General features: G+C 35.9%; 1 pseudogene; it reads left to right on the forward strand.

The window, feature by feature from the left end:
• Positions 1–13,448: 13,448 nt before the first annotated feature.
• LOC149840317 (putative sugar phosphate/phosphate translocator At1g48230) lies at positions 13,449–40,703 on the forward strand (annotated as a pseudogene).
• The last annotated feature ends 31,386 nt before the right edge of the window (positions 40,704–72,089 follow it).

The raw sequence follows: 72,089 nt of genomic DNA on the forward strand, positions 1-72,089 counted from the left end.
TAACCCTTTTCCATGCCATATGATGATAGAATGCTGTCATAAATTGCTTCATCAACACAACGTGAATTAGTTTAAAACTGAACTCATGTTGGTGAAAGGTTTTAGTTGTAGATAAAAAAAAAACAAAAAAAAAAAAAGAAAAGAAAGGGAAAATACGAAAAATACATATCTCATGTATAGGGGCTAATCAAACGATAAGGTCCATCCACTCAATGGATTGGATCTCCCGTTTCGCAAGCCAACAACAAAGAATATGTTGTATCCCCATTGATTTGTGTATTAGTTTTATATTTCATGATACTTTATGATAGAAAATGCATTTATGTTAGGATTGTTAATTTATTCCATTCATTTCAATGTACATTTCATTATGATCTAAGTTAGAATCCATAGAGTTCATTTCGGTACAAAGTCCATAGGTTATTTCATGTAAATTTTTGCATCTTTAAATTCTGTGAATTTTATTAATGTTAGATCTGTATGACTTTTAGTTACTGTAAAAATTTTGATCTAATTTTAAATCATTATTATAAAAAAAAAAGGTGACAATGGGTTTTGGACCTGCCTGGAATTTCCAATATTTGTTTTAGCAGACAAGATCAGTCAAGATCACCCTTGTGGGGGATTCGAATTGTCCTACAAAAATCACAGTAGATTCATGATTGAATCTACTAATGATCTGAAAATTTTGAGTTTTTTTCAGTTAGTTTTTCTTTCTGTAAAAAATCGGATTTCTCAGACCCCTGGGAAAATCTCGATTTTCTTTCGTCAGGGTATAGACAGACCCTAATGCACCCAGTCCGCCCAATCTGTAGCTCATCTGCAAAAACTTTCAACATGAAAGTTGTTCCTCACATATTTTTCTGTCATTTCTCAAAATTTGGGAATTTTCGGAACTGTTTCAGTATTTTTCCCAAAATTTGTATTTCTGTCTGACAGATTTCAATATCCCGAAATTCCAGAGATTCGGGTCTCTGATAACAGCATGCCCTTTTCCAAACCGTAACCCGGATCCCAGTTATTTAAAAAGAAAAAATTTCCATCTGTTTGTCAGGGACATTTTCCCACAATTTCAGCCTTTTTCCCATCTGTTTACTATTTTTTACATATTTTCTACCGAAACCTGTCTGTTTTCTTCATTTCCTAGAGTCGTCGGATTCCGATCCGACTTGCCGGAGTGGCACAGCTCCGACCATAGGTCAAAAACAGAAAGTGTAAAAGGAAAAAATCCTTGCCTTACTGTCCTCTGTCATCCCATAAAATTTGGGAAATTTTTATGGAAATTTGATATCCTAAATCCCCTTTAGAATCAACATTTTAGGCAAAAATCACAAAATTTAGGGTTTTTATTTGAATTTCTATATTTAAAAATACAAAAAAATTATATTTTAGAGATCCATTATGTTTCTAGGGTTATTTTAGTTGTCCATGCAAAATTTGGTTTAATTCCAAGTTCATTTGCTCCATGTGTTAGTTTATCTTTAAATTCAGAAGCGAAAATCAAGTTAAATTCGATATTTTATGATATTTTCGCCATGTTAGGGTTTGTATCATGTACATAAGCATGTATAATCATATTAGGGTTAATTTTAATCTCATTTGAATTTCATATTTTTCAATTTTGCAAAATTTATTTCAGAAAACCCTAGTTTCAAGGCCATAGTCTTGTTATCAGGGGTATTTTGGTCATTTTGACCTAAATTTCGAAATTTCAATTTATAATTCTCCAAAATTTCATGCATATCATCATATTTTATCATATTATGTTTGATTTATTTTATTTGATTTTCAAAATTCCAAAATTTACAAAAATTCTTTCATAAAACCCTGATTTCAAGGTCATCAGGGGTATTTTGGTCATTTTGACCCCAATTTCGAATTTTCAAGTTTATTTTCAAAATTTATTCATTATTTATCATGTTTATATCAAAGGGGGTATGATTCTGGGTTTATATCTGAATAATATCCGATAATTTTCTATATTTTCAGATAAATTCAGAAAAACCTACATTTTTGTGCTAACTTTATTTTCCAGTTTTGCAGGAATATTCAAGAAGAAGACTTAGCCATTTTATTTCTTTTATTTCAATTCAATGTAAAAATCAATGTAATATTTGGAATAAGAGTTACATTTTTGCTTAGAATAGGGCTGCATTGCATATAGTTTAATTTATGCAAATTTTAATATGTGATGTATGATTCATGCACATTATTTCAAATTCACTATGGTTTACACGAATGGCACGTGCACAAGCTTTTATGGAGTTTATAAACTCGGTGAGATTCATATTTATGGCCATAGTCAGAATACGAAGAAAACCAAGATTTATGATCTTTATATCAGCCACATTCAGCCTACACTCTTAGGCTAACTTCAAAAATGCACTGCATTTCTCAATGTTTCAAAAGGATTTCCCAATTCCTCAATGAAATTCCCTTTTCAAATTCATAGTCATTCATTCATATCATTCAAATTGCATTATTTTCAAACTCATTTTCCAATTTCAATTTCAGAAAATTCAATTTTCTTAAGAATTTCCAAGTCTTTCTCAGGATCTGATTTTCTCAAAATCCTAAGTTTTCAAATGACATTTGAAAGCATTTCCCAAGTTCAAATCAAGATTTTCCTATGTTTTCAAATTCTCAAGTTTCAAAATCCCAAGTTTTCAGAAATCGATTTTCTCATATTTTCCAGTTTTCCTGAGAATTCATTTTCCATTTCAAAAGTCATTTTCCAATAAATTTCTTAGATTTTCTCAAGATTCTCAAATCCATTTTCTCATAAAAGCAATTCCAAGTTTCCAATCTCAAAACCAATTTTCTCAGTTTTTCAAGCTTTCCTGAGAAATCACTTTTCAATGCAAATTTCTGATTTCCAATGAAATTCAATGATTTTCCCAAAAACTCCAACTTCAAGCACTTTTCCAATCATTTTTCCAAATGCATTTCAATTTTCCAAAGCAAACATCATAGTTTCTCAAACTTGCATTTTTTAAAAATTTCATAGCACAAGCCTGATTCTTTGTGTATTCTAGGAAAAATAGAGCATAATTTAGCTATTTGAGTCAAATTAAAGCACGTAATTGATCCTTGGTTCAATTATCCTTGGTAAAGGCGCCAGGAACGGTTGAACCTCGTACCGACAGGCGGATCCCATTCCACGGAATTTTCCCGCAAATTTTAAAAACGGAGGCGAGTAAATTTTCAAAATCAATTTCAAAACTTTGGTCGAGTTTGACTCGCGAAATTCGTTTCTCTCTCGCAAGGGAGGGGAAAAATTTTGCGATGAAAACACCAAGAGAGCCAAAAGAGCGTAGAAAGATTATCATGAGAGAAGCTCCCAGGATATCAAATTGCCAAATCTATCAAGAATCTTCTTTAAATTTGTGAAATTCTATTATCAATATCCTTTCATCAATTGCTTTCATAATATTAAATTCTCACTTTCCTGTTCATATTAAGGAAATTGATAACTTCTTTGAAGAAGGTCAATCACAGGCAATTTGGATTCAAAATCTTGATTCTATGAAGTCAATCTTGTTTGGAGGTAATACTTCAGGTAGAAGAGAAGGAATATTTTCACAACAATGAGCATAATTTTCAATTACTTTGAATCAACAATAAATTTTCAACATTTTGATAATATTTTCTAGCTATCCTGACGTTAAGTGAGAGCTTGATGTCCATATTGATGCATCTTGACCCCTTCGAGAGATTTTCCTTTGTCGTCTTTCACATTGTTGAAAGATTAGCCTTATCTCCGAAAGGATAACCTTTATCATCTTTCACGTTGTTGAAAGATTAGCCTTCTCTCCGAAAGGATTGCCTTTATCGTCTTTCACATTGTTGAAAGATTAGCCTTATCTCTGAAAGGATAGCCTTTATCATCTTTCATGTTGTTGAAAGATTAGCCTTCTCTCCGAAAGGATTGCCTTTATCATCTTTTGCATTGTTGAAAGATTAGCCTTCTCTCCGAAAGGATTGCCTTTGTCATCTTTCGCGTTGTCGAAAGAATCGCCTTGTTCCTTTGGATTACCTTTGTCATCTTTCGCGTTGTCGAAAGAATCGCCTTGTTCCTTTGGATTGCCTTTTGTCATCTTTCGCGTTTGTCGAAAGAATCGCCTTACTCCTTTGGATTACCTTTGTCATCTTTTGCGTTGTCAAAAGAATCGCCTTACTCCTTTGGATCGCCTGGTCACCATTCGCATTGTCGAAAGAATCGCCTTACTCCTTTGGATCGCCTTATCATCTTTCGTGTTGTCGAAAGAATCACCTTGCTCCTTTGGATTGCCTTTATCATCGTTCGTTTTGTTGAAAAAAAAAATCGCCTTACTCCTTTGGATCGCCTTATCATCTTTCGTGTTGTCGAAAGAATCACCTTGCTCCTTTGGATTGCCTTTATCATCGTTCGCTTTGTCAAAAAAAAAATCGCCTTGCTCCTTTGGGTTGCCTTAGTCATCTTTCGCGTTGTCGAAAGAATCACCTTGTTCCTTTGGATTACCTTTGTCATCTTACGCGTTGTCGAAAGAATCACCTTGTTCCTTTGGATTGCCTTTGTCATCTTTCGCGTTGTTGAAAGAATCGCCTTGCTCCTTTGGATTGCCTTTTGTCATCTTTCGCGTTGTCGAAAGAATCACCTTACTCCTTTGGATTGCCTTATCATCTTTTGTGTTGTCGAAAGAATCACCTTGATCCTTTGGATTGCCTTTATCATTGTTCGCTTTGTCGAAAAAAAAATTGCCTTGCTCCTTTGGATTGCCATTGTCATCTTTCGCGTTGTCGAAAGAATCGCCTTGTTCCTTTGGATTACCTTTGTCATCTTTCGCATTGTCGAAAGAACCGCCTTACTCCTTTGGATCGCCTTATCATCTTTCGTGTCGTCGAAAGAATCACCTTGCTCCTTTGGATTGCCTTTATCGTCGTTCGCTTTGTCGGAAAAAAAAAATCGCCTTACTCCTTTGGATCGCCTTATCATCTTTCGTGTTGTCGAAAGAATCACCTTGCTCCTTTGGATTGCCTTTATCATCGTTCTCTTTGTCGAAAAAAAAATCGCCTTGCTCCTTTGGGTTGCCTTAGTCATCTTTCGCGTTGTCGAAAGAATCGCCTTGTTCCTTTGGATTACCTTTGTCATCTTTCGCGTTGTCGAAAGAATCGCCTTGTTCCTTTGGATTGCGTTTGTCATCTTTCGTGTTGTCGAAAGAATCGCCTTGCTCCTTTGGATTGCCTTTTGTCATCTTTCGCATTGTCGAAAGAATTGCCTTACTCCTTTGGATCGCCTTATCATCTTTCATGTTGTCGAAAGAATCACCTTGCTCCTTTGGATTGCCTTGATCATCGTTCGCTTTGTCGAAAAAAAATCGCCTTGCTCCTTTGGATTGCCTTTGTCATCTTTCGCGTTGTCAAAAGAATCGCCTTGTTCCGTTGGATTACCTTTGTCATCTTTCGCGTTGTCGAAAGAATCGCCTTGTTCCTTTGGATTGCCTTTTGTCATCTTTCGCATTGTCGAAAGAATCGCCTTGTTCCTTTGGATTGCCTTTGTCATCTTTCGCATTGTCGAAAGAACCGCCTTACTCCTTTGGATCGCCTTATCATCTTTCGTGTCGTCGAAAGAATCACCTTGCTCCTTTGGATTGCCTTTATCATCGTTCGCTTTGTCGGAAAAAAAAAATCGCCTTACTCCTTTGGATCGCCTTATCATCTTTCGTGTTGTCGAAAGAATCACCTTGCTCCTTTGGATTGCCTTTATCATCGTTCTCTTTGTCGAAAAAAAAATCGCCTTGCTCCTTTGGGTTGCCTTAGTCATCTTTCGCGTTGTCGAAAGAATCGCCTTGTTCCTTTGGATTACCTTTGTCATCTTTCGCGTTGTCGAAAGAATTGCCTTGTTCCTTTGGATTGCCTTTGTCATCTTTCTTGTTGTCGAAAGAATCGCCTTGCTCCTTTGGATTGCCTTTTGTCATCTTTCGCATTGTCGAAAGAATCGCCTTACTCCTTTGGATCGCCTTATCATCTTTCGTGTTGTCGAAAGAATCACCTTGCTCCTTTGGATTGCCTTGATCATCGTTCGCTTTGTCGAAAAAAAAATCGCCTTGCTCCTTTGGATTGCCTTTGTCATCTTTCGCGTTGTCAAAAGAATCGCCTTGTTCCGTTGGATTACCTTTGTCATCTTTCGCGTTGTCGAAAGAATCGCCTTGTTCCTTTGGATTGCCTTTTGTCATCTTTCGCATTGTCGAAAGAATCGCCTTGTTCCTTTGGATTGCTTTTGTCATCTTTCGCGTTGCCGAAAGAACCGCCTTGTTCCTTTGGATCGCCAGCGTTCATCTTTCGCATTGCCGAAAGAGTTGCCTTATTCTTCGTTAAAAAAATTGCCTTATTCATCTTTTGCGTTGTCAAAAGAGTTGCCTTACTCTTCTTTGAAAGAGTTTGCCTTGTCTGTCTTTCGCGTTGCCGAAAGAGTTGCCTTATTTTTCGTGGAAAAAATTGCCTTATTCATCTTTTGCGTTGTCAAAAGAGTTGCCTTACTCTTCTCTGAAAGAGTTTGCCTTGTCTGGCTTTCGCGTTGCCAAAAGAGTTGCCTTATTCTTCGTGGAAAAAATTGCCTTATTCATCTTTTGCGTTGTCAAAAGAGTTGCCTTACTCTTATCTGAAAGAGTTTGCCTTGTCTGTCTTTCGCGTTGCCGAAAGAGTTGCCTTATTCTTCGTGGAAAAAATTGCCTTATTCATCTTTTGCGTTGTCAAAAGAGTTGCTTTACTCTTCTCTGAAAGAGTTTGCCTTGTCTTTCTTTCGCGTTGCCGAAAGAGTTGCCTTATTCTTCGTTGGAAAATTTGCCTTATTCATCTTTTGTGTTGTTAAAAGAGTTGCCTTAGTCTTCTCTGAAAGAGTTTTCCTTGTCTGTCTTTCGCGTTGCCGAAAGAGTTACCTTATTCTTGTCAAAAGATTGTCATATCCATCTTTCGCGTTGTCAAAAGATGTCGTCTTACTCCTTACCATATTCATATTTCACAATGATGAAAAATTCACTGAATCATCTTGATCATCTTCTAAAATCGCCTCTTACAATTCCATTTCCATCGCCTCATTCATCTTCAAGAAAAGTTGTCTTATTCACCTTCCAATATTCCATTTTTCGCCCAATCAGGATAAGGGTACAAACCTGAGCCTCATTCAATGAGGTATTTCATTTTCTACTCGATCAGGATAAGGGTACAAACCTGAGCCTCATTCAATAAGGTATTTCATTTTCTACCCGATCAGGATAAGGGTACAAACCTGAGCCTCATTTGAAGAGGTATTCCATTTTCCGCCCAATCAGGATAAGGGTGCAAACCTGAGCCTCAATAAAAGAGGTATTTCATCTTCCGTCCGATCAGGCTAAGGGTACAAACCTGAATCTCATTTTATGAGATATTTGATTCCCCAATCAGGTTAAGGGTCAAACTTGAGCTTCGTTCCATGCGAGGTATTTCTGTCCCATTCAGGTTAAGGGCAAAAACCTAAATTTCACTCTCACAGAGTGAATCTTTCCTCTTCATTCTCCATTTCATATCTACCATGATCACCGGGCTAATTTCTCCACACCCAGTCAGATCCTTCTAACTGAGGCATTTTATATAGCCCAAATTTGGTGTGTTTTTCTTTGCCACTAAGCTCGGCCAAAAGCCAGCTTAGTAGCAAAGAGGGGCATCTGTAAACACCCCAAATTTTCACTCACCTCCCCGACATTTCCACCCATCATCATCATTCACCTCCCCGGAGATTGCCAAAGGGAAAAATGGTCATTTTCTGATATTGGACCGTGCAGAAAGTCCTAAATCCCATGCTTGAGTCTCAAAATCTCTCTATTTAGACTCAGAAATATCTCGAAACTGCAAAATCTCAAAATCCTATTCTTGACAAGAAGCTAGAATTTCCAATTTTGAATTCAAAGCGACATTTGAGGAAACATGTCTTTGCATAGCATTGCATGAACATTTCATATCACTGCACTGCACAGCATGTCATTTCGAGGTCCAGAACTCTTGATTTTAAAATTTTCAATCCAGATTAGAATTTCAACTATTTTTAAAATCAATTTCAAAACCCTGGGTCTTCAAAATTATCAATTCTTCCCATTTTACCTCCAAGACTCTGAATTTCAAAATATTTTATCAAGAAAACAATCTGGATAGTTTTCAATATGGATTTTAGCCACCTTATCTCAGATTTTGCCCTTTGATAATTTCAAATATCTTCCTTTTACAAAATTGCCCTACAGGGGCCAACTCTTTTCAAAATTTCTGTTTTGCCAATTAGTCTAGATTTTATGAAAATTCCAAAAAAAAAGGGATTTACTGTATTGTCCTTATTTCAATAAAGAAGCAATGTGGAACCCACGTTGAGGTGGTGTCACATAGGCTTTTCTTTTGAAAAACCTGAATTTTGAAAAACCCAAAAATATAGGAGCCTTGTCCTTGGATTGGTGCCACTGGACCTTTTTCTCTCTCCTCCCATTGCACTGCCATGTGTCAGCGTGGGGTTCACCTAGGGGTGGTGCCACATGTCATTTTCTATCTCCTTCCATCCTCCGACACGTGTCAGTGTGGGGCCACCTTAAGATGCCGCCACATGTCATTAGACATCCTCTTCATTCCATGCCACGTGTCAGTGTCGACCATCTTCACCCTGTGCCATGTGTCATCCCAAGGTCACCCTAAGATGCCACGTGTCATGTGTTGCCTTGTCCAGAAAAAGTAGAGTTGTCTCCTTCTGCGGTGGCGCCATCTGAGGTATTCTCTCATGCAGCAGGCACGTGTCATTCTCTGCTCTTCTCAGAAAAAGCAAGTGACACATGTCACTCCCTGCTTTTCTCAGAAAAAGCAAGTGACACATGTCACCCTCTGCTCTTCTCAGAAAAACAAGTGACACATGTCACTCCCTGCTTTTCTCAGAAAAAGCAAGTGACACATCTCACCCTCTGCTCTTCTCAGAAAAAGCAAGGGACATGTGTCTCTCTCTGCTTTCTTTAGAAAAAGCAAGTGACACATGTCACTTTCTGCCTCCTTCAGAAAAAGCAACAATTCAAATATTCAAACCCAGGCTGAGGTGGCGCAAATCCTGAACCATACCTGTTCTATCTGGCCTAAGATGGTGCCACATGTTCCTTGTTCCTCCCTCCTGCCACATGGCATTGTAGGAGCCACCCTGAGGTGGTGCCACATGGCCAGACCTCCCTGCATCAGAAAAAGTAGGAACAGCTCCCCTCTGAGGTGGCGTCTTCTGCTTCTTCAGCTCCTGCCTCCTGACACATGTCAATGTGGAGCCACCCTGAGGTGGCACCACATGTCAGTCTCTCCTTTCCTTTAGAAAAAACAGAAATTTAAATTTCAAACTCTCTCTAAGGTGGCACCATCTGAATCCTTTGCCTTTCCTTCTGACACATGTCAACGTGGATGCTCTGAGATGGCGCCACATGGCAGTCTCTCCTCCTTCCAGAATAAAGCAGAATTTGAATTTCAAACTCCAAGACAACACCCTCTGAGATGGCGCCACATGGAGGGCTCAGATTAAGCCTCTTTGAATTTCAAAATTTTCCAAAAATTTCTATAAATACAAGGCCCCACGCCCAGCCTAATGGAGCTCCTTTTGGATTTTGCATTTCAACTTAGATTTCCTCTAGTACACGATTTTGATTATCTGAGTTCACGCCCCCCTTGGGCTTAGTTGAGAGGGTGCATTGAAGCACCAAGCTTGCTCGCATCAATTCCAACTCGATCTAAGCGTGTGGATCGAATTTCGTGAACCTTCCGAAGCTCGGATCGAAGGACGAGAAAAGTCATTCATACCCATGCTTTCTTGATTCAAATTTTAGCATTTCATCACATTCATGCATTAAAATAAGGTAGATTTATGTCTTATTTTATTAAAATAGCATCGTTTAGGAATTTGTTTGATGTTTCATGTATCCCGTGTTATTTAAGTGATTCTCTATTTTTGTCAGTCAGTCCACTCATCATTTCGTGTATTTATTTTTCTTTAAAAATGCCAAAAAAATCACAGTACGCGTCATTAGGTGTCCCTAACAATCTTCCTAAAATTCGGAATGATTTGTAATTTTTTACTGCATTAAAAGTGCAAGATGGTAGGTCGGGTTTTGTTACCTAGGATACGTTTTAAAAAGTTATCTTTGACTTGTAAAATCGAGATCTCTCTCATATAAGGTCCGATTTTTATCCAAAAAATGTTTTGAACTTGGGATGATGTCTAGTATTCAATATGATTTTCTTAGAATTTTATGAATTTTTTTGATGTCTGACAAAAATCCGAGAGTTTGGGACACGTGTCAGAGCCTGATTTGGGTATCTGAGATTTTGGATCGAATTAAGTCGATGGGTTGTCATTGGGTATTGCTCCAAATCCAAATATGTAAAAAGTGAATGTCATGTTCGGGATGTCCTATGTTTGAATCTGAAAGCTTATGATTTTTAAAACAGTATTAATATCTGTTTCGGATTTTTTGTTTCAGTCTTTTGTTTTGTCATATTTATCTGTTCTGTTGAGTTAGGCAAGTAAAGTAGTATTTTTATATCTGTTCCTGTTGATCAAATGCCAAAATCATAAAAATGAAAGTTGTTCCTGTGTGTGTCCTTAGTTCCTCAGTTAAATATAAAAAATGTTTGTGGTAGGACGTTATTTTTTATGCAATTTTACATTGGATTGGGTTGATTTTGCCTCTTTGAGAACCAAATTCTCGTTATCGAACTCACCGTAGTTCAAATCCCGGGGCTGTAAAATACAAAATTTCTTATTTTTATATCATTTAGCAGTATGCAAAATATCATATATTTCTATGGTGGAATTCTTGTATTACTACATTAAGTGTTGCATTTGGTTCGGGTCCGTAGGCGAAATTCGCCCTTTTTAGGATTTTCTTTAAATTTTAGTATCTAAACCATGTCATTTTGTGAGTTTTAGCATTCTAGGCTGTTTATTAGAATAGTTAGATGCTTCATACCGAATTTGGTGCGATTTGGAATTCATTTGAGGCTCGGTTTAGCCATATCATCAAAACAGGGCCCCGCGGGACCCTGATCCAAGCAAAAATCAAGCGAAATTCATTATTTTCGATGAATGATAGCATGTCAAAATTCTGATTTTTTACAATCCTAATATGTTTAGCATCATGTCATCATGCCTCATACTGCATTTCATCATCATTTGTTTCAATTCGAATTTCAAAAACTCAATTTTACCAAAATTTCCTTCAAAAAAACCCTGATTTTAAAGGTGTAACCTTAATATTCGGGATATTTTTGTCAATTTGACAACAATTTCGAATTTCAAACTATTTTCTACTTAATTTCTTGCATTTACATCATTTCAAATATCAAGAAAGAATGAAAATAGGGTTTATATCCAATTAAGTCTAATAATTTCAGAATATTATTGGAAAATGTTGGAAAAACCCACATATTTGAACTAACTCCATTTCAAGCTTGGCAGAGACATTCAAAGGAAGGAGTTGAATTCTGCAATTTCCTTTTATTTTATTTAATTAGTGATGTAATAATGTAAATTTTGGAGTAAGAAATTTTATTTTCTGCTTAGATTAGGATGCATATCATATATTTTGAATTCATGTAATATCCTGTTTAAGTGATTCATGCATTCTATTCCAAAAAGCACTATGAATGTACACGAATGACACGTGCACCAACTCTTAGGGAGTTGATGAACTCGGTGGAGTCCATATTTACGGCCCTAGTCGGAATATGGACGAGACCCAGATCCATCATCTTTCTACCAGTCACACTGAGCCTACACTCTTAGGCTACCTTCCAAATTGCACATCATATTTCCAATTTTGCAAAACATTGTGAATTAAATCAAATAAACTCTGAACATATTCATGGCCACAGTCAGAATATGTGAAGGATTTATTTTGACTTAATACACATTTTTCCAACCAATTTCTCAGAAAATCTTTTCAAAGTGCATTCATTCATTCAAATCATCTACATCATGGCACCATCTACTTTTCTCAGAATTTTCTCAAGAAAATTTCATTCTCAAGAAATCAATTTCTCAAGAAACTCTGAGAATTTTTCAAAATCGGTTTTCCCAAGTCAAGTTTTTCCACAGTTTTCCAAAGAAAAGGTTATTTTCTCAAGATTTTCAAAAGAAGTCTCTCACCTTTCTCAAAGATCAAAATCGATTTCCAAGTGTTTCAAGGCTAAGATTCTCAAGATTTCAGTTTCCCTAGTTTCAATTCTCCCTCTCCAAAGAATTTTCCAATGAATCTCAATCATTTTCTAAAGAAAGCTTTCAAAACTTGAAGCTTTTCCTGACAAGCATTTTCCCTTCAAATGTTTACCCTTTTCTCAAGAATTCTTTCCATTTTCTCAGGATTTTCATCTATTCATGATTTTCCCACATCTTTATGAACTTTCTCGAGATTTCCAATCCTTTCCATCTGAGTTTTCTTGAGAAATTGATTTCCATCATTTGCCTTAGAACTATTTCCAACTCCAAAATATTTTCCAAGCATACATCATAGTTTTCCTACTTTCATTTTCCAAAATCTCATAGCACATGCCTGAATTCTCTGTGCATTTAGGATAGAACACAATTTCAATAATTTCACTAAGTCAAGCACAATTTTGGTCCTTGGTTCGATTACCCCTGTTAAAGGCGACAGGAACGGTCGAACCTCGTACCGACAGGTCGAGCCCCATCCCATGGATTTTCCCGCAATTTTCAAAACGGAGGTGAGTATTTCAAAACAATTTCCAAAATCCGATCAAGTTTGAATCGCGAAAGCATTTCCCTCTCTTTCGCAAGGAAGGAAAGTCGGGAAAAATTTTGCGACGATAACAATGTCTTAGACAGTTTTCGCAGCGGCAGGTTCATGCCAACATCCGCTTCCCGACGAGCAACATGCCAGAATTCAATCTGCAGTCGGATCAGTGGTCTGGGGCATACCATGTCACCAAATATACTTGGGATTCCTTCATTTCTCTATCTGTATTTCCTGGATCTAATGTATCTTTTGAATATCAAGAGTGGTGGCAAACTGTCTACCCACCCTCTATTTGTCTTTGAATATTACTATCAATAAAAATTACTTTTTTGGCCAAATTTTATTCTTTTATTTTGTTTTATAGCACAAATGGTCATGATTCTGGTGACGACCTCATCCCGGGTAAATGAGACATTCCTCCTACTTCTCTTCAAAATATCTTTTATCATGGTTGACGACCTCGCCTATGTAACAAGGCACATTTCTCTGTTATCATAAAAATGATAACACAATTTTCACAAATCTTGTGATGACCCAAATCCTGGGTAATGGGATAATCTCTTAAAATTGTCTACCAAAACCCTTCATCCTTTCCTCAAAAATTATGGTTTGCAAAAAGTCTCTTCCATACTTTAACCATTCCCATGTTCTGCAGGAAAACTTTGGCATCCCAAGATGGTTCAGACTAGAGCTGGTAAGCAGACTGCTCAGCAGCACAACGACAGCGAGAAAGAAGAAATGAATTCTCCTAGATCATCCAAGAAACACAACTCAGGAGAAGAAAGTGATGTTGATCCGGCCATGTATAAGGTTTTCCAGAAAATGATGTCAAAGATGATGGTGGTGCAGGCTAAGACTGGTTCAAAGAAAGCAGCTGCTAAAAGCAAGATTAAGAAAAAGCCCATGAAAAAGCCTGTCAAAATCAGTAAACAGAAAGTACAGCGTGACAGCACCTCGAAAGATTCAGAATCAGCAGAAGAGAACTCTGAAGAAGAAGAGCAATTGATTTATATTCCCAAGCATATGCGGCAGCCTAAGAGAACAGTTGAAGAGCCTGTGCCAATAAGCAAACCCAAGTACGGGGCACCTGCGGAAGATTCCATTCAGGCATTAATGAAGATAGTCAAGGATCTACAAATCCGGGATAAGGAAAAGAGATCATACACCAGGCAGGACTTCTAGCTCGGCTGGGAAGGGGATAACAATTTGGAGAACCTCCCCAGAAAGTTCATTAAGTTTGATGGATCCGGAGATCTCAAGGCCCATCTGGCAATGTTTTTCGTCGAATGTGCCAGGTTCAGCGAGGACAACCGCGCCCTTTTTCTCTATTTCCCCCACAGTTTGGAGGAGATAGCTGCCAAGTGGTATGCCGAACATGTCAATCCCATTGAATTGAAGGATTTTGATAAAGTTGTTAATATGTTTGTTGAGGGCTTTCTGTTTAATATATAAGCTCTGCCCACGCTCAACCATCTGTGTAACCTCAAACAAGAGCCCAATGAAAAGGCCAGGGATTTTATCCATAAGTGGAGGAGTATTTGTAATAAGATGAGGAATCCCATTTCTGAGGAGCATGCCCTCCAAATCATTCTCAATAACTTCTCTCAGCCTCTAAAAAGCCTCATCTTTCTATACCCATCAAAGTCATTTATTGAACTGACAGAACAAGCAGAATGACTCAAAATGGGGGTGGAGAGTGGAATGTATGAAGGCGTCACTCTGGACAAGAATGTTCAGGATAAAAAAAAGAAAGTTCATTTTACCTACTCAGCCGATGCTCCAGGTGACAATCAGAGCAGTAGCAACAAAAATGACAATAGCAGTGGCACGAAGCCTAAGCAGAACAGAGGAAGAAAAGGAAAGTTCTTCAAGAACAATGATAAGCCTCTCTCAAGTGGTCCTGAACAAAAAGGGGATCTCCAGGAAAAGCCCAAGCACATCAATTGGAGCAAAGATCAGAAATTCACTCATTTGGACCAGCCTCTAGAAAAGGTCTTGGAATATCTATTATCCCACGGAATGGTGAAACTTCCCAAAGTTGCAGATCCACCAGTAATCATGGGAAAGTTCAAAGAGTAGTTCTGTAAATTCCACAGGGCAATGGGACATGATACAAGACATTGCTTCATCCTGAAACATTTGATCCAGGACTGCATTGACAAAAGTATCCTCGTAGAAGATGAAGAGGAATGAAAAATGGAAATTTTATCAGCTCCATTCCCAAATCATTCTGCCGCAACCATTTCAGAACATTTATTCCTTCCACAAAGCCATATACATTCATGCTCCACTGAAGACCTAAGTCTCCAGCATCAGGTAATGGTTCTACATCAGAATCAGCCTACATCTCAGAAGATGAATATCTTCTCATTTTTGAACCAAAGCAATACATCAGTTGAGAGTGGAAAAACTCAAGTTTTTTCAAAAAGATTCCTTAAGAAGGAAGCCTGCGCAGAGAAAGTAGAAACCTCTAAGGCAGCAGAAGAGCGGGTCAATAATCTCCAGAAGCCGATTACAGCGCTCTCCAACATTTCCATTTTTGAATTAACTCATGATTCTCCCAAGTATCGAGAAAAGCTAGATAATTTATTGAGAAAGATTAAGGTGAAGCCAGGCACTACGCCAGAAGATATGACACAAATCATGAAACAGGCAATGACTAACGCGCCTATCACCTTTTCAGATGAGGACTTGCCAAAGCCTCATTCATTCCATAACAATGCATTGTACATCATGGTAAGGACCAGGGGCATGAATGTCCCGCACATACTTGTTGATGGAGGCAGCAGCCTCAACATTTGCCCAGAGATGACAGCGAAGGCCATGGGATTAAAAGAAGAAGAGTACGTGCCTGATCCCATTACCATCTATGGCTTCGACAATCACGGACAGACCGCCAAGGGCAAGATCTTTCTGGAAATCTTCATTAACTACTCGGTGCACACAGTCTTGTTCCATGTCGTCAATGTGCCGCCAACCTACAATCTCTTGCTAGGACGAACATGGATCCACAATGCTAATGTCGTTCCATCAACCCTCCATTAGTGCATAAAATGGTCCAAGGGAGGAATGATTACCACTATCCTAGGCGAAGATCCTAAAGAGAGGCTGCCACAGCCTATGATTCACCGTCCAACATTTACGGTAGATATTCCAAGCATCCGGGAAGCGGATGAAATCAATCTCAGCGAAAGCTTAGAAATGCTAAAGCTGAAAGATGTCCAAGAAGAAGAAAATATGGCAGCAGTAGTCCAGTGGCAGGGACCCTGTTTCTTCAAGTTGGGAGGACGCATCAACTACACCTCCTTCAAAGATCATCCCTTATTTTCTCAGTTTTCCAAAGTTAGAAAGGGATTTGATCTATTGATAAAACATGGATACCAACCATTCAGAGGCATGAAGAAAAATGAGGACGGCATAGTGGAGCCAATCATTCCTACTCAGCATTCAGACAATTCAGGGTTGGGATTCGCCGGCCAGACTTCCAGCAAACAAACAATATTTGTCAGAGGAAACAAATGAGAAGATGATGCCTTAGTTTTTCTGCTTTCTTCTCTTGTTTTTCTGTTAATCTTGTAGGGACGACCCAGTCCCATCTTTTTGTCAGAACTTGTAAATATCTCATTTCCAATCAATGAAAGATCAATCTTCTCTTCATATTTTGGGCGTCTATCATTCTTTTTTATATTTTTTTTGTGTCATTCATTCTTTACCTTGTATAAAAAGCTTGTGTTGGCTCGTAATTTCTCTTAAAAACTTTTCTTGGCATTTTCAGGATCATAACTCCTGAATCAATGAAGAAATTCATTATCAATCCCAAATATTTAAAATTGTCAAGGATTCCTAAGATGAAAGACAGAGCAGAGGTCAGCCAGGCAGCAAAGCAGACCGAAGAGCTAGCAGAATTTGATTCCACTATCTAGAAATTGCCAGAATTTGCTCACATTTAGAAGCAGGATGAACCCTCGTCTTTGGTTCAAGATCCAATTGAGGATATCAACATTGGTTCAGAAGATGATCCAAAAATTCTCAAAATCGGTTCGGGCCTAAAAGCAGAAGAGAAAGCAAGACTCGTCCAATTCCTTAAGCAGCACCAAGAAGTATTTGCCTGGACTTATGAAGATATGCCAGGATTAGATCCCAAGCTGGTTGAGCATCGACTCAAGTTGAAACCAGATTCCAGACCAATCAAGCAAAAATTGAGGAAGTTAGACCCTCGAATTGAGCAGCAAGTCAAGGAAGGAGTTGAAGATTTGTTAAAAGCAGGCTTCATCCGAGCCATAGATTACCCCGATTGGTTGGCAAATATCATGGTAGTTCCTAAAAAGAACGAAAAAGTTCGGATCTGCATTGATTTCCGAGATCTCAACAAAGATACCCCTAAGGATGATTATCTACTTCCCAATATTGATCTTCTAATCGATAGCACGGCAGGCCATGCCATGTTTTCTTTTATGGATGGATATTCAGGCTATAACCAGATCAAGCTGGCCGTTCGTGATCAGTCAAAGACTTCATTTACTACACCATGGGGAACCTTATGCTACATAGTAATGCTGTTTGGGCTCAAAAATGTCGGGGCAACTTATCAAAGAGCAATGGTCGTTATTTTCCATGACCAGATGCACAAAAATATAAATGCATATGTGGATGACATCCTGGTCAAGTCTAAAGAAGAAGAGGATCTCCTTGATGCTCTTGGTCAAGTTTTTGAAAGACTCATTCTTTATAAATTGAGACTTAATCCTCAGAAATGTGTTTTCGGAGTTGAGTTTGGCAAATTGCCCGGCTTCATTATCAACAAGAAAGGAATAGAGGTGGACCCGGCCAAAGCAAAAGCCATTATTGATATGCCGCCTCCAACTAATCTCAGGGAACTGCGAAGCCTTCAAGGACGTATTCAGTCTATTCGCAAATTCATTTCTAATTTAGCTATGAGATGTGAACCTTTCAATCATTTGCTAAGAAAAGGAGTTAAATTTGAATGGGGATTGGAATGCCAACTCTCATTTGAGCGCATCAAGCAGTATCTCCTTAATCCACCGGTTTTGAAACCGCCAAAATTGGGGAAGCCTCTCCTACTATATATTTCCGTCAATCAGAATGCCTGTGGTGGATTCCTCGCACAGTATGAAGAGGGCAGCCTGATAGAGCATGTCATCTACTATGTGAGTAAAACTTCCATTGATTATGAGAAGAAGTATTCTCAGATGGAGAAAACTTGTCTAGCTCTGGTTTGGATGTGCCAGAAATTAAGACATTACTTGTTGGCATCTGAAATCAAATTCCTATCGAAGCTTAATCCTCTTAGATACATTTTGAAACAACCTTTTCTCACTGGACGGATTGTGAAGTGGCAAGTCCTCTTGATGCAATATGACTTAAAGTATGTTTCTCAAAAGTCAATTAAAGGCCAAGCGATCGCAGATCAGTTGGCAGATTTTCCTTTGACAGAAGAAATTAAAGCAGAGGATGATTTTCCTGATGAGCACATCTGCAATATCCAACAGTCTCAAGTTTGGAATTTATTCTTCGATGGCTCTAAAAATATGTTTGGCATAGGGATTGGAGTCTTGTTGATCACTCTAGAAAAAGAAATGATCCCTTATTCTCGCAAGCTTGGTTTCCAATGCACTCATAATATGGCCGAGTATGAAGCTCTAATACAAGGCCTCAAAATTCTGCAAAGTTTCAATGTCAAGATAGTGCATGCCTTTGGCGATTCACTACTTGTTGTCAGTCAAGTTAACACTGAATGGCAGGTGAAAGATTCAAAATTGATTCCCTATCAAAAGATTGTTCTAGCTCTTGTGGACAATTTCAAAGAATTTCAGCTCAATCACATCAGAAGAGAGCACAATCAAATAGCTGATGGCTTAGCCAGCTTGGGCTCTATTTTATCATTCAAAGGCAGTGAATCATGTCGTTCTTTCGAAGTTGGAAGACTTGTGCAACCTGCTTTCATTTCAACCATGCAAGTAAACCAGGTCAATCAAAAGAAGAAGCCTTGGTACCAAAATATCAAAAATTTCATTGAGACTGGTGAATTTTCACCAGAAATGCCAAAAAGGGAGCAACGTGCAATTCAGCGTATGTCTACCCATTATTTCATTCTCGCCAATGTCCTATACCGCCGTGGGTTCAGTTCTGAGTATGCAAGATGCTTAGACAAAGAAAAAGCCATGGAAATTAACCAAGAGGCACATGAAGGAATATGTGGTGGCCATGTTGGCTATCAAACTCTCGTCAAGCAGATCATCCAAGCAGGGTACTATTGGAATACCATGCAACAGGATTGTCATCGTTTTGTGAAGAAGTGCGTCAAATGTCAAATGCACGCGCCACCTTCCATTCATGCGTTGGCCACGTATCTACAATCAGTTGTTTCTCCTTGGCCATTTTCTATGTGGGCTTTCGATGTCGTAGGCCCTATTACTCCTTCTGCTTCTAATGGCCACAAGTACTTCCTGGCTGCGACAGAATATTTCACCAAATGGGTTGAAGTTGTCTCTCTACGCACAGTAGAAGGCCGCCATGTGGTTTCTTTCATTCACAAGAACTTTCTTTGCCGCTTCGGCATACCACATGATATTGTCTCAGACAATGGAAGCCATTTCAAAAATGAGAAGATGAAAACCTTCTGATCTAAATTCAAAATTTGCCACCATTTCTCAGCTCCCTACTATCCTCAAGGGAATGACCAAGCAGAGGCTACCAATAAGATTCTGATCCGCATTTTGGAAAAGACTGTGAGGACAAGTCGAGATTGGCATGAGAAAATTCATGATGCACTTTGGGCGTACTGAACCACCATTCGGACTCCAACCAATGCCACTCCTTCAGAACTTGTTTATGAAACTGAAGTGGTGTTACCTCTCCATGTTCAGAAACCCGCTCTCAAATTTGCTTCACTTATAGAATTACCACTTGATCAATATCAGCAGCAGAGATTGGTGCAACTGGATCTACTGAATGAAAAGAGGCTCAAGGCCGCAGAGCATGCTCAAGCTTATCGACAAAAGATAGCTCGACATTATGCCAAGTCCGTCATTAAGAGAAAATTTCGAGTTAACGATTTGGTGCTCAGATCGACAACTCATCTCAAGCATCGACCATGGGGCAAGTGGTCCCCTAATTGGAAAGGCCCTTATGTGGTTAAGGAAGCATTGCCTCACAATTCATATCGTCTGATCAACGCAGATGGGGTGAAAATGTCAGATCCTGTCAATGCTCTGCGTTTAAAGAAGTTCAATACTTAAAATGTTCATTTCAGCCTTTTGTACTATCCAAAGAGTCATTTCAATGAAATAATGATCTTCTATCAATTTTCATGTTCTTCTCCATAATACGGGGCATTTTTATTTTTGATCTATAATCATCTTCCTTCATCATATGCAGGCAGGATTAGACAAATTTTTTTTTCTCTCTCAAATTCTACTAATTTTTAAATGATCTTGTGATCTTTAATAATTTCATTCATATGGTTTATCTTTTCAATTTAATCAAGTTTTCATCAAGTTATTGTCAATGTTTGTCAAATTTTAACAAATTTTCGTCAATTTTATTATTAAAGTTCATCCATCTTTATCTTAAAAAAAAACCTTTCAGGCTAAGGGATAAACCTGATGCCTCCTTTCAATGAGGTATTCTTTTTATTATTTTCCTCGTTCAGGATAAGGGGTTAATCTTGAAAAACTAGGCCACATATGGTTAACTAGGATGGCCTATCAAAATTCAGACCTTTCATCAATCTTTCCTTAAAATTTTGTCAATTTCTATCAATCTTTCATCGATTCTATCATTCTTCAATCTTCATTTGAACCATTTCAGGTTAAGGGATAAACCTGATGCCTCCTTTCAATGAGGTATTCTTTTTGTTATTTTCCTCGTTTAGGATAAGGGGTTAATCTTGAAAAACCAGGCCACATACGGTTAACTATGATGGCCTATCAAAATTCAGACCTTTCATCAATCTTTCCTTAAAATTTTGTCAATTTCTATCAATCTTTCATCGATTCTATCATTCTTCAATCTTCATTCGATCCCTTTCAGGTTAATAGATAAACCTGATGCCTCTTGCTGACGAGGTATTTCTTTCCTTTTCTTCCCCATCCAGGATAAGGGGATAAATCCTGAAAGCAAACCACATACAGTTAAGATGTGATGGTCCATTGAATTTAGAATTTTTTCCAAGAATCTTTACTTTCTAAAACTCATTTTTTTAGCTCATCTTCACAAACCCAGTCCTCGCACTAGGTTATTTCTCAAACTCTTTAATCATATATGGAGTTCATTTTCAAAATCCGGTCCTCGCACCAATAATTTCCTAAATTCGACCTTCTGATCCAAGTTTTCCTTCTAAAAATTCAAATTCTGACTTAAACTTCCAAATTTCATGTATTTCAAAGGTTTCAGCTCCCGCTGGTCATGTATTTCAAAAGATTCAACACTCGTTGGTCATTTATTTCAAAAGATCCAACACTCGTTGGTCATGTATTTCAAAGGTTTCAGCTCTCGCTGGTCATGTATTTCAAAAGATCCAACACTTGTCGGTCATATATTTCAAAGGTTCCAACGCTCGTTGGTCATGTATTTCAAAGGTCCCAGCTTTTGTTGGTCATGTATTTCAAAAGTTCCAGCTTTTGCTGGTCAGGTATTTCAAAAGTTCCAGCTTTTGCTGGTCAGGTATTTCAAAGGTTTCAGTTTTTGTTGGTCAGGTATTTCAAAGGTCCCAGCTTTTGCTGGTCATGTATTTTCAAAAGTTCCAGCTTTTGCTGGTCAGGTGTTTCAAAAGTTTCAGCTTTTGCTGGTCGGGTATTTCAAAGGTTCAGCTTTTGCTAGTCAGGTATTTCAAAAGTTCCAGCTTTTGCTGGTCAGGTATTTCAAAGGTTTCAGCTTTTGTTGGTCATGTATTTCAAAGGTTCCATCTTTTGCTGGTCATGTATTTCAAAGGTTCCAGCTTTTTGCTGGTCATATATTTCAAAGGTTTCAGCTTTTGCTGGTCATGTATTTCAAAAGTTCCAGCTTTTGTTGGTCATGTATTTCAAAAGGTTTCAGCTTCTGCTGGTCATGTATTTCAAAGGTTGCAGCTTTTGCTGGTCATGTATTTCAAAGGTTCCAGCTTTTGCTGGTCATGTGTTTTCAAAATCAAAAGTTCAACTCAAGATCTCATCAAAATCTATATTGAGTGATTATTTCACAAAGAATTCGTGAAAACTTTGCCAAATTGCTAAAAACAGTTGTTGATTCCAATATTCTCACTATACAAAAGAATTACCTCAGATTACCTCTAGTATTCTTTTCAAAAGGGTGAAACTTTTGCGAAAAAGAGGTAAAATTCAAATCTTTTCCTGTTAATCAACCAAAAGGATGTAAGAAATGTCCTCGATATGATCAAATGAAAGAAATCTTCAATGATGTTGAAAAGCCAGAAGCGAATTAATATTGATCATGGCTATGGCGCATGTTTAAAGACGACTGTCTAGCAATCCGGCTGTGGAAATATCTTGAGCTTTAAAAGAATCCACTCAATCTCATATCTTCTCATCCATTTTAAGTTGTAATCAAATATCTGCAAAAGGGATCTCTTAACTGTCGTCAAGATGAAGACGAATAGGCGAGCTAGACCCCCGGGGCCGAAGAAGATTTGGATCATCTTCGAGATGAAGGAGTTTGTGAAGGATCCTTCCAGAGAAAGTTTAGATCACCGTCAAGATGATGGCGAGTGTGATGAACCTACCGACAAACCCTAAAGGATATTTGATTCCTGCTATCATCTAAAGACTCTTTGAGCCTATATCATCGATATAATGCCTGAGATAAAAGAAGGATCGAAACATCTCCAAGATGAATGAGCTTGTGACGTACCTTTCCCTGAAAAAGAGAGAAAAGTCAGGACACATCCAAATGAAGGATGATGTAAAAACCCGAGAAAGTTCAATGACTCAAAAAGAGTGCAAAAAGATCATCGTGGGAAAAACACCCAGATATCAAAACTACCAAAATTGCCAAAAGTCATCTTTTCTCATGCAAAATTCTTTTATCAATATCGTTTCACTACTTGCTTTTATGAAATTAAGAATATTTATTCTCTTCTCATATCAGGGAAATGGATAGCTTCCTTGAAGATCATCAACACTAAAATTTCTGAATTTGACTCTTAGGACCGAGGAGTTAACCTCGACGGAGGAAATACTCTAGGTAAAAGAGAGAAATATCTTTGCACATACATGCACATTTTCAAAGCGTTTGAGTCAACTATAATTTTATCTTATTGGCAAAATTTTTTGGCTATTCCAAGAATGAAATAAATATTCAATATCCATTTTGATGCAACCTAGCGTTGTTTATATTTTTCAAAAGAGTTGCCTCATTCAGGAGAAGTATCTCTTCCTGTCCCATCATAGTTTTCTCATTTAAAAAATTCCGTATAGTTGTACCCACTCAGGTTAAGGGTCAAACATGTATTTTCTGCGAGAGGTCATTGATTTCAAAAGCTATTTTGGTCTCAGCAATGAGACACCCAAAATCATCCCCTTTTCCAAGCTTTAGGGAACCCCATCTTCTTCCTTTTGCAAACCCCTTTCGGATTTGTTCGTCCAAACTCCGAAGGTCCCATCATGGCTCTTCCCATCGAGAAATTCATGCTTTGTATATCTATCCAAGATAGGATTCTACTTGAACTTCATCTCACAAGACATTTTCAAAAAAAAAAAAAAATGTCCCATCAAGGTCCTCATGTATTCCTTTCCTCATCTTGATATATCTTCGTCCCATTTAGGTTAAGGGATAAACCTGAATCGTTCCAAAAAGTGTATCTTGTCTCACCCATGAGACCTGATCAAAATCCTTATTTTCCAACATTTTGGGATTTTCACCCAAAGTCCCATCATGATTTCCTCATCCTCTATTATTCAGACATGTCATTTTCGAGGATTACGTCTCCCCAAAACCATTCAGGATAAGGTTTTAAGCTTGAAGAGTTATGCTTCCAAAATAATTCTTCCACACCCAGTTCAGATCTTCTGACTGGGGCATTTTCAAATTTTGGAGTGTTATCTTTGCCACTAAACTCGGCTTTCAAACGACTTAGTAGCAAAGAGGGGCATCTGTGAACACCCCAATTTTTTTAAAGTTTTGAAAAAAAAATGCCATTTTTGCCCTTGACCCCATTTTCTGAGAAAATCAAAGCAATTTCAGAACTAAATTTTAGTTATTCTTCAAATTTTCTTGAATAAATCCCATATTGATATATCCAATTCAATTTTGGATCCGGATCCAGTAATCTGAGCCTCATTATCCAAATTTTCAAATTAAAATTTTAAAATACCAAAAGCAAATTTTAAAAGGCTCAGACAACCCATCTGATATTCTGTTGGACCCACAACTCTGTATTTCTCGATTCGAGGTTTTTAAACCTCGAATATTTCCTCAAAATTTGGATATAAACTCGATTTTTGAAGATTTTTTCAGAGAAATAACTTTGAATTCTCAAGAAAACCCTCCTTTGTAAATATTATGCAAAAATACAAAAAAATTAGTCTTAAATATTTTTTTCTCATAAATCTTAGGATTTTATTCTAAAAATAAAAACAACACAAAAACCAAAAAAAACAAAAAAAAAATGAAAAATGAGTGGTTAAAATCGGTTTTAATAAAAATCTCCTCTTAAAAACCACTTTAAGGAAAACTGTTTTAAAGGGGGCCTTCTTTTTGAAATATAAGAAATATGCAACCATCTCCTTCCCGCGTATTTCTCCTCTGGAAGGCTCTCTCCACCTTTGATCCTCAACAGCCTTCTCCCCTCTCCACCTTCCATCTTCAACCATTTTCCCTTCTCGAGGATTCAAGCTCCCCTCTAAAAGGAAGCCTCTAAGCCCCTTTGAGGGCATCCATTATCTATCGATCATCATCCATCGACCTTCACGGTCACATCGCTTCCTCTCTTTCTCTTTTTTCTTGCATTCCTCCTTCTCCTCCTCTACATTTCCCTGATTTTTTCCCACGAAGGAGCATTCCTCTGTAGTAGCATATAGAAGACAACTTTGATTCCCCTATAAAGCATAGCCACAGAATTCGATCGACCCTGCAGCAACAAAAAAAAAGGGGAGGATCTCTTTCTTTTTTACTCAAGTTTAGCCACTGTAAGCCGAAGGAAGTCAACACCCCTGCAGTTGCAGGTGAGTAATCTGAAAGTGCAGTAGGATCGAGGCAACAAGCACTAGAGGGGGGGTGAATAGTGCTTTTAAAAATTGTCTGCGGAATATAAACGAATTTTGCAATTTAAAAAACAAACACACAAAGGAACACAAGAATTTATCGTGGTTCGGTCTTTCCTGACCTACATCAAGTCCCCAAGCAAAATCCTCTTGAGATTTCCACTATCAACCTTGTGTAACTACAAGATCATACAGACCAAATCCGGTCCCACTTTCAGTAACACACCTACTGAAAGCAAACAACTCCTTTAAACCAAAGAGTCCTTCCTTTTACAGAAAATTGAAATAAGTAACAACTTACAATACAACCTATGAGCCCTTCTTTTGAATGCAAATGAGATGCAATTTGCTTTTGAGGTTGTTGAAATACTCTACTCACGAATTCACTATCTCTCAAAGGAATTTGAGTGAAAAACTGAAGTGACAAATATCATGTAAGTGAGAAAATGAATATGAGTGAAAAGCAAAGAGTAATTGATTCAAATTGATTGAATTGGAGTTATTTTTTAGTGTAAAATGCACTCATATTTATAGTTGAAAGTTTTCATACGTTGAGGGTATGAAAGGGTGTCAAAACAGTCCATTTTGAATGATTAAAACGTTTGAAAAATGAAAAGACACGCCTTTTTGAAGTTTCAGGAAAAACAACAAAATTAGTCGATTGGAACAGTAGTTAGTCGACTAATAGTTAGTTATTAGTAGACTGACAGTTATCGTCGGTTGACTGATCTGTTTATCGAGCCGTTTGAAAATCTGAACTTTTGAAACTTAGTCTACTAGAGAAAAGTTAGTCGACTGATAATATCATTAGTAGACTGAAAAACCTTTCAATCGACTGCTGCTAAAATCTTCTAAAAAACATACATTTTGTCCGGTCGATTGATAAAATCATTAGTCGACTGCTGCTAAATTTCTAGAAAACACATATTTTGTCCATTCAATTGATAAAACCTTCGATCGACTAATTTGACAAAAATGACTTTTTAGAAAATATGGCGCGAAAGAATTAGTCGACTGGTGAGTCTATTAGTCGACTAATAAACACAAAAACTTAAGAAAAGAGTTTTCTGAAAAGATTTTGATGAGAGTTCTTTTAGAAAAGTTTTTCTAAAGACTTTTTAGGTAAAATGCAACCTAAATATGCACTCTAAGTAAGGCTCTTACAAGAATCTAAGACTTTTATTGAATTTAACATTTGGACACTAGTTTTCAAAGATTCTTCATCGAATTCATCAATGTCTGCATTGCCTTAGCTGAAATGCAGTTGATTTACTTGTTCATCATAAAAACCTTGTACTTGAAGTATCATGTACGGCTTCAGTGTCGTAACATAACCGTCCCCTTCTTCGTCGATTCTTTGCTTCACTTTCATAGCACTTCTATATTTTAGTGGTCACCCCCCTTCAGCTTCTTATTTTATCGTGATGCATCAAGGATGGGATCGACCTGCACGTAGCAGGATCGACCCACCTGTGGCTATATCAATGGAGCAATCCGACTCCAACATTTGTTTCGTTCTTTTCTTTCAATATTTCTTCTTGTTTAAGCAATTTGATTATTGATTGACTTAGCATTTTTTTTCATTATTATCTGTTAATCTTAATTTTCTGTTGGTATCATCGATTTCTCATTTCCTTTCCTCACTGTGATTTTGGGTTTCCTGTTTATTCCGCTTTCCTGTTTATGCTTAATTACTGGTTTTGATGGTATATGATGGCATCTTATTCATTTTTTTTTCGTTGTTTCGTTCGTTCTAGTGGTATTATGATGCATCTCTGTTTAAACTTCCTCTGATTCATCTGATATTCATCGACATTTCACTTTTACCCTTGTTTCTATCATGCATTTTTCATCATCATTACCATGACCATGTCGCATAAGCATTCACCATAGCATACTGTAGTTCCAATGTTTGGTGGTATTGTTTTTTTTTTCCTTCTTTGTTTCATCTTGAAAATCAATTGTCAGACAAATTCAAGATGAGGTCGGTCATTAGTCCGTGGACAAAAGTTATCCCCACTTACATTTTTTGGTTTGTAACGAATTGCTTTTTTTTTTTGCATTTTCTTGTGCTTTTCTGCATCAAGGCTCATTTTCATTATTTTCCTTTTGAGGTATTCACCACAGAATAGCACATCCCTTTTCAAGTGTGAAGGGGTTGTCTTCGATAAGGTGAATTTAACCCCATATGATAGCCTTTTACGCACACATCATTCTCTGTCATATTGCCCTTTAACATTTCATCCATCCAGCCTTCATAGATGTCGTGTATTAACAGTCATATTGGGTCTACATCGTTCTTACTTCATCATCACTGGAATGGAATCAACATTGCAAACGTCAGAACCAATCAGAGCCAATTGGAGGGTGATGTTTTAGTCTGAAATCTCGCAAACACCATTCGGTGCCTGCTTAGAACTCAATAGCATTCCATCATTATACATCTTTGCTCATCCACTGTTGTTGCATCATCATAGCTCCCACACCGGTTCACGGCTGTACATATTCCTGTATCTAGATTCATGGCACACGGTTGTATACCTTTGTATCCCATATTGCACGCTCATATAATATCTTGCATGGCATTAAGTTAGTTAGGCTACCCGTGTTTTAGTATATCTGTAGGTTTGTCTTTCATTTTTTTTTTATTAATGTAGCATTGCGTTTATGATATTTTGCCTTATTTGTATATTGCATCTCCTGCAATTCACCCATATATTTCTGGTTTTATCATTCTGAATGGTGCACGCTTCAATAAGGGAATCATCAAATACCATTGTGGCTAATGGGGTCATGAATTACATCACTGGTCGAGATTTTGCTTCCTACATTTCCCTTAGATTTTGTCTTCTTACATTTGATTGAATTTCCCCTGTCCGTGTCTTTTGGGCAACCAAATTCACAATGCCATATCCTATATCTTTCCCTTTCAACCACCAGTTCAGAAGCAATGAGGCTATCCATTATAAAGCTAATTTAGAATTGATTGTTAACTCCTTTCATCATGCATTTCTATAGTGATAAATCTCCTGTGCATTTTTTTTCTGTTTTTCTTTTTACCATATTTATGTATGGTCACCTTAAACATTAGGTTCGATTGGTCGCCATATTTTAAGTAAGGATGGGCCTTTCTATGATTTATTGAATTCAGCAATACTGTTTCTCTTGTCTTTTTTTTTTTTTTTAGATAAACCATTTCCTGAAGAATAACCACCTTTAGGTGTCTATGCTTCCTAGATAAACCATTTCCTGAAGAATAACCACCTTTAGGTGTCTATGCTTCCTGGTATGCTGAGTTGCGGCTGGAGAATTGTGTCTTCCAATTTCGTTATTACTGTGATCTACCTGGTCAATAACCGAGTGCTTGTCAATAACAATGATTCTTAAGATATTAAGTTGCAGCTTGTCTATGCTAACCTTATATTTGAGTGTAGCGGAAGACGTTGATCTGGTTTGTCTGCATTTAAAATTTTGGAATCCAACTAAGCTACTCATGGGTCTGTGTGATGGCTGATGTGTTCGCTAATGCATTAAGCTCAAAGGACATTTGGTGACTGCTAGCTATGCCAGTAATTCCTTGTCACAAGGCTAAAAGTGCTGGTTCTACCTTTCTGGGTTTAAAACCAGGAATCAATCATATGATGGCAATGTAGTTGATACACCAAGCACCATCCCTTCATTATTTTACCACTGGTTTGCGCATCCCATATGTACCACCCTCAAAACACTGCCTCACTAACATCACCACCATCTCTGTGCACGTATTTCAACTGCCACCCACCTTATGAATTACATCCACCGTGTCCCTTGTATCCCATACATTCTTTGCTACCACTCTTGCCTTTAGGAATCAATCAGAGACACAACTTCCTTCACTTGGTATGGTACATTTGGATGCCCTTTTGTCCTGTGGTAAATTAGTTAGATGTATGTCTGATGAGTACAGACTATGGTATGATCATAGGTGTTTTCTTTTTTCAATTCCTCTCTTAATATTTACTGTAAAATCTATATTTATTATACTTTTCTCCCAATGAACAATGAAGCTTCTGTCAATAAATTCCAGATTTAGAACGATGAATAACTGTATGTCTAAATGTATATTCTTCCTTTCTTTCCTTTATGCGTCTGTCTTTTGCCATGACTTATGACTATGGTTCAGCTGAGGACTGCCATAAGTCTGCTTCAAAGATCTTAGCAGGTAGTTGTGCATATACCCACAGATACCCCATTTCTGCAAAATATTTATCAAATAAGTTTTTCCTAGTGTCCTTGGAGCCGCAAGGCCTCAATGCATTCATCATGTTACAAATAGGATAAGGCTGAACCCCAAGATGATAACACAACTCGATTAGGAATTGCTCATATTTTAATATTTAAATTCTCTTTCTTTGAAGTTCACATCATGTATTTCTGCTGTAAATTGTATTTTATTTGCCTACCTTCAGTCCAGGCTCTGTTTTTCCTTCAAAATGACACCATGTCACTGTTCACAGCAAGTTCCCATTTTACCTGCACCATATTTTACCACTTACTGAATTCCTGTGTAGCCATAACACAGCAGCCCTATGGGTTGTTGTGATTGACTATGCTTTCATAACCCAGATCTACCTACCTCACTTGCCATCTAGTGATAGTCATCATATCTCAATCCGGTGCCTGTTCCAACATCTAGTTATGTTAGGCATCACTGCAAAAACCAGTCCCATTGCACCATTATCCCTTGCATTACCTCACAACCTCTAGTTTTCCAGTTTAGATGGTTACCATTCACCTTAAATGTCATTACAGCTCATTTTCTATTATCAAATTTTTCCAAAATTTGACATGTCATAGCATCTACAAGAGACATCATAATCGCATGTTTTGAATCTTGGCTGGCAACATAACCTTGTATTATTTCTGAGTAGTAGGTTCATGCGCATTATAACCTCATCCTCATTTCTAAGTGTATTCACCTAAGGCATCATTCATAAACATGATTAACATTTGTGCTTTTCCATCATCTTTGTTAAGTGCTAACCTTGTTTTGCAGGGAATATGTGGAAAATGTCATTACTTGGGGTTGTATTTTCAATTTTAAGTATTGTAATAAGTTAGGCCTTAATGAGAATTTACATTTTCTGCACTAGATAGAATGAATGAGCATTGTAAATGTCACAAATTGCTTGTTTTCATGCTTTTTGCCTTTATTTTTCAAAAAAAAAATCTCACAATGGGATCACAAATGGCACTGCACCATTTTGTAAAAGGTAATTAATCCTAAGTCGATGATTTGCATCAATGGCCATAGTCAGGATGTGAACAAAACTTAGGATTTTTATCTTTTATAAAATAACATTGGATCCGCACTGGATCCTCTTCAAAAATCATCATATTTTTGATATTTTCCTCTTTTATCAGAGTTTAGTTTAAAAATTGATTCAATATATATATCAATGGCCATAGTCAGGTTATATTGAGAATTAATTTCATTTTAAACTCTATAAAAGCACCAAAATGCATTTTATTCTTCACTTGAATTTAAATATGATTATTATATAATACATTCAATGACCATAGTCAGGGATGTATTATATCTTTAATCTTATTTCTAATTCATTTAAAGAATAAGATATGATTTTCAGAATCCAATTTCAAAATTCTTTTAATTCATTCATCATATAGGATAGAATTGCATCATATTTTCAAAATTTCCTTTCAAAAACTCCAAATGATTTTGAGTACTTTCTTCATTTCTCAAATCAATTCTTATTCAAATTCAATTCTATCTCATTTCAAGATTCAAAATTCAATTTCAAAGTTTAATTTGACTTTGAAATTTCAAATTCATTTTATATTCAAAATTCCATTTCAAAATTCAAATCAAACTTCAAAGTTCAAAATTCAACTTTGAAATTCCAGATTCACTTTCAGGATTCAATTTCAAAACTCAAATCAAAATCCAATTTGACTCTGAAATTTTGAATTCATTTTATATTCAAAATTCGAGTTCAAAATTCAACTTCAAAGTTCAAATTAAACTTTGGAGTTTCTGATTCATCTTCTTATTCAAAATCAAGTTTATTTTCTTATCTTCAAAATTCAAAATTTGAGATTGATTCAGAATCTCAACACTTAAATCTTCCTAAGTTTTTCTGGGTTTCCAAGACCCAGGTCCATATTCAAAAGTCCTATTTGGACTTTCAAAAATCCAAAATCCAAAGTTAGATCCTAATCCCCACTTGGATCCAGACTTTCAAGTGCAAACTCCACTTTTGGAGCTCAAACTTCAGATCCAAAACCCATTTTAGGATCCAGAATCCAATTCCATCTTGGATCTCAGACTTCAAATCCAAATTTCATTCCAAATTTCGGATTCAATTCCATTTTAGGACCCAGAATCCAATTCCACTTTGGATCTCAGACTTCAGATCCAGAACTCATTTTAGGATCCAGAATTCAATTCTATCTCGGATCTCAGACTTCAGATCCAAATTCTATTTAGGATCCTAGAATTCAACTTCATTTTAGATCTCAGACTTCAGATTCAAATTCCATTTAGGATCCTAGAATTCAACTTTATTTTAGATCTCAGATTTCATATCCAATTCCCATTTAGGATTCCAAATCCAGAATTCAATTTCATCTTGGATTTCAATTCTATTTTGGATCCAGACTTTGGATTCAAATTCCATCTCGAATTCCAGATTTCAAATTAAATTCTATTTCCAATTCCAACTTTCAAATTCAATTCCATTTCATTCCAGATTTTAAAATCCAAGTTCATTTTGATTCCCAAAAATCCAAAAAGTCAATTCCATTTCTCAATTTTATTTGGATTTCTCAAATCTCATTCTGATTTCAAACTTCAAAGAAAGAATTCAATTCCACTTTAAACATTCATCCAACTTCAAAATTCTAATTCAAAATCCATTTATGACTTTGAAATTCCCTTCTCCTTTTATCTCAACTTCAAAGACATTCCTTTCGAAGACCAGGTTTATTTTTCCAAAACTCTGATTATTCCAAAAATTTAGAACTTTAATCTTATGTCCTAAGTTAGAAACCATTTCTTCGCTCTATTATCAAATTCCTCTCAGAAATACTTGAAGATTTCCAAATCCTTTTTCAAAAAGAGCATACATCCTTGCATTGCACAAGCATGATTCTTTGTGCATTTAGACTTAGGATAAATTCTTAGATAAATCTTTTAGCAAAGAAAAAAAGCATGAATTCGACCCTTGGTTCGATTACCCTTGGTAAAGGCGCTAGGAACGGTCGAACCTCGTATCGACGAGCGAATCCCGTCTCCCAATTTTTCCCGCAAATATTTTAAAACGGTTTCTTAAATATTTTTAAGGTCAAGTGAGACCCCACAAAAGAGTTCTTCTTTCTCTGAGGAGCCCTGGCGATGACTTCATTGATCTGAATACTATGTTTTGACCGAACTATCATTCTTAGTACCATGGCCAAATCTTTTCTTGAAGGCTCTGCATCATAAGTTTTGAAAAACAACATTTGATCTTGCTCATTGTTTTTTTTTAGTCATGACGTCTCGCACGGTATACCATTAATTTCATCCATGCAGTTGAACATTCCTTCAGCAAGTAGAAGATGTCTTTGAAATAAAACCTCATTTGGGCTTCTGTTTGTATATAGCATCCTATTTGAAATAATTTTTTTTAGCGATTACACATTTCCTCTATTTGGCGTTGGTATTGTCCGGTTCCCTTTTCCTTTCACTGTTTTCTACATATTTTTCTAAAATTTTGATTAGATGGCTGCATCCAAGCGATGTCGAGGCGGACTTATTGTACAAGGAATAGTGCCCTTAACTTAGGCACAACAATTTAAATCTTCTTCTTTTACTTTCAGTTTTCTGTGTTTCCTGTATTTTATTTTTTTCACTTTATTATCTCATTTACGTTATCTAGTGCATCGGCATGTATGTAGCATATGTTATATTCCTCTCTGCATATCCTTTGCATCAAGTCTGTGGTTTTGTAATACTGCTCATCAGTAGATTTCAGTGGCCTTTATACTAATGCTTAAAATCCTTATGTTAGTGGCTACTTTCTCAATAGCCGTTACATATTACACTAACAAATTAAGTGTATCAGGTAATGGGTATGCTTGCATGAATCCTTAAGATTGTCTTGATTCAAGTCCTCCTACAGAAAAAGGGCTTGACATTAAATCTTACCATCAGTTTGTATTACATAACACCTTGCAGTTTCCTGTTTTTGTTGGTACTTTGATCTTTGTCGGAGAAGCTTGAAAGGGGAATTTTACAAGTCCAGTTCAATTTCTGGAATTTTTTTTTATATGCTGTCTGTGCATTAGCACTGAATTTCTTAATATTTTGGGTAATAGGAAAACTGGTGTTGTTGCCATCTGTGTTGCTGGTATTTGCAGAATTGAATATTGATGGTTCTCTCAACCATCACTTTTCCAATCACTCCCCTGAGCATTGTGGGTCATGCCATCACGTGTTATTTCATTCACTCTACAGACCAGATTCACTGTATATTAGCTTGTACATAGATGGTCTATTGCTTTAATCCATCAGCAACACTTGATCCTATTACATTTAGGTAACATATGTAGTATTTACCCTGCATCTATTTTCCAAACCATGTCACACACGTATCTGTGTTTCACACTTGATATGCATTATCACTGTGTCATGTCGCATCCTACTCCCTATACACTTTAATAGGTACAACATCTTCCTTTTGTTTGAATCTGCTTCTTTTATACATTTAAATTTTTTTTTGCTTTACAAAATTTTATATATTGAAATAGGATTTTACCATCCCATCAAGTGATGTTTTCCTATATAACACAAAAATTCTTTGTGAGCATTTAATTAACTGCATACATATTGAGAGACGATTCATGGCATAGGCAAGCTTGCGACAGTAAACGACGTCCTTCATTGTTTGAATGTGGTTTGAGAATGATGTGAGTAACATGTGTCTTAAACCAATCATCCTAGTAAAATGAAGCAGGTTGATGACATTTGTAGAGTAAGAGTGGGGAAGTATCAAAGGATATTGTAATGGTCCAGGGTTCTGTCTTGATGATCATGTAAATCCTTAATTTAGTTGATATGCTAGTCTATAAATTCTCCTCAGCAGGCTCGGCACTAAAAAATTTCATATCTATTCTTTTGCTTCTTACCTCTTTCCTCATGTAAAAGGTGCTGCATTCAATATTTAGTCGTCATTAACATTGTTGCCTGTGTTGGAAGTAGATTAAGGCCGGTAGGAGCACTTTATTCCACTTTTTTTTCATGCTTGCTTCAAAACAATCTGTGAGATCAGGGTTTTTTTTTCCATTTTCAGTCTGGCAGTTTTTTTTTTTTTTACTTTGATGGAGAAGTAGCTGTAGAAATCGGCAGAAGTTCAACCTCTTCTTTCTTCAGGAAGTTGGATCTGAAAAGTTTGTCTTTTGGTCAATAGTATTAACCTTGGCCTTTGATCTGTAACCTTCACTATGGAGTTGATGAATTACCATGAAAATCTTCAATATAGAAATAGTAGAAGGGTTGAAAATTGAGCTTTTAATTGCAATGAATGTGGATGGGCAAATGAAAGGGTACACCTTGATATTCAAAATTCTTATCCATAACGAGAAAGCATCTTGCATTGAATTTGATTTAAGCATGTTGTATCGCTCATTCATCGTGTAACAATGAAATCCTTTTTCCACATATGGGGCACCGAACTGCTAGCTGAATTATACTGCATGATCTTATCTTCTTTCACAACCCTGAAGTTGATAGTGACAATATTTCCCAAAAGCCAAGAATTCCTTAAAGTTTATGTCATTATTCCAAGAAATATACTTCTATTAAAGTTTATGTCATTAATATGTATATTTCCGTCATAATATAGGCATAATTGTTGGTACATTGGTCTTAATCTGAGATTTTCAATCTCCCTTCGTATGTTGTATTTCTCATGCTAACCCGCATTTGCAGGAAAAGTTTGGAAGGGGCACATTCCGTTGATTTTTTTTTGTTTGCTTTATGTCATCTATGTAACAATCAAAATGTAAACTTGGAATAATATTTACCTTTTCGCTTAGATTAGGATGCATATCATATAGTTTGAATTCCTGCAATATCCTGATTATGTGATTCATGCACTATTTTTCCAAAATCACTATGGATGTACACGAATGGCACGTGTACCAACTCTTAGGGAGTTGATGAACTCGGTGGAGTCCATATTTACGGCCCTAGTCAGAATATGGACGAAACCCAGATTCAGCATCTTTCCACTAGTCACACCGAGCCTACACTCTTAGGCTATCTTCCAAAAAAAAAATTCACTGCATGTTTTCAATGATTACAAAATATTTTAGAATTAGCTAAGTAAATCACAAGCATATTTACGGCCATAGTAGGAATATGTGGTGATATTCCTTTAGTTTAATTTTAAAATTGCATATTTTCCTGAAAAGATGTTTTCATGAAAAGACATTCATTCATTCAAATCATTTGCATCATAAAATCACCTGCATTTCTCAAACTTTTTCTCAAGAAAAATTTCATTCCATGGAAATCGATTCCTCAAGAAACTCTGAATTTTTTTGGATTTCCCAAGTCAAGTTTTTCCATGATTTTTGCTTGAAAAATGTTCTTTTCTTAAGATTCATTTTTAAAAGGATTTTCTCATCATTCTCATGAATCAAAATCGATTTTCAAATACTTCAAGGCTAAGATTTTCAGGATTTTAATTTCCTGAGTTTTGATTTCCCTTCTCCAAAGAGTTTTCCAATAAATTTCAATCATTTTCCAAAGAAAATTTTCAAAGTCGGAGTTTTCCTGACAAAATATTTTCCCTTTCAAGTGTTTATCTTTTCTCAAGGATTCTTTCCATGTTCCCAGGATTCTCATCCCTCCATGATTTTCCCAAATCTTTAAAAACTTTCTTGAGATTTCAAATCTTTTCATCAGAGTTTCCTAAAAGATTGATTTCCATCTTTTGCCTTAGAAATATTTTCCAACTCCAAAGCATTTTCTAAGCATACATCATGTTTTCTAACTTGCATTTTACAAAATTTTATAGCACATGCCTGAATTCTCTGTGCATTTAGGATATAACACGATTTTGATAATTTAGCTAAGTCAAGCACACATTTGATCCTTGGTTCGATTACCCCTTTTAAAGGCGACAGAAATGCTCGAACCTCATACCGACAGGTCGAGCCCCATCCCATGGATTTTCCCGCTATTTTTAAAACGGAGGTGAGTATTTCAAAACAAATTTCAAAACTCTGGTCAAGTTTGACTCGCGGAATCGTTTTTCCCTCTCTCCCGTAGGGAAGGGAAGATAAAATTTTGTGATGATAACAGTTCCTTTAAAAGAAATTTTTCTAAAAGAGATTTTTACACCCTAAAAGGGGTCTTTAAAAAAAAATTGTATTTTGTATTTTGTATTTTCTATTTTTTTTTCGTGTTTTTGGATTAAAACTTCAAAACTGCAAGAAAATAAAGGGTTTTAAACTAATTTTGGAAAATTTAAGGATATTTTACAAAAGAAGGGTTTTCTGAAAATTTTGGTTTAATCTTTTGAAATTTCTTCAGAAAACAGGTTCGGCTCCAAGTTTTTGAGAAAGCATTTGAGTTTTGAACCTCGAATCAAGAAATACAGAGCAGTGGATCCAAATGGATACCGGGTGGACGGTTTGAGCCTTTTAGACATTATTTTTTTTCTATTTTTGCAGATTTAATTTTGAAAATATGACAACGAGGCTCAGATTTGGAATTTGGCAATGGATGCGGATCCAAAATCGAGTTAGATGGGTAGAAGTGGAGTTTATTCCAGAAAAATCTGAAAAACAACTGAAATTTGTATTGAAATTGACTCAATTTTCTTAGAAAATGGGGCCAGGGGCAAAAAAAAAGAGGAATATTTACAAATTTTGAAAATTTTGCGGTGTTCACAGGTGGTTTTTGAAAAATGATCACATGCAGGCAAACAGATGGCTCTAAGTCCTAAAGAGATAGAATTTTGAAATTTTTGAAGAAGCAAGCATTGTTTTCATATAATTCCTAGATTGAGGAGTGTTGTATTTCAGACCTAAGTCTATGTGAGCATGCATAATTCTCCTTAATTGGTCCTACCAAACCATGTCTAATCTACATGCAGTCCATGTCAGCTAGGTTCAAGTCTAGGCTCCTAGGTTCACACGATATCAGAAATTAAAGCTACCATTCCATAGAACATGATTTTGATAATTGAGCTAAGTTAAAGCACACAGTTGATCAGACGAAGACAGGTCCCATCACGGTCGCCAAACCTGTTATCATCACAAAAAATTTTCTCCCTCCCTCTGCGAGAGTGAGAGAAACGATCCTGCGAGTCAAACTCGACCAAAGTTTTAAAAATTGCTTTTGAAAATTACTCGCCTCCATTTTGAAAATTTGCGAGAAAATTCCATGGAATGGGATCCGCCTGTCGGTACGAGGTCCAATCGTTCCTGGCGCTTTTACCAGGGGTAATTGAACCACGGATCAAATGTGTGCTTTGACTAAGTTAAATTATTTAAGTTATGCTCTATTTTCCTAGAATTCACAAAGAATCAGGCATGTGCTATGAAATTTTGAAAAGATGCAAGTTTTGAAAGGATGGTGTTTGCTTGGAAAGTTGAAATATGCTTGGAAAATGATTGGAATGTGCCTTGAAATGGAAATCTTGGGAAAATCATTGAACTTCATTGGAAATCAGAAATTTGCATTGGAAAATGGATTGTCAAGAAAACTTGGACTTTGGGAAAATTGATTTTGAGATTTGGATTGCCTTTCTAAGGAAATGGATTTGAGAATCTTCAGAAAAACAAGAAAGCTCATTGGAAAATGATTTTTGAAATGGAAAATGGATTCTCAGAAAAATTAGATCTTTGAGAAAATTGATTTCTGAAAACTTGGGATTTTGACATTTGAGAATTTTAAAACATTGGAAAATCTTGATTTGAACTTGGGAAATGCTTTGAAATGTCATTTGAAAACTCAGAATTCTGAGAAAATCAAATCCTGAGAAAGACTTGGTAAATCCTTGAGAAAATTGATTTTTCTTAAATTGAAATTGGAAAATGAATTTGAAAATAATGCAATTTGAATGAATGAATGAATTTGAAGGAGAATTTCATTGAGGAATTGGAAAATCCTTTTGAGTTTTGAAAAATGCAGTGCATTTTTGAAGTTAGCCTAAGAGTGTAGGCTGAATATGGCTAATATGAAGATCATAAATCTAGGTTTCATTCGTATTCTGACTATGGCCAAAAATACAAATTTCACCAAGTTTATAAACTCCATAAGAGCTTGTGCACGTGTCATTCGTGTCAACCATAGTGATTTTGGAAAATGTACATATGCAACATACATCAAATATCAATTTTTAAAAAAATCAAACTATATGCAATGCAATCCTATTCTAAGCTGAAAAGTAACTCTTATTCCAAATTATTACAACTTGATACTACATTGAATTGAAATAAAAGAATAAAAGCTAAGTCTTCTTCTTGGATGCTCCTGCAAAAGTAGAAAACATGTTAGCATAGAAATGTAGGTTTTTCTGAATTTATCCAAAAATATGAGAAATTATCATATATTATTCAGATATAAACCCAGAATCATACCCCCTTTAATATAAACATGAGAAATAAGGAAAAAAAATTAAAAATAAACTTAGAAATTCGAAATTGGGGTCAAAATGACCAAAATGTCCCTAATAACCTTGAAATCAGGGTTTTTTGAAAGAATTTTTATAAAATTTGGAAATTTAGAAATTTGAAAATCAAATGAAATAAATCAAACATAAAATGATGAAATATGATGATATGCACGAAAATTTGGAAAATTGAAGTTTGGAATTTTGAAATTGAGGTCAAAATGACCAAAATGCCCCTGATAACAAGACTATGGCCTTGAAACTAGGGTTTTCTGAAATAAATTTTGCAAAAATGAGAAATTAAAATGCAAATGAGATTGAAATTGACTATAATATGACATTCCATGCTTATTTATATAAATAAAACCATAAAATGACAAAAATATCATAAAATATTAAATTTAACTCGATTTTTGCCTGATTTTCGCCTCTAAGTTTAAAAACAAACTAACATATAAATCAAATAAACTTGTAATTAAGCCAAATTTGGCATGGACACCTAGAATAACCATAAAAACATAATGAATCTTGAAAATCTATTTTTTTGGTATTTTTAAATATGGAAATTTAAATAAAAACCCTAAATTTTGTGATTTTTGCCTAAAATGATGATTCTAAATTAGATTTCGGATATCAAACTTCCATAAAAATTTCCCAAATTTTATGGGGTAACAAAGGACAGTAAGGCAAGGATTTTTTCTTTTTAAGATTTTGGTTTTGATCTATGGTCGGAGCTGGACAGTTCTGGCAAGTCGGATCGGAATCCGGCAACTCTAGGATTTAAGGCAAACAGAAAGATTTTGGGAGAAAATGTAGGAAAAATAGCAGACAGATGGGAAAATGGCTGGAATTGTGGAAACATGTCCCTGACAAACAGAGGCAAATTTTGTATTTTTACAGTATTGGGATTCGAGTTATGGTTTGGAAATGGGCACACTGTTATCAGAGACCTGAATCTCTGGAATTTTCGGACATTGGAATCTGTTAGACAGAAAAGATAATTTTGGGAAAAATACTTGGACAATCCCAAAAAATCCCAAAATTTGGAAAATGACGAGAATGGGTTAGGAATAACTTTTATGTTTAAAGTTTTTGCATTAGGGCTATGGTTTGAGTGGACACATCACATTAGGGTCGGTCTATACCCTGACAAAGAAAAATCGAGGTTTTCCTAGGGGTATGGAAAATTTGATTTTTAACAGAGGATAAATCTACTTATAAAGATCCCAAAATTTTTAAACAATTAGTAGATTTCATCGTGAATCTACTGCAATTTTTAGGGGAAGATTCAGATCTTCCATCAGAGGATCTCATAGGTTCTTGTCTGCTAAAACTAAATTTGGAGTTTCTGGAGAACAGAAAACCCGATTTAAGGTTTGATTTGCTAGAAGGGGTTTCGAAACCCAAATTGATCCCAAATTTTGACAGAATATCGCATAAATAAATAACATAACCATCATGAATTTTTTAAGATTTTTAAACAAGAAATTGAACGTGAAATTATAGCTAGACTACACGTATGGATTCAAAACTTGTAATTCCTAAACAAAAACTATACTAAATGAATAAAACATTCTTTTAACTAACTAAATGGACCTAAATGCAATATGAGGACTATATGAAAAATGATAAAAACAAAAGCAAAAACAAAAGGGAGGTATAATGCACCTGTTTTTTTATATAGCCGTGGGAAAGAATGATTTGATCCATGCATTGGATGGATCTTCTTTCTTGAATCGGCACTTTATCCCACTGTAACTTCTTGAAACAAAACCTACTACTCATATGAATCCAGCATTAAACTGGATTCATACACTAGCTTTAAAACAATAACAATGAATAAAATGTGAAGAAAAGATTTGTCTTACCTTGGCTTAGGTAGGGATCGGCTTGGACAACTACAATGGAAGGCCGGTAGTGATGTTGCACCAATGGAAGACTGGAAATGGTGTTGGCTGGGAGGAGTGGCTGCACTTGATGTGTTGAAGGAGGTGGCTCGGCTGAAGCTTCACCAAAGCTGCAATGGTGATGAAGGTTGGGGCAAGTAGGGAAGCAGCTGCTGAAGATGGTGGCCACTAATGGTTGAAGAAGATGGATGACGTGTGGCTGCCTTGATGCTGGAAATGGGCTGCAATGGAGGCTATCAAGGAAGGGAGGCTGCCTAGTAGAGAGGCTTGGAGCGAAGCTACTGGTGCTTCCAATGATAGATTTCAGCCAAGAGATGGGGCTGGAGATGATGGAGTTAGGATTGAGAGGGAGAGAGAAGTGAGAGGTAGAGAGACTCAAAGGGGGAGGAGAGGCAGCCGTGTAGTCTCCTCCTCTTTTAAAAGAAATCAAACTTAGGTTTTGATGGGCATAGACTTAGGGTATTTAGGGGCTTAATGAGACAATGAAAGAGGGAGAGAAGACCCTTTACGTGAATGGGCTGGGGAATAGGGAAAAGAAGGAAGGAAGGGAAGAAGGAAAGAAAGGGAAGAAAAGAAAAGAAAGAAAAGGAAGAGAAGAAAGGAAAGGGGAAGGAAAAGGGAAAAGAAAAGAAAGGAGGGAAGAAAGAAGGAAAGGAGAAGTAGAGGAAAAAAGGAAAGAGAGAGGCTAGGGGGGTCGACCCCCTTGTGGGTCCCACCTTAGGTAAAATAAATAAAAAGAAAATAAAGAAAATGTAATAAAAATTTTTCTTTTTATATATAAATTAAAAAGGCAAATGCAAATGGATGGGCCATCTCAGAGTGGGTCCAAATTCCAATTTTGAAATTCATTTTGATGATTAGAGGGGTAAAATAGTATTTTCAAGAAGTTTCTGAACGAAACGAGCTATTTTTGGCAGTTTTTGAAACGAACTCAGAATTTGAAGTTCAATACCTCGTTGCGAAGCAAATCCAGTGTAGAATTTGAAAATTTGAGTTTGAAATAAATCCAAATTATTTTTCTTCAGAAAATATTTCCAAATTTAGACTTTTGGTGGTAAAAATGTCAATTTTAGAAACTCAGACTTTAAAATTGATTTCTGAAAACTTTTAAAACTCAATCTGGATTGAAATTTATAAAACTGGAGTTCTGGACTTTGAAAATGAAATGAAATATGATGAAATGTTATGAAATATTAAGAAATGATATGAAATGATGAGAAATGACACAAAATGCCATGCAAAATGCTAACTCTAAATGAAGAATTTTGGATATTAGACCCCGATTGGCAGTTGTACCAGTTCGAAAAGCATTAAAATTGATAAAATTTGTAAAATAATTCAAGAAATGGTTTTCAGGCTCTAGCGGGTCAGAGTGACACTGAAGATCGGGGTGTGAGCTGGATTGAACTGAAATGAACTGGATTGAGCTGGGTTCTAGGGTCTCAGAACTCGACTGGACTGATAAGGCACTGACTGAACTAACCTTTCTGACTAAATTTTCAAGAAAAGCTGTCATTTTTAGAGAAATGGTACGAAATGGTCACTGGAGTGAAGTAAATTATGAATTTGAGCTGGGTTTGAGCTATAACAAAGGTCAGTAATACTGACATGAACTGAAATTGAAGCTCGAACACTAGCTCAATCGACCGAACTCAGCTCGATTTTAGCTGAAAGAGCTGAAACGGGCTAAAATAGGCTCTTAGACACTTAGAAATAGTTTTGAACTGAAACTGGAGCACTTGAACTCTTGGTGAGCTCAGACTAGACTTAGGGGAATATGACTGACTGTAAATGACTGACTCAGAGACAATTGGCTTGGATTTGAGTGAGAAATGAGCTCATTTCTGAAAAAAAAGATCCCATTTTGGCAGGAATGGTTAGAAATTAAAATTGTCTTCTCACTATGAGCTTAGATGAGCTTGAAATGACTAATATTTTAACTATTCTAAACTGACCAATGAGCCTGGTTGACTCCGACTGATTGGGGTCCGGGATGACCTAGGGGTAAATTAGTAATTTTCCTAATGAAAATGGGTAATTCAACTTTGAAGTTTCCAGTTCATCTTTTGAATTCAAAGTTCAATTCCCAAACCAGATCTCAATTTCAAAGTTTAATTCAACTTTAGAATTTTCAAATTCATCTCCAAGTTCTAAGATTGAGTCTTGATTCTCAATCCAATTCGTTCATCCCAAAATCAGAGTTTTGAGATTGATTCTGAATCTCAAAAATTGGTTTTCTCTAAATTCAAAGCAGATTCCAAGGTCAATTCAGGACTATCGGAATCCAATTCCATTTTTCAACTTGATTCCAATTCCAGATCCAATTCCATTTTTTATTTTCATTGGGATTTCTCAAAATCCAAAAACCCATTCTAAAGTTCTATCTGGATTTCTTAAATTCAAATTCCATTTTTTCTGGATTTCTCAAATCCACTTACATTTTCAAATCAATTTAGGATCCAATTCCATCCCACCTTGACTTTCAAATATCAAATTTAAATTCCATCTGGATTTCTCAAAATCCAATTCCATCTTCAAATTTCATCTGGATTTCTCAAATCCAATTTCATTTTTAAAGTTCATCTGGATTTCAAAATTTCAATTTCAATTTCTACTTTCAAAATTCATTTTTTAGTTTTATTTTAAAGTCTAAATTCAAGTTCAAATTCCAAAATTCATCTTGACCTTTCTCCTACAAATCAAACTCTAAAATTCATTTTCTAATCTCTGATTATTCCAAGACTTAGAACTTCAAGTCTTTTCTTTCAGATCATTTGAAGTTCTAAGTTAGATTAAAAGCCAACTTTTCCAAATCACTTTTCAAAAATCATTTCTTCAAAATATTTTCAAACTTATTTTAAAATCACTTGGATAAATCCTAAATTTCTGAATTATTCTTTTTAAAAGCATACATCTATGCATTTGCATTGCACAAGCATGATTCTTTGTGCATTTTAAGACTTAGAATAATTTCTTAGACAATATTTAGGCAAAAGTAAAAGGCATAAATTCGATCCTTGGTTCAATTACCTCTGGTAAAGGCGTCAGGAACGATTGAACCTCGTACCGACGAGTGAATCCCGTCTCTCCATTTTTCTCATAAATTATAAAAAATGAAGGCGAGTGATTTTCAAAATAAGGTCAAGTGAGACATTTGCAAAAGAGTTCCTCTCTTCTTTCCTTTCTTTTCTCTTTTCTCTTCTCTCTTCTTTTCTATATTTGATTCCCCTTAAAAATGGGAAAAAGAGGCTAGAAAGGAAAAGAGGAGAAAAAGAACAAGAGGAAAATTTTTGCAATGATCACAGAAGTGGCGACCGTGATGGGACTCGTCTTCGTTCGGTCGGATCTATGCCTTTGCTTTTCTTTGATATTGTCTAAATTATTATTCTATAAAATGCCAACTTCATTTTTCATGCAAACCTTAGGAGCCTAGACTTTGTCCTAGCTGACATAATGCATATAGGATTTAAGTATGGTTTAGTAGGACCATATTGAGGAGATTATTGCATGCTCACTTAGACTTAGGTCTGAAATATAACTCTCCTCAATTCTAGGGATTAAATGAAAACAATGTATGCAAGTGTATGCTTCTTTATTATTAATTTCTATCTCTCTAGGGCTCTGCATTAGAGCCATATGATTTATTGCATGCTGAACATGTTTTCAAAAATATCTCTACCTATATTGTCCCGGTCTTCACGTTGCTGGGCTGTCTCACTGAACCATAGTTCGGGAGAGAGCCTCACAACTGGACCACTTATTTGGGTTAACTCCCCCTACCATGTACTTAAGGGCCATAGTCTAAAGTGTATCGGTAGGTGCTCAAGAATGTTGAAATGCCATTACCTTAGAACCAGAGAAATATTTCTATACCACGTACTTCAAGCTTCAGCTTGAGTATATCGACATACCTTGATTGGAATCAGATGATCTGAACCATAGAGTTAGGATTAAGGTCCTACAAGCCATTTCAAATATTACATCTAGAGTCAGCTTCTAGAGAGTGTTGTTTTGTGCATCTTTGCTTGTATAGTTTGGCTTCTTTCATAAATATTATCTTGTAAATTCTTATTTACTTCACCTTTTTCAAAACCTTGGATATTTATTTCAAAAAAAATCTTTTATTTTCTCAAAATCCAAGATTATGTATTTCTCATTCTTTATTCTTTCATAATTTTCTTAAACCCTAGACATTCTTTTAAGACTTTTTCTCAAAATCTAGGTATACTTTTTTCTTTCCATGTTTCTTCAGACTTATTTTTGAAGTCTTCTTCTATTTTTCAAAGTCCAGGTGTATTTTTCTTTTTCTCTTCTGATTTTCTCAATTCTTTTGATCATGCCTGAAAATTTTCAAATATTCAAGGTCTTGTCATCCATCTTCAAATATGTCTTCAAATTTTATTTTCTCATCTAAGATCTCTTTTATCAAGAGATTGCTTTTCAAATCTTTTAATATCTCTTTCATCGTCTCTCTTTTTCCCAAAAATTCCTCAAGTCTAAACCCTTCCTTTATTCTACAGAAAACATCAGACATTCCATCATGGTTCAAACAAGGGTAGGAAGGAGGGCAGCTCGACAACACAATGCCAGTGAAGTAGAGGAAGTGAACTCTCCTAGATTGTGCTGAGAACATGGCTTAGAAGAAGATGATGTTGATCCGGCAATGTACAAAGTATTCTAGAAGATGATGGCAAAAATGATGTCCGAACAGGCTGGGGCATGTCCAAAGAAAAACATATCTAAAAACAAGATTAAGTGAAAGCCAGTGAAAAGGCATATCAGGGTTAGCAAGAAGAGAATCTAGCAAGACAATACCTCTGAGGGTACAAAATCGACAGAAGAGGACTCCAAAGAAGAGCATTTTGTGTTCGTTCCAAGACATCTGCGACAACCCAAGAAGGTGGCAGAAGAGCCTGAATCAGTAAATAAGCCTAGAGATGGAGTCCCAACAGAAGATCAAATCCAAGCATTAACTAAGATAGTCAGAGACCTACAAATCCGAGACAAGGGAAATAAAGCATATACCAGGCAAGACTTCTACCTCGGGTTGGATGGGGATAGTAGCTTAGAAGACCTCCCAAGAAAATTTATTAAATTTGATGAATCCGTCAATCCAAAGGCCCACCTTGCAATGTTTTTCGCAGAATGTGCCAGATTCAGTGAAGACAACCATAATCTTTTCATGTGCTTCCCTCATAGTTTAGAAGGCGTAGCAGCAAAATGGTACGCAGAACACATCAACCCCGTTGAGCTGCGAGATTTTGACAAAGTTGTAAATCTGTTCGTTGAGCGATTCCTGTTCAATAATGAGGCACTGCCAACCCTCAATCATTTGTATAATCTGAAGCAGGAAGATAAAGAAAAGGCCAGAGACTTCATTCAGAGGTAGAGAGATACTTGCAATAAAATGAGAACCCCCATCTCAGAGGAGCACGCACTCCAAGTTATCTTGAACAATTTCTCTCAACCTCTTAGGAGCCTTATTTCTACCTACCCGTCAAAATCATTCATCAAACTTATTGAAAGAGCTGAATGGCTCGAGATGGGAATGTACATTGGAATGTATGAGGGCATCACCCTCATCAAAAGTAGTCAAGATTCTAAAAAGAAGACAAATTTTACCTTTTCCACCAACTCTGACGGCAATAGCAGTAAAGATGGCAAGAACAAATAGGCGAATTAGCGAGAAGAACTCTTCAGGCAGAATGACAAGCCGATTCTGTCCAAACACAAAGAAAAGATAAAGCGTGACGGTTGGAGTTATGACCGCCAGTTCACTCCTCTGAAATAGTCCCTCGAACAAGTCCTTGAATACATGTTGAGTAAAGGGATGGTTAAACTTCTGAGAATTGTTGATCCTCTGGTGACCCTAGGAAAATGGAAGGACCACTTTTGCAAGTTCCACCGAGCTATGGAGCACGATACCGAACATTGCTTTGTTCTTAAGAACATCATCCATGACTGCATCGATAAAAATCTTCTGATAGAGGGCGAAGAAGAAGAGCAACCAGTTGTCCTGAGCAAGCTTTTCTCAGACCAATCAAAGAACTGATGATGCCAAAGTTTTTCTACTTTTCGCCTTTTCTTTTACCAGTCACCTTATAGGGGCAAGTTAGCCCCAGTCTTTTGTGATCTTTTTGGTCATACACTTGTAAATATTCAGTTTTTGTTATCAGTTTTGCTTATAAATGAAATGTCAATTTCCTTCATATCTTTGGTGATTCAATTCTTCTTTCTTTTGCCATACTGGGGCATCTTTTATTGTTAAAATTATATTTGCATTTCAAAAATCTTCTTTGCTATCAGCTTCTATTAAATTCCTACTCTTTTCAGGATAAGGGACAATCTTGACAACGTTCACGAGAGAAATAAGATTACCTGTAAGGGTTTATCCAAAAATTGTGAAACTTTGAAATTTTTTGCAAAATCTCCATCATGATCACCAAGAGCTTCTTAAATCGGTGGTCTTATTCAAGTTCATGAGTTCAATGTTTTTGTCTAATCTTTCTCAAGTCAACCCTTGTGTTGATCCTTCTTTCAAATCAACCTTCGTGTTAATCCTTCTTCCAAATCAACCCTCGTGTTGATCCTTCTTAAAAAATCAACCCTCGTGTTGATCCCTCTTCCAAATCAACCCTCGTGTTGATCCCTCTTCCAAATCAACCCTCGTGTTGATCCTTCTTCCAAATCAACCCTCATGTTGATCCTTCTTCCCAAATCAACCCTCATGTTGATCCATCTTCCAAATCAACTCTCGTGTTGATCCTTCTTCCAAAATCAATCTTCGTGTTGATCCTTCTTCCAAATCAACCCTCGTGTTGATCCTTCTTCCAAAATCAACCCTCATGTTGATCCTTCTTCCAAATCAACCCTCGTGTTGATCCTTCTTCCAAATCAACCCTCGTGTTGACCCTTCTTCAAAATCAGCCCTCATGTTGATTCTTCTTCCAAAATCAACCCTCGTGTTGGTCCTTCTTTAAAGTCCACACTCGTATTGATCATTCTTCAAAATCAACCTTTCGGTTGATTCTCTTCCCAAAAATGAATTTTCTCAAGTTTTTCAAAATTTCACTTTAAAAATCCAACATGCAGGCAGGATCAAGCGAAACCTTTTGCCAACAATTCTTTATCAATTTTCAATAATTTTTGATCAAAATTTCTCATTCCTGCTCAGGCTAAGGGATAAACCTGAACCTCGTCCTTCGAGGTAGTCCCCGTTCAGGATATGGGGTTAATCCTGAAAATCAGGCCACATACCATTAACTATGATGGTCTTCTTCATTGCAAGTCAAATAATTCAGTCCTCGAACTGGTCATTCTCAGAACTCTCAATCTTAGATGTGGTCCACGTGAGGGCAAATTTTCAAAATTCAATCTTCTGATTAAAGCTTCCTTTTAAAAAATCTGAGTTCCAACTCGGATTCCCTTCTCTTTTTCAAAAACCCAACTCTCAGGTTGGTCCATCTTCCTTTTTAAATATCCGAGTTCTGACTCGGACTCTTCTCTCTTTTTCAAAAACCCAACTCTCAGGTTGGTCCATCTTTCTTTTTAAGTATTCGAGTTACGACTCGAACTCTGTTCTTTTTCAAAAACCCAATTGTCAGGTTGGACTTTCTTCCAAAATCCAGCCTTCAGGTTGATCCCTTCCAAATTTCAAGCTTCAGGTTTATTCTCTTCAAAATTCCTTCTTTCCCCTTCAGGTTAAGGGATAAACTTGAGCTTCCCATTCAGGATAAGGGATAATCCTGAAACAATTCATAGAAGCAGCAAGACCTTCTATAATGGTCATTCCAAATCCAGTTCCTACACTGGTCCTTCAAAATCCAATTTTTCAAATTGGTCCTTCAAAAATCCAGTTTTACATTGGTCCTTCAAAATCCAATTTTTCAAATTGGTCCTTCAAAAATCCAGTTTTACACTGGTCCTTCAAAATCCAATTTCTCTAATTGGTCCTTCAAAATTCAGTTTTTACACCGGTCCTTTAAATTCCAATTTCTCAAATTGGTCTTTCAAAATTCAGTTTTTACACTGGTCCTTCAAATTCCAATTTCTCAAATTGGTCCTTCAAATTCTAGTTTTACACTGGTCCTTCAAATTCCAGTTTTTACACAGGTCCTTCAAATTCCAGTTTTACACTAGTCCTTCAAATTCCAGTTTTTACACTGGTCCTTCAAATTCCAATTTCACAAATTGGTCTTTTAAAATTCCAATTTCTCAAATTGGTCTTTCAAAATTCTAGTTTTTACACTGGTCCTTCAAATTCTAGTTTCTACACTAGTCCTTCAAATTCTAGTTTCTACACTGGTCCTTCAAATTTCAGTTATAACATTTGTCCTTCAAATTCCAGTTTCTACACTGGTCCTTCAAAATTCCAATTTTTATATTGGTCCTTCAAATTCCAGTTTTTACACTGGTCTTTCAAAATTCTAGTTTTTACACTGGTCCTTCAAATTCCAATTTCTACACTGGTCTTTCAAATTCCAGTTTTTACACTAGTCCTTTAAATTCTAGTTTCTACACTGGTCCTTCAAATTCCAGTTTCTACATTGGTCCTTCAAATTCCAGTTTCTATATTGGTCCTTCAAAATTCCAGTTTTTACACTGGTCCTTCAAATTCCAATTTTTACATTGGTCCTTCAAATTCTAGTTTTTACACTGGTCCTTCAAATTCCAGTTTTTACACTAGTCCTTCAAATTTCAGTTTTTACATTGGTCCTTCAAAATTCCAATTTTTACATTGGTCCTTTAAATTCCAGTTTTTACATTGGTCCTTCAATTTCCAGTTTTTACACTGGCCCTTCAAATTTCAGTTTTTCACTCGTCCTTCAAATTTCAGTTTTTACACTAGTCCTACAACATCTAAGTTTTACATTGGTCCTTCAAATTCCAGTTTTACACTGGTCCTTCAAATTCCAATTTCTCAAATTGGTCCTTCAAATTCCAGTTTTTACACTGGTCCTTCAAATTCCAGTTTACACTGGTCCTTCAAATTCCAGTTTACACTCGTCCTTTAAATTCGAGTTTTTACACTGGTCCTTCAAAATTTCAGTTTTTACACTGGTCCTTCAAATTCCAATTTTCAAATTGGTCCTTCAAAATTCCAGTTTTTACACTGGTCCTTCAAATTCCAATTTTCACATTGGTCCTTCAATTTTTTTTTTTTACATTGGTCCTTCAAATTCCGGTTTTCACACTGGTCCTTTAAATTCTAGTTTTTAGATTGGTCCTTCAAAATTCCAGTTTTTACACTGGTCCATCAAATTCCAATTTTTACACTGGTCCTTCAAATTCCAATTTTTATATTGGTCCTTGAAATTCCAGTTTTTACATTGGTCCTTGAAATTCCAGTTTTTACACTGGTCCTTCAAATTCCAATTTTTGCATTGGTCCTTCAAATTCCAGTTTTTAAACTGGTCCTTCAAATTCCAATTTTTTACATTGGTCCATCAAATTCCAGTTTTTACACTGGTCCTTCAAATTCCAGTTTTTACACTGGTCCTTCAAATTTGAGTTTTTACACTGGTCCTTCAAATTCTAATTTTTACATTAGTCCTTCAAATTCTAGTTTTTACACTAGTCCTTCAAATCCCAATTTCTCAAATTGGTCCTTCAAATTCCAGTTTTTACACTGGTCCTTCAAATTCCAGTTTTTACATTGGTCCTTCAAATTCTAGTTTTTACACTAGTCCTTCAAATTCCAGTTTTTACACTAGTCCTTCATATTCCAATTTTTATATTGGTCCTTCAAATTGCAGTTTTTACACTTGTCCTTCAAATTTAAGTTTTTACACTAGTCCTTCAAATTCCAGTTTTTACACTGGTCTTTCAAAATTCCAGTTTTTCAAATTGGTCCTTTCAAAAACCCAGTTTTGCACTGGTCCTTCTAAATCCAGCTTTTGAGTTGGTCTTGCCAAATCCAGTTTTTACACTGGTCCTTCAAATTACAATTTCTCAAATAGATCCTTCAAATTCCAATTTATCAAATTGGTCCTTCAAAATTCCAGTTTAGCACTGGTCCTTTACCAAAATCCTTCACAAACTCCAGTTTAATATTGGTCCTTCACCAAAATCCTTTCCAAACTCCAGTTTAACGCTAGTCCTTTACCAAATTTCTTTGCCAAAGTCCTTTATCAAAATTCTTTACCAAACCCAATTTCCAATTGGTCCTGCGAGATCCAGTTTTACTGGTTGAGATTTTCAAAAACAAAATGTCCAACCCGAGGTCCTGTCAAAATTGATATTGAGTGATTATTTCATAAAGGATTCTCGAAAACTTTGTCAATTTGCTTAAAAACATTTACTGATGCCAATATTTTACTGCATAAAAGAATCACCTCAGATTGCCTCTAGTATTCTTTTCAAAAGGGTGAAGCTTTTTGCAAAAAAGGATAAAATTCAAATCTTTTCACTGTTGATCAACCAAAAGGACGTAAGAAATATCGTTGGTATGATTAGCGAAAGAAATATTCAATGATGTTGAAAGCCAGAAGCGAGTTGATATTGATCATAGTTATGACACATGTTTAAAAATGATTTTCTGGAAATCAAGCAGTGGAAATATCCTGAGCTATAAATAAAATTCACCCAATCCATATCTCCTCAATAATTTAAGCTGCAATTAACTATCTGCAAAAGGGATCTCTCAACCATCGTCAAGTTGAAGACTGGTGGATGAGTTAGACCCTCAAGGCCAAAGAAGACTTGAATCATCTCCAAGTTGAAGGAGTTTGTGACGTGTCCTTCCAAAAAAAGTTCGGATCGCCGCCAAGTTAAAGGTGAGTGTGATAACCTCCCAACAAACCCTAAAAGATATTTGATTTCTGCTATCATCAAAAGATTTCCAACCAAAGAGAAAATACCTTCAGTATAATTCCTGAGACAAAGAAGGATCAGAGCATCTCCAAGTTGAAGGAGTTTGTGACGTTCCCTTCCCCCCCAAAAAGAAAAGTCAATACATCTCCAAAATGAAGGATGATGTAATAAACTTCCCCCCAAAAACCCAAGAAAGATCAATGTCTCAAAAAGAGTACAAAAAGATCATCATGAGAAACCCCCCAGATATCAAACTGCCAAAATTGCAAGAAATCATCTTTTCTTATGCAAAATTCTTTTATCAATATCTTTTCACTGCTTGCTTTTATGAAATTAAGAATATTTCTTCTTTGTTCATATAATGAAAATGGATAGCTTCCTTGAAGAAACTCAACAACATAAAAATTTGAATATGACTCTGGAATCTGAGGAGTTAACCTCATTTGGAAGGAATACTCTGGGTAAAAAGTGGAAATATCTTTTGCACATACGTGCACACTTTCTAGCATTTGAATCAACTACAATTTCATCTTATTGGCAAAATTTTTTGGTTATCCAAAAATGAAATAAATGCTCAATGTCTATTTTGATGCAACCTGGCGTTGTTTAACTTTTCAAAAGAGTTGCCTCATTCTAATGAGGTATTTTTTCCAGTCCCATCATGGTTTTCCCCATCAAGGAATCCATGCTTTGTATATCCATTCAGGAAAAGATTATACCTGAACCTCGTCTCATGAGGTATTTCTAAAAAATGTCCCAGCCAGGTTAAGGGATAAATCTGAGTCTTTTCAAAAATTCTTATTTTTGTCTCAGCCATGAGACTTCTTTAAAACCTTTCATTTTCGCCATCTCAGGATCTTCATCCCAAAATCCTAATCTAATTTCCTCATTTCTTTTTGTCCAAATTGTTTTCTTTCCGAGGATTTCATTTTCTTCCCAAAACCATTCAGGATAAATTGCACAACCTGAGAATAAAGGTTTACAAAACAATTCTTCCACACCCAGTTCAAGTTTTCTGATTGGGGCATTTTTTAAAAAATTTGGTCTATTTTTTATCTTTGCCGCTAAGCTCGGCTTTCAACCGCTTAGTAGTAAAGAAGGGCATCTGTGAACACCCCAAATTTTCCAAAAAAATTAAAAATTACCCTTTTGCCTCTGGCCCCATCCTCTGAATAAATCAGGTCAATTTTTAATCAAAATTCCATTTAGTTCTTGGATTCACTGGAATCCAGATCCAATTTTCATATCTGACCAAATCTCGGATCCAGATCAGATATTTGGATCCAACTCTGATCCCAGATCTTCTATTCTTCAAAAAATCAAAAAAATTGATTCATGGTATTTTCTTAGAGATTTTATCTAGATTCAATCTCAATTTGAGATCCTAAACTCCATATTTTCTCAAAATCTCAGATCTAGACCCATTTTTGAAACCCATTTCCAAAATTAACCCTATTTTTTTCAAGAACCTCATTTCAGAAAATTTTGAATATTTTTTAAATAATAACTTTACAAAAACCTTTCAAAACCTTGTTTGGGTCCCATCTTTCAAAATCCTCATGTTTCCCCTATATTTTTGGGTTTTTCTTTCAAAAATTCAGAAATATATATATATATATATATATATATATATATATATATATATATATATATATATCTTATCCTCTTTTTGAAATCTTTTTCCTTAACTAAAAACCCCTTTTCGAAAAACCTTTTTCTGAAATCATCTTTTCAAAAATTCCTAAAAAAACAAAGGACCTCTCTTGAAATTTTCTAACGGCTTTCCGTTATAAAGGAAAGCCGCATGGGTCCTTCCTCCTCATCGCCTCTTTACCTCCCCATTTTCACGATCGATCGCTTCTCTTCCTCCCCCTTTCCTGTCTTCTCTTGATTTTCTCTTCCTTTTCTCGGATTCCCTCTGGTTGAACAAAGGAGATCAAACCTCCAGTGGCAGCTGCGGTAAGTACTCCTCTTCTCCATTGTTTCTTCTGATTTTTCTTTTGTTTTCTCATTTCTGGCCCCATTGATGCACTCTCTATAACCTCAGTTTGCATATAGCAAATAAGCTTACAGACAAGCAATATCATGGGAATCACCATATTCCAACACTTTGTTCTCCTATTTCTGTAGGTTTGTTTGAATTCCTTTGGTTTGTGGAAGTTTAAATAGCTTTTCTGATGCAATATTTCTATTTGTAGTTCATCATTAGACTATGTATATATCATCTCATTCATTGGCATTTACATTGGTTTTCCCCCTCCCCCATCTGCGCATTAGCATTTTTAGATCCCAGTGTTAGCTTCTTATCCTGTGTTCTGTTTGCTATAGCTTGAATCTTGCCTTTCGTTTCAGTTTTATCACGTTACATACCAACATAACGTAGATGCAATGAGATCTGTAATTGTTGTTCAGAATTAAGAGGGTCTTCCTTGCTGTATTCTTATCCTCTTCATGATGTTTGGCATCACCTCATGCTAATCATCACTATCAGCAGAAGCATGAATCAGGATCTCTGTAATATGGGCGTGAATGGTAGCTAATGGTGCCACAAGGATCCAATTAGCTGGAGTCGCATCATATGCAGGATTCAACTAGTTGTTCTTTTGTATTTCTGTAATTGTGTATGCATTATGAGTTTTGCTGTTGTATCGCATTTTTCATTCCCTTCTGTTAATTCCATTTTTGTATATATGTCCTGTTAAATTCCTGTATATTAGTGTTGTTGGTTGTGTAATCAGACCTAAGTTTCGTCACTATTATTCACTATAACCTCCCATCACAGATCGCCATCAATCTGCTGCCTTGGGGCTGTTTGCGCTGTCCCATGATGGATCCTTCTGCAGTTTACAGGAAACTTATAAGGCATTAAGAACATTGTAGATTCTTGGCATAGAACCAAATGCTGAAATAAAGCGATCCTCCTATCATCTTTCATCAGAATCTCTAATCCATCATCTGCTAAAACAGATGAATTTTTTCTATGCCCTTAAAATCAATACTATTTTTTACAATGTCAAATGAACGCCACACTTCTGGAGGATGTTAGTTTGAAACTTCAAACCATTGTGAAAGATGCAAGTTCACTATCTGACTACTACTATTCAATTGAAAGTTTGGTTTCTATCAAGGAACAGGGTCATGAGAGTAGTAGCATTCTCGCAGATGCCAATGGGATGACATTTTCTGCATTTGCTGGAGTTGTCTCATTGGCCACTTCTGAAATTGGTCAATCTATGATTGACAATATCAAAAGTGACATTATAAAGCTTTTTGGTAGTTTGGAGAGCTATGATGATGGATCTTTGTATTTCGATGAGAAGCTTATGGATGCTAGTTATAATTATGGATCTCTTTTTCACAACTGCATCAGTCATTCATGGAGTTGCCGCATTCACAACAGTTACTTCTGGGAAGCTTAATATTCCAAGAGACAAGCTTAATATCGAACTCTCGTACTTCGCAAAATTCTTCCCTTCCCTGCGGGAGAGAGGGGAAACCTTTCGCGAGTCAAACTTGACCAGAGTTTGAAAATTGTTTTGAAATACTCGCCTCCGTTTTGAAAATAGCAGGAAATATTTCGTGGAATGGGACTCGACCCGTCGGTACATGGTTCGACCGTTCCTGCCGCCTTTAACAGGGGTAATCAAACCAAGGATCAAATGTGTGCTTGACTTAGTTAAATCATCAAAATCGTGTTCTATCCTAAATGCATAGAGATTTCAGGCATGTGCTATGAAATTTTGTAAAATGCAAGTTGGAAAACATGATGCATGCTTGGAAAATGCTTTGAAGTTGGAAAATGTTTCTAAGGCAAAAGATGAAAATCGATTTCTCAAGGAAGCCCTGATAAAAGGATTTGAAAATCATAAGAAAGTTTCTGAGGATGTGAGAAAATCCTGGGAAAATGGAGAGAATTCTTGAGAAAGGATAAACATTGAAAGAGAAAATGTTTGCCAGGAAAACTCCAACTTTGAAAATTTTCTTTGGAAAATGATTGAAAATTCATAGAACTCTTTGGAGACGGAAAATCAAAACTCAGGAAATTAAAATTCTGATAATCTTCACCTTGAAATATTTGAAAATCAAATTTTGAGTTTTTGAAGATGCTAGAAAATTTTCTTTGAAGAATTGAAAATGAATTCTAAGAAAGGAGTGTTTTCCAAGAAAATCATAGGAAACTTAACTTGAGAAAATCCAACTTTGAAAATTTTTGGAGTCTCTTGAGGAATCGATTTCCTTAGAATGAAATTTTCGAAAAAGTATAAGAAATGCATGTAATTTCATGATGTGAACTATCCTGAATGAATGAATGTCTTTTTATGAAAACATCTTTTCAGGAAAATATGCAATTTTAAAATTAAACTAAGGTAATATTACCACATATTCCGACTATGGCCGTAAATATGCTTGTAATTTACTTAGTTAATTCTAAAATATTTTGTAAAATTGAAGATATGGAGTGAATTTTGGAAGATAGCCTAAGAGTGTAGGCTCGGTGCGACTAGTAGAGAGATGTTGAATCTGGGTCTCGTCCATATTTCGACTAGGGTCGTAAATATGGACTCCACCGAGTTCATCAACTCCCTAAGAGTTGGTGCACGTGCCATTTGTGTACATTCATAGTGATTTTGAAATAAAATGCATGAATCACATAATCAGGATATTGCAGAAATTCAAACTATATGATATGCATCCTAATCTAAGCGGAAAAGTAAATCTCTTATTCCAAAGTTACATTATTACATCACTAAATAAAATGAAAGAAAGAAAATTACAGATTCTGGCTCCTTCCTTTGAATATTCCTGCCAAACTTGAAATGGGGTTAGCTCAAATATGTGGGTTTTTCCAAGATTTTTCAATAATATCTTGAGATTATTGGACTTAGCTGGATATAAACCCATTTTTTATACTTCCTTGATATTTGAATGAAGCAAATGCATGAAAATCCGATAATAAATAGTTTGAAATTCAGAATTATGGTCAAAATGACCAAAATACCCATAATATTAAGGTTATACCTTTAAAATCAGGGTTTTTGAAGGAGTTTTGACAAAATTTGGGGATTTTAAAATGCAAATGAAATAAAATGATGATGAAATGCATGATAAGACATGATGATATGCTGCTAAATATGATGGGACTGTAAAACTCATAATTGACATTTAAAATTTGGCCAAAATAATGATATGCGCTTGTTTTTCGCCCGGGTCAGGGTCCTGCGGGAACCCCGATTTGATGATACGGCTAAACCGATCATCAATTGGTTCTCAAATCATGCCAAATTTGATAGAGAGCATCCCTTTACCCTTAGAAACAACATAGAATGATAAAATGCATGAAATGACATGGCCTAGATACAAAATTTCAAAAAAAATCTTAAAATAAGCAAATTTCGCCTACGGATACGAACCACACATAGAATTTAACGCAATAATGCAGAAATCCATCATAGAAATGTCTGATATTTTGCAAGCTTCTAAAGGACATGAAAATAAACATCTTTGGATTTTACAGCTTCGGGATTTTACCTACGGTGAGTTCGGTAGCAGAGTTTTAGTTCTGATGGGACGAAAATCAATAGGATCTGATGTGAAAATGGATAAAAATTGATAACTTACCGCCAAAATTTTCAAAAATTATGTGGGAAACTACTGACATGCATATGAACAACTTTCATTTGTATGGATTTGGCATTTGATTAATTGACTGAGAAATAAAAATATAATATTACACGCATAAACTAGAAGAGCATATGTAAATACCAAAACAGGAGTCCAAAATAAAAAATATGAAACTGGCATGAAGACTGTCCTAAAAATTGCAAAATTTCAGAATCAAACAGGGTACATTTAGAACATAAAGTTCATTTTGTACAGATCTAGATTTGGAGCTATATTCAGAGACAACCAATCGACTTAAGTCGATCCAGAGTCTCAAAGACTCAAATTAGGCTCTGACACATGTCCCAAATTCTCAGATTTTTGTCAGACAGCAAAATACATTAGAAAAATATGATAAAATTAGATTAAATACTAGATCAATCCCGAGTTTAGGTAATTTTTTATATCTGGAATCGGATCTTCAATGAGGGAGATCTTGATTTTACAAATTAAAACCCAATGTTCTGAAGTTTTCCGGGTCATAAAACCCAACTTGGCATTTTGAATTTTGATCAAAGAAAATGAACTCAAATGATTCCGATTTTTTTGTAGATGATCAGGTACAGTTATGGGCACGTAATATGATTTTTTTGGCATTTTTAGAGAAAAATAAAAATATAAAATAATGAGTGGACTAACTGACAAAAACAGAGTCATACGAGTTTTGAGCATGCTTGACATAAATACTAAAAAAAGTTTAATTAACTCATGCAATATGCTAAATTAACAAAATAAAATATAAACTAAACCTAACTAATGCATGAATGCTAGAAAATCATCAAGGAAGCATAATTATTTTTAATATATGTCATTTTATGAGAATGGTTCAATCCATCATTCGGATGAACCCTTTCTTTAAAACAAAAATCCTTGTGATTCGACATACGAATTGAAACAAAAACATGATTGCAATAAAATCAATTCGATTGGAACTCACCATGTGTTCTTCTGGTATTCTGGAGCTTCAGATGCAAAAAAAAATAAAAAAATTAAATGGAACCAAAGGGGGCATGAATTCAGAGGAGGAAGGGTCAAAATGGAGTTGAAATCCAGATCCAGGAAGAGAGCTCCTCTTTGACTGAGCGTGGGCTAGGGTATTTATAGATTTTCTGAAGAATTTTGAAATTCAAACAGAATGAATTTGGACCCTCCATGTGGCGCCATCTCAGAGGATGCTATTTTAGATCTTTGGAATAAAAATACCAATTTTGTAAATATGACACCTCAGCAAAATTCAAAATTTTTTGAAGGGGAGTTGGCTTGATTTTCTCTGCAGGAATCTCCCATGTGGCGCCACCTCAAAGGTTGTTATTTTATAAATTAAATAAAAAATAAAATTAAGGAGGAAAATTCTGGATTTGCGCCACCTCAGTCTGGAGTTTGAATATTTGAATTCTGGCTTTTTCTGAAGGAAGTAGAGAGAGACATGTGGCATTTGCTTTTTCTGAAGAGAGCAGAGCTTGACATGTGTCATTTGCTTTTTTATGAAGAGAGCAGAGCTTGATTTGTGTCATTTGCTTTTTTTTTAAGAGAGTAGAGCTTGACATGTGTCATTTGTTTTTTTTTTTTAAGAGAGCAGAGCTTGACATATGTCATTTGCTTTTTCTGAAGAGAGCAGAGCTTGACATGTGTCATTTGCTTTTTCTGAAGAGAGCAGAGCTTGACATGTGTCAGCTGCAGAAGGAAGCACCTCAGATGGCGCCACCTCAGGGGGGACAAATCTACTTTTTCTGGAGAAAGGAAAGCTGGACCCGTGGTGACTCAAGGTGGACCTAGAGTGCCATGTGGCAAGGGAGAGAGAAATGAGGAGGGTAGACATGTGACACTTGGCATGGAATAAGGAAAGAGACTGAAGACATGTGGCGCCATTCCAGCGAAGGCTCCACATTGACAAGTGGCAATCAAGGAAGAGGAGAGAGAGTGGCGCATGGTGGAGAGTGGAAAGAGAGAGAAAAAGGGCATGTGACGTCACCTCAGGGTGACTCCACATTGCCAAGTGGCAATGAATGAAGAGGAGAGTGGAAAGAGAGAGAATGGGGTGACGAATCTTTGGGTGGAGCTGATCCAGTTGATAAAATTTGAAAAACTATCCAGATCATTTTGCTGAGAAAATCTTTTGAGGTTCAAAGTCTTGGGAGTAAAATGGGAAGAATTGATAATTTTGAAGACCCAGGGGTTCGAAATAAATTTTAAAAGTTAAAACTCGTACCTGGATTAAGAATTTTAAAAATCAAGAGTTCTGAACCTCGAAATGACATGATGTGAAATGCTCATGCAATGACATGTCTTATGAAATGCAATCCTGAACCAGGATTTGGAGATTCCTGTCTCTTGTCAGGAATAAAACTTTGAAAATCGGAGCTAAAATAGAGAAATTTTGAGAGTAGCAGATGAAATTTGGACTTTTGCAAGTTTCAGACTGAGAAAATAACCATTTTGCCCTCCAGCGATCTCAGGGGATGAATTGTGATGTTTGGTGAAAATGTTGAGGAGTTTAGTGAAAATTTGGGGTGTTTACAGATGGCCCTTTTTGCTACTAAGCTGGCTTGTGGCCGAACTTAGTGGCAAAGAAAAACACATCAAATTTGAGCTATAAAAAAAATGCCCCAGTTAGAAGAATCTGACTGGGTATAGAGATATTAGCCTAGTGAAGATGGTAGATATGAAATGGAGGATGAAGAGGAATAGATTCGCTCTATGGCGGTAAAGTTCAAGTTTTTTCCCTTAACCTGGATGGGATAGAAAATGCTTCGCATGGGAAAAAGCTCAGGTTTGACCTTTAACCTGATTGGGGAACGAAATACCTCATCAAAATGAGGCTCAGGTTTGTACCCTTAACCTGATTGGGCGTAAGTGAAATACCTCATTAAAATGAGGCTCTGGTTTGTACCCATAACCTGATCAGGCGGAAAATGAAATACCTCATCAAATGAGGCTCAGATTTATACCCTTAACCTGATTGGGCGGAAAATGAAATACCTCATCAAATGAGGCTCAGGTTTATACCCTTAACCTGATCGGGCAGAAAACGAAATACCTCATCAAATGAGGCTCAGGTTTATACCCTTAACCTGATCGAGTGGAAAATGAAATACCTCATCAAATGAGGCTCAGGTTTATACCCTTAACTTGATCGGGTAGAAAGTGAAATGAAATCCTTGAAGGAAGAGACCATGATGGAACCTTCGAAGTTTGCACAATAAATTTGACAGAGGTTTTGCAAAAGGAAGGAAAATGGGGTCCATAAAGCTTGAAAAGGGATTGATCTTGGGCACCTCATTTCTGAGACTAAATCAGCTTTTGAAATTGCCTTTTGCGATAAAATGATTGGGGGTTCAACCTCGAATCGAAATTGAACTGTCTATGGTGGGACAGTGGGGACACAGGAAAGTCTGTAAATCTGAGAGCCTGAGCGCTCAGATTATCCCAAAAGGGAAGGAATCTTGAAAACTCCCATAATCAAGTCTTAAAGAAGGATAAAAATTGGTGTCAAGATGTGTCAAAAATGGACATCAAGCTCTCACTCCACGTCAGGATAGCTAGAAAATACTGCCAAAATATTGAAAATTTTGTTGTTGATTCAAAGTATATGAAGATGATACACATTGTTGCAAAAATATTCCTTCTTTTTTACCTGAAGTATTACCTCCAAACGAGATTGACTTCATAGAATCAAGATTTGGAATCCAAATTGCTTGCGGTTGACCTTCTTTAAGGAAGCTATCAATTTCCTTGATATGAACAGGAAAGAGAGAATTTAATATTATGAAAGCAATTGATGAAAGAATATTGATAATAGAATTTCACAAAATTAAAGAAGATTCTTGATGGATTTGGCAATTTGATATCCTGGGATGTTTCTCTCATGATAATCTTTCTGCACTCTTTTGGGCTCTCTTGGGCTTCGGGAGAGTTTATTACATCATCCTTCATTTTGGAGATGTTCTCTCTCTCTCTCTCTCTTTTTGGAAGGGTACGTCACAAACTCTTTCAACTTGGAGATGTTCTGATCCTTCTTTGCTCTAGGGATTATATTGACGATATTGGCTCATTGGTTAGAGATCTCTGGATGATAGCAGAAATTAAATATCTTTTAGGGATTGTCGGGAGGTTCACCGCATCCGCCTTCAACTTGACAGTGCTTTGGAATTTCTCTGGAAGGATCCATCACAAACTCCTTCATCTTGGAGATGATTCAAATCTTCTTTGGCCCCGAGGATCTAACTCACATAATTCGTCTTCATCTTGACGACAGTTGAGAGATTTCTTTTGCAGATATTTAATTGTAGCTTGGGTGATTTAAAGAGACAAGGCTTAGGTGAATTCTCTCTTTTCCTAGCGCTCATGATATTTTCACCACCTCATCTTTACAAGAATGGTCTTTAAAGATGTGTCATAACTGCGATCAATATCGATCATTTATGGCTTTGCAATAACATTGAATTTTCTTTGCTAGCCATATCGAGGATTTATCCTTCATCCTTTTGGTTGGCCAATAATAAGAATTTGAATTTTGGATCCTTTTTCGTAAAAAGCTTTTCCCTTTTCAAAGTAATGCTGAAGGTAAACTGAGGTAAAGATTTGTGCAATGAAGATTTTGAAATCAACAAGTAATTGATTGACAAATTGGCAAAATGTTCTTGAAATCCTTAGTGAAAGAGAGTATTTAAAATCCGTCTTAACACATCCATGACGAAAATTTATCATCTCCTTTTCCCAAAGGAGGAGATTTATGCTAGACTAACAAAGGATTTAGTATTTGATACAAGATCAACTCAAACGTTCAATAAGGATTCAGCTTCATAACAATATCAGTTCAATTAAGAACGACCATCAGTTTGCTAGATACAATATCAATTCAATTAAGAACGATCATCGGTTCGCTGGGAACAATATCAGTTCAATTAAGAACGATCATCGGTTCACTGGAAACAATATCAGTTTATTTAGGAACGACCATCGGTTCACTGGGAACAATATCAGTTCATTTAGGAACGACCATCAGTTTACTGAGAACAATATCAGTTCAATTAAGAACGATCATCGGTTCGCTAGGAACAATATCAATTCAATTAAGAACGATCATCGGTTCGCTGGGAACAATATCAGTTCAATTAAGAACGATCATCGGTTTGCTAGGAACAATATCAGTTCAATTAAGAACGACCATCGGTTCACTGGGAACAATATCAGTTCAATTAAGAACGACCATCGGTTCACTGGGAACAATATCAGTTCAATTAAGAACGACCATCGGTTCACTGGAAACAATATCAGTTTAATTAAGAACGACCATCGATTCACTGAGAACAATATCAGTTCATTTTGGAATGACCATCGGTTCACTGAGAACAATATCAGTTCATCTAGGAACGACCATCGGTTCACTAAGAACAATAACAGTTCAATTAAGAACGATCATTGGTTCATTGGGAACAATATCAGTTCAATAGGGATTCAACCTAAGAACATGTAAAGAATATTTGATCATTGCAGAAAAGTTAGGATTAAAAAGGAAGTCTGAATTGGAACCCAGATCTTCGGAGTAGAAATAATTCTTGAGGAAAGACTCAAATCGAAACTCAGATCAACAAAGGAAAAATGGACCATGATAGTTAGTTATATGTGGTCTTATTTCAGGATTATCCCCTTATCCTGAACGGAGAGTGAATAGAAATTGAAGACTTTTGATAAAATCATGAAAAATGATTCAGGTTTATCCCTTAACCTAAAGGGGAATTTTGATGTAAATTTAATGCAAATGAATAAGAATGAGTGCAAATTGATGCAAATGAATGCAAATTTAATGCAAGTGGGTGCATATACATGCAAAATGAGAGATTGGTTTATCCTACCTGCATACAAGATGTTTTGAGGTAAAGATAATTTTTTCAAAAAAAAATAAAATGCCCCAGTATAACTAGGGAAGAAAATTTTGAATAAAGGAAGGATAATTGATGAATAAGGCGACATGCTTCTTGAATGAGAGACGTCTTCAAGATCATTCCTCACAAGAGACACATTGCGAAAAGGAAGAAGAAGCAAATAAGGTGACACCAAGCTATTGGAAAGTTTGATGAATTTATTGATGCCTTAAAATCAAGGAAAGAGAACATGATTACATTATCCTTTCGAAATAATAAAAGCAAGATGAGAAATGAGAAAGTGCCGACATTGTCAGCTACTGAATGATTAGAAGAAGCTTAGTCAGGATGACTGGTCCTCCTTTTCATCTTCAACGAGGAGCTTCTTGTCAATGCAGTCTTGAACAATGTTCTTAATGACAAAGCAATTTTCTCTATCGTGCCCTACTGCCCGATGAAACTTGCAAAACTGTTCTTTGAATTTGCCCATAATTGTTGGGGGATCGGCGACTTTAGGCAAACGAACAATGTCTTTCGCAAGCATATATTCCAGGATACTCTCGAGTGTCTGATCCAGAGGGATGAATTCTCGATCAGTGCTCCAGTCCTTGCGCTTTGGTTTTTTCTGATCTTTCTCCTTATGTTGAGGGCTGGATTGGAGAGGTTTATCATTGTTGATGTCCTTCCCTTTTTGCTTTTTGAATCTCTCCAAACTGCTACCATGATTATTCTTGTTGCCTTTGCTATTATTGGCCGAAAAAGTAAAGTGAGCCTTCTTCTTGGCATCTTGACTGCTTCTTGCAATAGTAATGCCTTCATAGACCCCATTCTTCATTCCCATCTCGAGTCATTCATCTCGTTCAATGAAAGACTTGGAGGGTGAGGTAGAAATGAGACTTCTCAAAGGTTGTGAAAAGTTGTTCAGGATAATTTGGAGTGCATGCTCCTCTTAAATTGGGCTCCTCATTTTATTGTAGGTCTCTCTCCATCTACGAATGAAGTCCCTGGCTTTTTCACTATCTCCCTACTTCAGATTACAAAGGTGATTTAACGTTGGTAGCGCTTCAGTGTTAAACATAAATCGCTCAATGAATAGGTTGACCACCTTATCGAACTCTCGTAGTTCGATTGGATTGATATGCTCGGAGTACCACTTGGCGGCGGTGCCTTCCAGGCTGCGAGGAAAACAGAGAAATAGGGACCTATTGTTTTTCTTGAATTTGGAGCACTCGGCGAAGAACATGGTGATGTGGGCTTTGGGATCACCAGAACCGTCGAATTTGATGAACTTACGGGGAAGATTCTCCAGATTTTCATCCCCTTCTAAACCGTCCTAAAAATCCTCACTGGTAAAGACTTTCTTTCCCTTGTCGCGGGTGATGATGCATGAAATGCACATTATGTTATTAATATATTCATGCATTTTAGGTGATTTTAAGATTTAGAACCCATGATTGGATGCATTTTGATATAAAGGAGTCATGGTTCGAATTTCAGGAAAATTGGAGTTAAATTGAGTGAGTTATGGCAATTTCAGTGTTTGGGCAAGAATTTCAAGGTGATTCGGATCAAGATCCGTTCCAAATAGGCCATATTGGGCTTTGGATCAGTGTTTAAAACCTCATAATCCATCTCAAACATGACCCAAGATCCATTTAGAAAAGGTTTTCAGAAAACCTCTTCAAAAGAGGCGCATAGGAATAATTTTTATTATAAACCTCTTTCTCAAAAGAGCCCAAAGTACAAAAACATGTTTTCTAAAAGCCCTAGACGTTTTTGCCTAGGGATTTGTGCCCCACCTACTGCTTCTTGCTCCAGCCATTTTCCTCTCCAACCATCCCACGCCATCACCATTGTGTTTTGGGTTTTTCTTGAGAATCAAGCATTGCCCCTTTGTTATTGTTCTTCTTTTCCGTAGATCTTCTTCGTTTCTTTTCATCCTTGCTGGTTGTTGAGCATCTGCTCTTGATTTTTGCAGATGTAGCAGAGGTTGAAGACACTATTCTTGCATGGAGTGCCGTCTACTCCAACAAGAAAGATCGGACCTACCTCCATCTGATCCTCTACTCCACCCGATCGCGAATGAATTCATTTTCCGCCCTCGGTGTACTTCAAACGTGTTGCAGCTGCAAGAACGAACTTCGTTGTGACGTTCCAGCATCATTGAAGAAGATAGGATGCATTTCCATAGGTTGATTTTGCTCTTTTCACCCCCACAGTCGTCGGATCGCCCTTGAGGTAGGTCTTGCCTTTCTCCCTTCTTCTAGAAAGACTCGTGTCCACCTATAGTCGTCTCCTCTAATCTCCACCCCATTCTGATTTTTCCCGTTCTTTGACATCAAACCACTGTCATTTTTCTGTTATTTTCTGTTTTTGAATGTTGTTTTTGGGTCTAGATTAGGCGTGATTTTGAATTTACAACTCGTTTTAGTCAAAAAGTAGAAATCAGCTAGATCTAGTCTAGCCGATTTCAGCGTTTTGCCATTTTCTATTTGCTGATTATTCTTTCAATAGTAAATTGTGTAATAAGTATTATTCCAGTAGTTTAAAGTTAATTTAGTTTAATTTCATGTTGGGTTTCCGTTTAGGTTTTGTGTTTGTCAAGTTGGATTGATCGGCTAGTGTGTGTCGTGTTCATGTCTAACGAATATTTTTTCATTTTAGTTTAGTTATTAGTTTTCTTTTTGCTGCAATCTCAGTAGGTCGTGTGTCAGCAGTTTTACATTTGATTTAGTTGATAATTAGGTTGATTTCAATTTTGTTTGGAGTTTGTTCAAAAGAAAAAGAAAAAAAAGTTTACTATCGATTTTCATAGTTTAAGTAAAGTCGTTTTTTTAGTGTGTTAGAGTGGCTTTCTTCTCCAAAGAGACGTCTGCCATTAGAGTCCAGCTTAGTCTTAGGTTGCATTTGGTAAGTTTATTAGGATTAGGTAGGTGAGCTAGAGTGTCTACATTCAATGAATTGGGAGTTAATGTCCAGAAACGTTTTAGTAGTAAGTTTAGGTAAGTTTTGATTTGGGTCTTGTCTAATTTAGTCCTTTTTGAAAATTGTGTTTTTCATTCCATTCATAACCCTTTATCTCATTGTGTAGAGGTTAGGTTAGTTAGGATATTGATAATATAGGTCAATTCAATAGGTAATTTAGAAATTTAGAAGAAGGGTAGTTAAGTAATTGAGGTTGAGAAACAATTTTGGTAAATTTGGATTCCTCCAAATTCGTGGGATGCATTTAAACAAAGCTTTGAATTTTTGTATCCAGCCAAGTTAGAAAGGATTTAGTTTTTAAATTTTGGAAACAAATTTTGAGTTTCAAATTACTTTCTAAAAGGGTTGATCACGATTTTGAGAAAGGGTTTAATTGCTATTTTTTCTTTAAAGAAAATCTAAAAACATGTGGGACCCTCTAGCTGGATGGTTTTAACTTCTCAAGCTTTCTAATATGGTTTTTAAGGCAATTATGGAGGATGAATTCATTTCCAATTTCGTTACTCTCATTTATTAACCCTTTTTCTAACTTTCTATCTTGACCTAGCATAGGTTTAGGATTAATCATTTTAGTAAGTTTGAATTAGCCTTAGGTTATAGTAAGTGATTCCTCACTTAGGTAGTCTTCATTAGTGTAATTAACTCTCATTTAGGCATGTACTTAATTAGATTCATTTAAATATTTTTTTTTAATTTTCGGTTTTACATAATTAGTTTTAAATTCTTAGGTTTCTATTTTTATTAATTGTCTAACTTAGCCAACCTTGTGTGTTCATAGGGTGGCGTTAACCTAAGTCAAAGTCCATCCTAAATTGTCCCCCTATTAACCATAGTTCCCAATTAACCCTATATAGTTACTCACTTTAGTTTAGTTAATTAGTTAATTTGAGTTAATGTTCTTTGTAATTCTAATGCTAATTTAGTTTTGAATGTGAATTGCATGTTTCTAGTCCAGCATTTAGTTTATATTAATGCATTAGATTGATTTAAGTTTAGTCCTTTAGATTTTTTAATTAGTATTACATATTAGTTTAGGATAGCTTACATTTGGCGTGTTATTTAGATTAGAATTATCATTGACTTGTGTGTTGCAGTTTCATGTTCGTGTACTTCTTTTAATTGCGTGCATTCTTTGCATTTTGACAGTCAATTAGTAGTGTTATGACTGTTTTTACAAAGCATTTAAAGTCATAGTGTCATAAGTTTATTCGTGTAAGTGAATAGTGCATTGATTTTAAAACTCGATTTGTACTACATCTTGCACTTGTCGTTTTATGTGAAAATTTTTGAAGTTTTCTAAAACTTTTGTTCTATTCTCTTCATCAGAGTGTTAACTGTCAGCATACCAAAAATCAGCTCATTTCAAGTTGATTTTGTCTGACTTTTAAGCGTTTTTCAAAATCAGCTTTTTCGGGTTTTTCAGTTTCGGGACCTGCGATTTTCAAAATTTTCATGAATTTGAAATGCTTATATCTGGAGCTCCAAAACAAATTTTTCAAAACCGTAAAGTCTGACAGATTCTTGAATCTGTCACAGAACAGAAGAAATTTCGTGAAAATCAGACTTGGTTTGCCCCTTCAAATCCCTTGTTTGCGAAAAGCTGTCAGAATCCACTTTTGCACTAGTTGAGGGTAAAACAGTCATTTCATTGATAGTTTGATTTTCGGTAATTTTCAGTGTTTTTCTGCATATTAGTTAATCCATCTGGATTAATTAACGTAGCTAGACATAGCATCATTAGTTGGTAGACTTAGAATTAATATTTTGGTTAATTTTTAGTTTTACTTAGAATTTAATTCAGTAATTCTTCGTAGAATTAGGTTTAGCTTAATTTCTAGATTTATTTATCCTAATTGTATACTGACTTATTCTTTTCTTTGTTTTAGGTTGATAAATACTACAGATTACAAGGTTAATCATGTCTAGTACGAAAAAGTGATATTTGGTGAAAAGACAAAATTTCCCTTGGCAATCTGAAGGCGAATTTAGATTTGTGTCCTAGTTAATTGTAAATCTTAATTTGTATTTTCTTTAGAATTGTACTTGTTAACTTAGATTCATATTTTGATATTAATAAATTGAAATTTTTAGAATTAATTTGAATATTTCCTGTTCCTTGTGGATTCGACCCGTACTTGCCACATCCGTGGAAAGTCGATTTTTATTACTTTTGGTTGACGATTTTCCAACTATTTTCCTGAAAAATATTGTTTTAAAAATACATTTACAAAAATCCAACCAAATTTTGGCGCCGTTGTCGGGGAACGACAAATATATTCTGTTATTTCTTAGATTTCAGTTTATTAATCTGTGTTAGTTAATTAGTTGTTCTGATTTTTTCTAGGATTAACATAGTTAGTAAATATAGGATTCACTTACTGTTTTTCTAGGATTCACTGAAATACATTCTTCAAGGAGCGATTAGACAGGTGGGTTTTAGAGAACATAGTTTGTGATTTTCTGCATTTCTTTATTATAGTAATTTAGATTAGACTTTGTTTTGTTATTTCGTTTAGCATAATTAGTTAATTCTGACATAGTTAGCTTAATAGTATTAGTTATTCTTTTGTTTGCATTACAGTACTTAGATTAGCTTAGTTTAGTTTAGATTTAGGTCGTTCCATACATCTGGTCTTAGTATCAGTGTATGCAGAGGCGAAGAGCTTTGGATACCCCATTGCATCCATTTGTTGACAACCCAAAGAGAATGTTACATTCTCCTCGAAGTTCGACAACAGTGGGTGATATGGATCCTCCAACTCCAGCTCTAGTTCCTCCTCGCGATCTGAGGGAGTACTTTACTCCCACAGACTATGTTCAGGCATCCTGCATTCAAAGACCCAATGTAGGAGCGCCTCATTATGAGATTAAGGCCAGTATCATTCAGATGCTTCCATCATTTTATGGCCTTAGTCACGAGGATCCCTATAGGCATTTAGACGAATTCCTCGAAATCTGTTCTACAGTGAAGATACAGAATTTCAATGATGATGCATTGAGATTGACCATGTTCCCATTCTCATTGAAGGACAAGGCCAAGTATTGGCTAAAGTCCTTAGATTCCATAGAAATAGGGTCTTGGGATCAGTTACAGCAGGAGTTCCTGAGAAAATACTTTCCCATAGGTAGGACGAACCAGTATAGGCGAGCCATCACTAGCTTTTCAGAGCTAGATGGTGAGCAGTTTCATGAGACCTGGGAGAGGATGAAGGATCTCTTTAGGAAGTGTCTCCATCATCAGGTGCCAAGATGGCAACTGGTGCAGTGTTTTTACGATGGATTGTCTGACAGGAATCGTCAGATGATCGATTCTTCATGTGATGGGACATTCATGTTGAAGAGCGAAGATGAAGCATGGTGACTGTTTGACACATTAGCAGAGAATTCTCTTCATCATGCTTCTAGTTCTCATTCGGATAGAACCGCACCTAGCATTCATAAGAAAGGTGGTGTTCTCGAGATTGGTGCATCTACTGCATTACAATGCAAGGTGGATATGATTGCTCAAAAGTTGGATCAACTTCTCGCAAGCCCATCTACCAGTCAACAGGTGTGTACTTTCTGTGTCAGTCTGGCACATGCGATCACTGAGTGCCCTTCGGCAGCTCAGTACCCTGAATTTGTGCAAGAACAAGTTCAGGCTGCTCAAGGTTACGTCAGACCCCTGAACAATCCATTTTCACCTACATATAATCTGGGGTGGCGTAACCATCTGTGATCATCGCAAAATTTTTCCTCTCGTAATATTCTCTCTCTTCCTTCTCTTTTCCTTTCTACCCTTTATTTCTTCCTTTTTTGAAGGGAGAAAATAAAAGGCAGAAAGAAAGAGAGAAGAGAAAAGAAAAGAAGAGAAAGAGGAATTCTTTTGCGGGGTCTCACTTGACCTTAATTTTGAATATATTTAAGAAAATAACTCACCTCCATTTTGAAATATTTGCGAAAAAACTGGGAGACGAGATCCGCTCGTTAGTACGAGGTTTGACCGTTTCTGGCGCCTTTACCAGGGGTAATCGAACCAAGGGTCGAATTCATGCCTTTTGCTTTTGCTAAGAAATTATCTAAGAATTTATTCTAAGTCTAAATGCACAAAGAATCATGCTTGTGTAAATGCAAGGATGTATGCTCTTTCAAAAAAATGATTTTGGAAATCTCCAAGTATTTCTGAGATGAATCTGATAATAGAGTGAAGAAATGATTTTTAACTTTAGAACTTTAAGATTTAAAGTTCTAAGTTTTTGGAATAATCAGAGTTTGGAAAAATGAATCTGGATTTTGAAAGAGATGATTTTGAAGTTTGAGATAAAAGGAGAAGAAGGGAAGTTTCAAAGTCATAAATGGACCTTGAATTAAAATCTTGAACCTAGACGAAAAATGAAATTTAATTCTATCTTTGAAGTTTTGAAATTAGAATGAGATTTGAGAAATCAAAATAAGATTGAGAGATGGAATTGATTTTTGGAATTTTTGAGAATCAAGATAAACTTGGATCTGGAATGAAAATGGAATTGGACTTGAGAGTTGGAATTGAGAATAGAGTTTGATTTGAAATTTGTAACTCAAGATGGAATTTGAATCAAAAGGTCTGGATCCTAAATGGAATTTAGATCCAAGATGAAATTGAATTCTGGATTTAGAATCCTAAATGGGAGTTGGATCTGAAATATGAGATCCAATGATGGAATTCGGATCTGAAGTCTGAGATCCGAGATGGAATTGTATTCTGGATCCTAAATGGAAATTGGATCTGAAGTCTGAGACCCAAAAGTGGAGATTATATTTGGAAATTTGGATCCAAGTTGGGATTAAGATCTAACTTTGGATTTGGATTCTGAAAGTCCAATGGAACTTTTGAAGATGGATCTGGGTTTTGAAAACCCAGATTTGAATTTTAAAATTTAGGAAGATTTAAATTTTGAGATTCAGAATTAATCTCAAACTTTGATCTTGAATTTGAAGATAAGAAGATAAATTTGATTTTGAAATCAGAAGATGGATCAGAAACTTCAAAGTTAAATTGAACCTTGAAGTTTGATTTAGAATTTGAATTTTGGGATATACAAATGAATTTCAAAGTCAAATTGGACTTCGAATTTGAAATTTAAATCTTTGAAATAAGATAGAAGAATGAACTAAAATAGAGATTGAAGAGAGATATTTGAGGTCACTTGGATTTCCGAAAAGGAATTTTTGAAAATATGATATAATTCTATCCTAAATGATGAATGAATTTAAATTTTGAAATTAGACTTGAAAAAAAAAATCATATTTAATTCTTTTAAATGAATGTAAATAAGATTGAAGATATAATACATCATTGACTATGGTTATTGAATGTATTATATAATAATCTATATTTAAATTCAAGTGAAGAATGAAACACATTTTGGTGCTTTTATAGAGTTTAAAATGAAATTAACTCTCAATATACCCTGACTATGGCCATTGGTATATATATTGAATTAATTTTAAATTAAACACTGATAAAAGAGGAAAATATTTAAAGAAAGTATGATGAATTTTGAAAAGGATCTAGTGTGGATTCAGTGTTATTTTATAAAAGATAAAAATCCTAAGTTTTGTTTACATCCTGACTATGGCCATTGATGTAAATCATCAACTTAGGATTAATTGCCTCTTACAAAATGGTGCACGTGCCATTTGTGTTTCTCATTTGTGTTTTTTTTTTAAAATAAAAGAGAGAAAATGATATTGAAACAAATAATTTATTATGTTTACATGTTTTGGGCATTCTACCTAAAGCTGAAAAATCTAGCTATTTCATTATCGAAATTTAAAATTAGAATAGCAAAACTCCCTAACTTATGATGGAAAAGCACCATTGTTACACGTTTCCTGTAAAGAAATCAGATTTTAGCATAGAACAAGCTTGCAAAATACTGAGAATGATGGGAAATATGAAGTAAAACTTAAATATTATGCTCATACTGAATAGAAAATGTGCATATAAATGTATTTACCCAAATGGAGATGCTATATAAATAATGAAGTATATGCTGGGAAGGTGTATTGAGTGAATGCTAAAACATATATACAATATCCTAAAATAATAGTGAAAAATAAGTTAGAATATATATATATATATATATATATATATATATATATATATATCATCTAGCAGGGAATGTAATACTTGTATCTCGTGATGAAATGGAAATGCCTATGTCAAAATCTATTTTGAACTTGT

This window comes from Nuphar pumila, chromosome 4 (assembly GCF_984573655.1).
Source record: "Nuphar pumila chromosome 4, dmNupPumi1.hap1.1, whole genome shotgun sequence".
In the NCBI taxonomy this organism is placed as follows: Eukaryota; Viridiplantae; Streptophyta; class Magnoliopsida; order Nymphaeales; family Nymphaeaceae; genus Nuphar; species Nuphar pumila.